The 72,089-nt window shown below is 34.6% G+C and overlaps 2 protein-coding genes and 1 pseudogene across 2 annotated transcripts; 1 reads left to right on the top strand and 2 right to left on the bottom strand.

Annotated features, from left to right (window-relative positions):
- Positions 1-29,262: 29,262 nt before the first annotated feature.
- Positions 29,263-31,997, bottom strand: LOC131067697 (cyclin-B2-1-like; annotated as a pseudogene).
- A 19,707-nt stretch (positions 31,998-51,704) lies between these two features.
- On the top strand, positions 51,705-54,213 carry LOC131067696 (laccase-12-like). Its single transcript, XM_058002810.1, has 6 exons — positions 51,705-51,794; positions 51,884-52,035; positions 52,256-52,503; positions 52,792-52,917; positions 52,999-53,979; positions 54,083-54,213. Exons 1-6 carry the CDS (start codon positions 51,705-51,707, stop codon positions 54,211-54,213), a joined length of 1,728 nt encoding a protein of 575 aa, XP_057858793.1.
- Positions 54,214-58,031: 3,818 nt separating this feature from the next.
- LOC131067695 (laccase-4-like) lies at positions 58,032-63,182 on the bottom strand. The gene is made up of 7 exons (XM_058002808.1): positions 63,042-63,182; positions 62,870-62,945; positions 59,274-59,332; positions 58,888-59,179; positions 58,538-58,766; positions 58,233-58,450; positions 58,032-58,129 (listed from the first exon to the last, which is right to left on the bottom strand). Exons 1-7 carry the CDS (start codon positions 63,180-63,182, stop codon positions 58,032-58,034), a joined length of 1,113 nt encoding a protein of 370 aa, XP_057858791.1.
- Between the last annotated feature and the right edge of the window lie 8,907 nt (positions 63,183-72,089).

Raw genomic sequence — 72,089 nt, 5'->3', positions numbered from 1 at the left:
ATTAATAACAATAGCAATAGAAGCAAGTGATGTATTTCATAGGCGTATGAGAAAGCACTTGCCTCTTTTGGTCATGGTTGTCATTTGAATAGCTTGCATTGTCTGTGAGGTTATCATGGTGAGGGGAATTTGTTTGTGATCTACAAAAAAGTGGATGACATGGTATAATTTTAAAATTGAAAAGATATGGTAAGAGACATAAGCGTGTTTTTTTGTGAATAAAGACAAAGATAATTTGAGAAGAAGTGTGTAATCACAATACAAATTCTCATGATCTATGCACTTTTTGGATAGGAAGTTGTGTTCAAATATTGTGTCTTCCATTGTAGATTGTGCAATGACTGTTTTCTAGAACAAAATGTTGAAACTTTTTAGAAAGGATTTTATGATAAAATAGAAGCAAAGAAAGTGAAATATAAAATTAATGGACCATTGTATATGATTTTAAATGTTGGGGACAAAAATTGTTATGCAGATATACTGTAGAACAACTATTTTTTATGATGTCAATAAATTCTCAATCTAGATTTAAAGTAACACTTATTATGGAAATTGACAACATAACAAAAGCATTATTGATTCTGAGTTTGAGATAGAGTTTACCTAAAACAAATTTTAGAGCTTGTGCATGGGGATATAGCAGATGTTGTTTGATTTTCATACTGGACCTATTATTACATGAATTTGAGGAGGGAAAGTTTAAATAAATAGATACTGTCTTTTTCATGGGCACTATGTTTTGTGCCAAAACATAGCTTAAAATTTCAATGAATTTTGCTCACTATAAATAAATTCAATATGTTTTGAAAAAAAATTTAAAAAATAAAAAAAAAATTGCTAAAGAATATATGTCAGAGACAATACCTTCAAGCAAGTGGTTAGGATGACATTAATCTTGTGTCGGAAGTTAATGAATGATTGTGAATTTGTGGAGTAGTACACAGTTGTTTTGTGCCTGTAAAAATTGAAGAACTTATTCAGTAATAGTGTGTCTTTTAAGGGAATTTGTAGATTGCATAAGCAACTAGCACCATGTATGTAAGTATATATGTTTTTATTAGTGGTTGAAAGAGAGTTAGAAAATTAGATAAGGAAGTCATTTTTTTATGTCTTGAGGGATTTTCATACCAAAACATTTTAGATTGTCTTTCCCTTGCACCAATTGTATTGTAGAATATGATGCTTTGCTCACAAAAAACAAAATGAATATACAATAAAACATTAAATGGTTATAGCTATATGGAGATTCTCAACTTGTGATCGAATAAATAAATAGCCTATAGTGATGAAGAAGAAGAAGAAGAAGTTGATGATGGTGATGATGATGATGATGATGATGATGATGATGATGATGGTGATGGTGATGGTGATGGTGATGGTGATGGTGATGGTGATGGTGATGGTGGTGATGAAGACGATGATGGTGGTGGTGGTGGTGGTGGTGGTGGTGGTGGTGGTGGTGGTGGTGATGATGATGATGATGATGTTGATGATTATTATGGCGATGATGATCATGATGGTCATGATGATGAATGAAATGTATGACGTACGCGATTAGTATATTATCTATTTAATATTGATTTCTTGATAGAATTTTTTTTGACTCATATGGTTACATAATTAATTCATTATGTTTTGAATTCTAATGCCATTACATAATTAATTCATGATGCACCTAATTTTTTTAATTCATGTTCCATGACCTCTAGCAGGTCCTTATAGTAGAACTATGCCACCCCGAGGAGATGGAGATAGGGAGAGTGACTATTTATGTGACATTTTTTAAGTTACTTTGTGTTTATTTATGGAATTTGGATTGTTTATTAGCTATGTGATGGATGTTGATTTAAAATACATATGTGATGGATTACATGTTAATGATGATACATGTGACATTTTTTGAACTTTGTGTTTATTTATAGAATGTGGATTGTTTATTACCTATGTGATGGATGGTGATTTATGATACATATGTGATGGATTACATGTTTATGATGATAAATATGTGATGATAATTATGATACTCAATTACATATATGATGATACATCATGTGATGCTTATTATGCTTATGATATGTATGTATTTATTGTTTATCAACTTACAAATGTAATGGTTATGATGCTTAATGGATGGTGTTGATTTCATGTATAGTCCTTGTGTGATGTTGTCACCCTTAGTGGGAACAGGTCATTGACTATAGACATCGTTGACCATTTAGTTGAGGATCCTACATAGTCTACATAAAGTAAAGGTAAGGAATTAAGAAATTTACAATGATTATGATGACAACATCTTTTTTTTATTTAATACTCTTTTTGTCTACAAAGTTCATGTTATTCATGCTGTGTACTATGTAATTTTTAGCTAACATAAGATAATTGAATTACATGTGTAGGAACCTAAACCCCTTTGACGAGGATCCTGCACAGTCTCATGGATCGACAGGTATAACTAGTCAATACACCCTACAGAAATAATTTATTTTTAAAAAATTACTTGGAAAGCAAACTTCCTCAGTTTTTCAAACCTCAACATTAGCAGCAAATCTAATACAGTTATCAACACTTGAGGCCCCAGTTAGACTTATTCAAATTTTAATCTCAACATCAACTTTAGGGCCGACTTCTTCATCATTACACTCATTTGAAAAATATCTCTCTCGTTACCAACTAACTCTCTCATTTGATGGAGTGTAGGTACCACCAAATAGGTATTTGTCAGATGTGTCTTTCTCGAGTGAGGGAAATGTAGGAATAGAAAATGAAAGTGAGACATGTAGTAGGTCTACAATAGGGAGATCAACTAGAGGTCAAAATATTAGAAGAAAAATCAGTAAACGCATGAAATTTTTCCTTGCTCAAGGGGGGTCATGTTCTTATGATGATGAAACCAAAGGCAACATTGAGGTGCCCTTGAGGTACAAACATCTACAGAAACAATGGGTACCCAAGGAACTTCCTCCAATAAACACCGATTTTTGTGTTAACAATAGGATATATCGCATAGCACCTTCGTCATTACATGGTTTGGGCCTATTTTCCATGGATGACATAAAGGTATGTTACAAAAAAGTTGTTGAATTGGTGGATTTTGTCAGACCTTGTTACAATTACAATAATTGGATGCAGACTGTTCGATATAAAAAAAGTATGTGTAGGTATGCATTGTCAACAAATTTTATACAACAGAAAGATAATGATCAAAGTAAATGAGTGGATGTATACATTGATGGAAGGCAAAAAACAACAGGGAATATTGTAGGTTTTATAAATAGTATGTGACCTGGGTCAACTAATAAACAAGCCAATTGCATATTTGAGACACGCGAGGGAAATCATGTATTCGTATGTGCAATAAAATCAATAAGTGCAGGGGAAGAGCTTCTAATCGATTACAATTTGAATTGTATAGATACAAACAAAACTACTATCATGGGGGTGGTACGTACTATATACCATTTAAATTAATGACTCCAATATACCATTTTATTATGATTTTTTTTTGCTAAGTCTATTGGTTTAATTTCGCTAATGTTTTTATATTTTTTCTTTGTCACAAGGTGACATGGATCCATCAAATAGCGTAGACAAGGATGTAGGTCACAACACTTCTACCGAGCAGGTAAACCTCATTGTAATTGTACAAATTATATAGAAGCAAACTGTTATATTATTATGTTCTTTTTTTGAGTGTTTTAGACTAATTTTGTAATTGTTAATGATGTTCTTGACACAGACGGATGTTCAGGGAAAGGGAAAGGGAGCTACAATACCTGAGCACCTCTCTAGGGATGTTGACTCAATAGGATTAAGCAATGATGACCCTGGAAATTCCATAAACCCTATGGAATTGATAAAAAAGTCTCTTAGAAAAATTAGTAGAGAGATTGTTTCTTTGGCATCCGTGGATCCTCAGACTAGTGAGATACGAGAGAGGGTGCAAGGATTGATGCGAACATCACAAAACTTGCAAGTAAGCAGTAATGAAAGCTTTAATTATAACAGAAGTTCAATAATGGTTTCTATTTTATTCTCTTTTATGTCATTAACTAAAATATGTACGTGTTCTTTTTACAGCAATTTATGCATCCTCATGAAACTGGTGGCCGTGATCAGGGTGTTGCAGGTACTTCAGGTGATGATGATTTTCTTGGCTTATCACTTGCTTGGCTTATCACTTTGAGTACCCAAAATACATCATACTTGATACTATCAATGTTCATAATAAAGGTTCATCCTTGTTTACAATTCTTGCACTTTTCATATATTTAATGTTTTATATATTTAATGTATTATTCTTCAGGTGTTGTCAATGTTCCTGTGGATGAGGCTAGCCCCACCTATATTACCGACTGTAATGTCGGCAACACGTAGCATGCAAACATCCTCTACTACACATCATATTGGCCCACCCACTATTGGTAGATCCCTCTTTTGCTCTATCTTCTGTTATGTGTTTATTTCCCTTCAAGCGTTCTTTCTTGGGAGCATTTCATAGTGGATTAATTTTTTGTAGTAGGAGATGCACATGAGGATGCACCAGAAGCAACTACTGCTGATAACATACCATCATTTTCTGGATCTTCTCATATTGCTAGTACGGGAACATTGCAGACCACATTGGTGGTGAGCGATGAAGAAATGATTCCCTTAAAGATACAGAAGGTTCCAGGTGCTTTAAAATTATTATTATATATAGTCTAATTGTAATTTACTTTTTGATCACTCATTTTGGACTAATGATCCCATGAATTTTTTGTAGGAAATGATATTTTTTATAAAAATCTTAGTGACATTGCATTGCAGATATTTGGGTGCACCATACGTAAAAGGTGGTACATCATATGTGAACTAACCCTAATCCACTATTTTGATTTCATATCATTGCTAGAATAGTTTTCCTTTGATCCATTTCTTGAACTATAATAAATGTAGCTTCAGTTCATTTCTGAATCTAACAAGTTTGTTTTTTCTTTAAAAGGTGGAATGACCAAGAAAAAAGGTTAAAAGATGAATTGACAAACCATATGGTTGAGTGGTTTGGAAATGACACCTTTGACAAAACCAAGCTCCTTGAAAAAGCTGGCACATATCTAAAGTATGTGAGGGACCAATATAGGACCCATTTAGAGAAGAACCTAAAGTACGAGCGTCCCCCCTTGATTCCAGAGAGGGAGTGGAAAGACCTGATTTTGGATGCCAAGGAGAGAATTGAAAGGAAAAAAGGAAATACACCACCAGACGCCAAAAGAAGGTATAGGATACTATTAAGAATGTAATTATGTACTAATTAATTACTCTTTATATTTATATAATCTAACATATTTCAAAATTTTCATAGACTGAGTGACACATCAAAGGCAACCAAGGCAAGACAAGAAAATCACGGGCAACACAAACTCGGCACTCGTGGTTAAATGAAACTTGCCACACAAATTGTAAGTATTTGTAAATGAAATATTGCATCAAAATATTTATAAATTGCAAATGATTTTTTTTTATCAAACAATGCAAGCAAAATTCACAATACCAAGAAAAAATGCAGGGCTCTGAATTCAATAGAGTGCCCACAAAAGATGACAAGAGAATTGCCTACTAGCAAGGCTATACAGTCATGGCTGATCAGCTACAAGAATTGAATGGGCAAACACAATATTCTGGTGCATCTGTCACACAGGTAAATATGCTAAATGAAAATTGTTTCAAATTGAATAATTTACCAATAATCTAATTGATGTTGAGTTCCAACAAAAAGTGACTATATTTGTTTTAAATAAGCAAGCAATGATAACAATGTGCATGACATTGGAATGCACCCTGCTAATCATGAAACACCACGTGCACATGAAGGTCTGTATGTGCTTCCCAATAGTGGAGGTATTCATTTGCTATTCAAATTTATTTATGTAATTATTAATAACAATTAAACATCTTAATTTGTAATTAGAGTGCTAATTAATGTAACATTTTTTGTTAATATTTTAGAGCATGTAGTCGGTGGTGACCAAGTGGAGCATGATCTGGGTACACAACATCAGGAACTTGATGCTCCCCATTTAGGTAAAGAGGACCATTGTTATTCCTTTAAATAAATATAATTGTAATTGGTGTTCAACATTAATGTAAGCTTTAGTATTTCAACTCCGAATGATCTAGAGGGTGTTCAGCATGTTGAGGTTGAGGCTAGACAAAATGATGTGGCCCCATCAGGTAAAGAGTACAATAGTTATGTTCTGTAAATTAATGAAATACTTGTAACAATAATAAAAAAAATGTTTTGAATTTAACCCATTTCTTTGTTATTGCAGAGGATCCCCCTTCACTTTAGTGTCCTCATCCTCAGTATAGGACTAGGCATACATCGAGATCACAAGCAGAGGTCAGAACAACTGAAGAGGGGGGAAATGATGAAGAAACCGATGTTCCACTTGGTCTTTTCATAGCTTCAAAGAAAAAACAAAAAAAGAAATGATTGTAATCTACCTTATTTGATAATGACTTATTTTTATGTGTTCATGAATGTAATTATGTGCTAATGAACGGTTATGAATGATATTTGTTAATTAATATTAATGAATGTTGCATGTTAATTAATCAATGTTATGTGTTAATGAACGTTATGTGATATTAATGAATGAATGTTATATTTTATTAATGGTAGAAAGAATGAATGAATGAATGTTAGATGTTGACGGGGAATTTAGAGTGATGTTGGGGGGGGGGGAGGGCCAAATGAACTTCCACCTTCATGTGGTTGGCCCTGTTAAGTAAATAATATTAAACTATTCTTGAAACCAAGCGAAGATCAATAAGATCACACACTTTTCAATATTTCATTATGTTGCACAGTTAATCTTATTGAATAATGTATATTGAATCTTAATTGCAGGGTCCAACAGAGCCAATACCAACAACAACACCACAAGTTGCTGGGTATAATGAACTCTCGTATTGTCTTGTATGTACGCTAACAATATGAGTTGCTTCTAGTGTCGATATCCATGGCGAGACTACAAAAGTTATGAATATGCCTCATCCTTGTAAGTTTTTTTATTACTTGTAATTTTCTTTATCATTTAGTTACTTCATGAATGAGATGTTTTCAGATGTCTATTCCATGAATACCTCTATCTTGTATGCTTCATGGTCGATGTGTCTTTAGCATATCCACTCCATGAGAGCCTTTCTCATATATGCTTGTACCTTATGTGTATTTATGTATTACTTCATGGTTTACATGTATGATTCATGCCTTGCATGTATTCATATGCATGGTTTGTGCTTTACATAGCTCCGTCATGCCTTATAAGCATTACTTCATGCCTTGCAGTCTTCTCAAAATATTGCAAAATCATTCAACAAGAAAAAGAGTAGTAGAGGCTACATACCAAAATAAATTAGGTCTCCCTCTTTATTTCCTCACTTTCTTCCCTATTTTCTTCCTCCCTTCTTTATCACTTCCCTTTTTCTTTATTTTTTCTTGATATAAGTAACCTTTGCTCCTTAGTGTTCTTTATGAATCCAAAGACTCCTTTACACTCCCCACTTTACATCCATGGCAACTACCTCCATAACTTCACTTAGTGTGAAGTAAATATTCTCTTCTACCATGGCCTTCATATATCCTTCATATATCCTTTCAAATATTACCATCCATATATATATCGACCTCATTCTAAGACTTTGAATCTGCTTTGCCCAGTTCTACTTCACATTTCTCATATGTGACAACAAAATGTGAGGATTTAAGAGAAGCTTCAAATCATAATAGCCCTTAACATTGGTTTAGAAAGAATCTCATATTATGCCTCCTAGATTGGATGGCTCTGATCCTCATCACACTATTCATCTTTTTCCTCCTCACTAGATTGTTTGCACTCATGATGACAGAATTGTGAAGATTATATTTCAACAATTTTTCATTTTTTTTTTCTCGCTTCTGATTCAATGTGAATCGGTTAAGATATCCTTTCAGTGAAATATTTTTGTCCACCTTTGGTCAAGGAAAATAAATGTATTGTCATGTATAAAAGAGAGGATGGATGGTGAGCACGTAGTCCCACAAAGAGACATTTAATACAATATATATTAAGACATACGGTCTAAAAAAGTCCACAATATATATTAAACTATCATATGAAATTGAAGAGTAGCAAGTCAATCTTTCCTATCCCTAGCCTATTGTGCCTTGTTACACAATATGAATAGAACCTTAGCATCATTGATCATACTCACCACTTTTTATTTTAAAATTTAAAATCAACATCCGCCTCATTTCTAGTGTTGGTAAGGTTCACTATTTTTAAAAGAGTATTAGATAAAAGATTTGATGGAACAAAATTGACAGAGGAAAAGAATAACAACATTATATTTTAGATGTTAAATGTTTTTTAATATATATTTTCTCTATGATAATTAATATTTTGGGAGTAGTTAAGGATAAGGAGATCATTCTTCTATTTCATAGTCTATCGTCATCCTTATGTTATATTGTACTTTTGTTCTAGGAAAGCTTTTGATCTTTTGCAATTAGTGTGGGTTTTTTAAGGTGACTCTTTATATGTCCTAAAATTGTATGAGCCTAATAGCTTCTACTCTTGTTGATAGTTTGGTGGCTTTGAACAATTTCTCCTTCGAAGAAGTGTTATCCTTGTAATTTTGGCCTTCCATGATGTGAAAAGAGGTTATGTTATGAATAATGGTCCAGATGATTTAGTTATTTATTATTATGTTGAGTATGAGTAAATTTGGGCTTACTTGGCTATGGTCACTATTTTCTACTAACTATTGTTATTTAGTGTGATTTGAGCATGGACTTCAAGTAATCAAGAGGGTGGAAACAATCTTCAAGTGTTAGGGGGTACATGGCCTTGACCAAGGGATGAAAGTATCAGGAAAGTACAAGTGACTCATGTGTAGATCAATGTATCATTCACCTATTAATTCCTAGCAACATTCTCAAATAAACAAGCAAAGAGGTATGTTGAGTGCATATATACATTTTATGTTGCCATGATATAAGTAAGATATCAAACATGTAACTTAGATTGATATTTCATTCATAAATATTAGATCTTCCTTGTGGATTTTTGAATTCATAATGTCTCATTGATTTCAATAACTTTAATGCAAGTACTCTTTTTCGCATGAAACTCCACTCATTGAGGTCTCTTACTAAATGCAAGTCAGTTACCCTATCAACGATGATACGTTTTGCATGCATTTTATGGGGAAATCTTATTAATAGCTATGGTTGGGTTGTTCATTGTTTTGTGAAAATATATACAAGTAGATTGGGACATGAGAGTTATAAACACCGAAAATTGTGTTTGAGATCATTGTCCTAATTGTAACAGTCAATCACCATTGGCCCAAGGCCACACCAACACCATTGTGACACCAAGGTTTGTGCATACTAGTGTAAGGGCTACTCTTAGGACATTTCATTACCATTACATATCCACACCTGGGGTTTCCAAACATAACTTGTTTGAGTAGGTAGTATCACTGGTAAAATTGTGATTGTCACAATTGGTACCCTTAGGACAGTCATTAATATTTGGTCTATGGTACTTTTTTATGGCTTATAAATGCTTCTATGGGGTGTGCAGGGATCCCACACATCTCTTCCAACATTCCATCCAAGGCACTTCACTCTCACCTATCTTATATTCCACTTTCTCTATGTTGCTATCCCAGAGGTCCGATACATGAAGAATATCAGACCAATCAATCAAATCTAGCGTGTGTCTCAGAGGTTTTGGAGACCTGCAAGAAAGAGAAATGAAAATACATATTTAAAAGAGCCTTTCCAACCACTGGTGTGAGTTTTTAATGGTGAAAGGCCAAAAATACATTTTTTTCCCACTCATTGGAAACCCTAGTGTGTGTTTTGATAGTTTTTGGAAAAATAGTGATATCTTGTTCAAATTTCAATGGATCTCAATGCTACAAAATATTAAATTAAGGTAATTCACTTATCTACCATATCCAATCAACTTCTAATTAAAATATGATGAATTTCACAATTAAAAAAAATGAGAATCAGACTGAAACATTTTTGTATGAACAAAAATTTCCAACTTCATTTAGTAAAACTTTCAAAATTCAACAAGACAAACTTGGGTGGTGTGAAAAAGGCCTATTTATGCCCATCCAAGTGGGTTAAAATCTCAAACTGCCAAAAACCAACCTCCCAACCAAATTTTAAAAAGTTGTCATGACAATAATGACAACTTTTTACAATTTTTACAATTTTTGCCCAATGAACCTCAAACTTTCCCAATTAGGTACAAATATATCATAATGGCCTCAAATGGCCTTATTTACATGAATTAACACACACACACAAAAATAAATAAATAAATAAACCTCAAATTTTGACCGTTTTGGCCAAACCTAGGTCCCTAGGGTGCTCCTGGACCATCAAACCATGTGAATTAGAAAAAACAAATGTGTTTTGAAAGTTTTAATGAGAGAAGCTATAAATATTTCTACCTCTCAATAAAGAAAAAAAATACCACAAATCTCATTATTGATAAGAGAGTGTTCAGTGATTCATAGAGTTCCCCCAAACCCTTCAACAAATAAATTTATCAATCTCCCCATTGGCCAATCCTCAAGTGACAAATATAATATACAAGTTGAGAAACCATTCTATACTGTAAAATAAAAATGCATACCTTTTGCATTGGTGAGATTTTTACCTTTATTTATTTTGTGAATTGGAGTTTGGTCTAGGAGGTTAGACAAGTTGTTTTGTAGGTTGTAGCAGTAATAAAGTGCCAGAGGAATTTAGAGAGAAGTATTCTTGTAACCCATTTGAAGGAATAACACAAGCATTGTTCTCTTTGATGTGGTTTTTTTCTCACAAGGGTTTCACCATGCCAATCACATTTTCTTGAAAGATTCTAAAGCCTTTTTAAAAAACCCATTCTATGCTTATCTTGCAATCATAACATTTCATGAGGTGACAACAGCTATGATTTTTAATGGATGCTTTCATTAAAAGAGTTCTTGCATATCCTTCCTCAATTGTGTAAACTACTTTATGTAAAACTCCATTGGATTTATATCTTAAGAATGAAATCTAAACTTTATTATTATTATAATGATATAAAGCAAACAATAAGGTAAAGAATAATCAAATCCTAGCAATTGTGTAGTGGATTCCATCGATAATCATCCCATATCATAGGTTAAATGGTTGTTTGTAATATTTTAATTATTTCTTTCACTTCTAATCACCAAAGGTCTTTTGTCTAAGGTCTTGCTTGGCTTCGATTTTTCTTTACCTTATTGTTTGCTTGATGTCATTATAATAATAATTAAGTTTAGATTTCAGTCTTAAGATATAAATCCAATGGATTTTTACATAAAGTAGTTTACACAATTGAGGAAGGATATGCAACAACTCCTTTAATGAAAGCATCCATATACCCTTGTCAATATCTTCCCACTAATTATAGTGATCATGAGGCAAAGATATAGACAATGGAGTGTAGGCCATGGTTCAATAGTCGGGCAAACTTCGTCACTTTTGTCTACCCATTGATAGAAAGCCCTTTCAAGGGTTCCTTAGGGACCAATTCATTCTGCATAGATTGATTATATGTAGAAACCCTAGAATTGGCAAGTGATTGTGTTTGTCACATGATCCTTGTACTCATGTTAGCATGCTCACCGATATATATAAATTGAGATAAACTAATAGAGCTAACAAATAGAAACTGAAGATAGTTGAGAGAAATGATAGACAAAGAAAATAACTTTCAAGACATTATTGTAAGTTTGTAAGTATGATAGTAGTTCTTTATAAATTTAACATGCTTCCACTATTTTGTTAATTGTTATTTAATTTTAGTCTACCTTTAGTATTGTTGGTGTGTAGATATGTCGCACTCTAATACTCGATCAAGCATAGTCATCTTGTGATTATGAGAACTAAGTATAAGATCTTCAATAGGTTCTTTGCATTCACTTTTCCAAGGCGAAGTAAAATAAACAAATATGCTTAAGAAGATATAGAAATGAACTTAATATAAGGAAATGGCCAAAACATCATTCACTGGATAACAATAATCAACAAATCCATTACATAAGAATTCAAAAATTAAAAATTCACAAGTGTTTCAATTCACAATGACAATGGTTTCATATCTCATCCTTTATGGGTACCCTTGGACACACCTATTGGCCGCCACTAGACTTTGATCACCCTTTCAAGGCTTGATCCAACATTACAAGGCAATATAAACATCATGGTAAACTAGTCTTGGGCTTGTGACATCATAACAAGTGCAAATTAGTGGATCTCAATAATGCCACACATACTATCATTGATGGTTACTAGTCCTTTGCAATTAGGACTTTCAACGTTCATGGCCAAAGGCCAAATCAATACATCTATGCCTTTAAAAAAAAACCCTTGAAACTGACTTGCAGAACCTACACAAGAACTAGGACCAGTCTCTTGGACTTCCAACCTCCCAAACCCTCCAACAAGACTCTGTTTTGCAGCAATGACACTAGTAATTTCAATTTGTCACAATTTGTCCTTCTAGGAGTCAATAGTTCTTGTGTTCTTCCTTTACAACATAATCTCCAACCTTCTTGATCGGATGCATAGGGCCCCACACATCTCTCTATCACCAAACACAAGGTGAATTAATCTCTATTCATTGAACATGGTGTGTATTCAATCTTGTTGTCCTTAAATGTCTGATACATGGAGATATCAGACCCTCAATCCTTCACCACAATTACAATGTGAGAAAGAGAGAGTGAGCTTAGCATAGAAATGCTTCCATGAAGAAATGAGAGAGGCACCTCAAATATATAAAGGTGAGAGTGGAGTTAAAAATGTAACTCCCAAGTCTAAGCATGCCATCTAACACCCTATGTGTGTGCAAAGTGCCACAATCCTCATACAAAGAAAATATAATATTCCACATATTTGGAATAAATAAAATGAGATGAGACAACTCAAATAAGACAGGACTTGTAGGGATTCTTTAGGAATATTCCTATAAGTAACAAGTAAGATAGAGTTGTACCATTCCCATTAGGTTGATAACCTAAAATGGAAACCTGATGGGGGGAAATGTTGAAAACATGCAAGGGAGTCAAAGGCTACAAGCTTAAGAAAAATATCCAAAGTAGGTTTCAAGTAGATAAAGTCATTGCAAACTAAATGTGACTCATACAACTAACTTATGAAAAGAACAAAGAAGAACAAGAACAACTAACTTAGATAAAGTAGATAAAGTCATTTCATCTCCGTGATTGGGTTGCTCTTCTTCCATTGGTGTTGTCCCTCCCTTTTCCAGAAAATTGGCTTTAAAGGCTCTTGTATTTGGGTTAGCTAATTCCCTATCAACACCAGAGCTGCTCCCTTTGATCCCATTTTTAATAAGTTTACCAGTACTCAGTGGTTCATGCAATCCTCTTAGGATTTGGACCATCTAAACCATGGTGTGCCTCATATTAGCTTGAAACATATGCCCCCTATTGGTAGTTGATGGGGATAGAATACCATTCATTGTACATATCAATGAGGTGTGATTTACATCTAGATAATAATCAAATTTATTTATTTATTTGTAAATAAATAGTCATCAAAATTTTGATGGCAACTAAACTTTGCACCAAAGGCCAAACCATCAGACCAATAGCATTCTCGTCGATGCAAAGTTTCTGGTTGTCATCGGAATTCCAATGCCAACTAAAGAAACATCTGACGAGGATGTTGTATGTCCAACGGTACTTCCTTGTCGAACAGTCATTGATGCATATTACTAGGGGAGCATCAGAATTTCGACGGCCATCCGACGACATTTTTGGCCAGAGGAGCAATCATGGCCGCCGTCGGAAGAGTTCACGATGTCATCGAAATTCTGACATTCAATGGCATCATCAGGACCGACGACACATTTTTGATGGCTTCATTTGTCGGTGGTCTGACAAAAAGTAGTCAAAATTCTGACGATAGGTAGTCGGAAATTAGCCCTGAATGTACTAGTGAGTCCATGGCATTCAAATCCTTTGAGAGAAAGAGTACTTAGACATACAAGAGAAATGCCCATATTTGTAAGAAATATTAAATATAATCACTTGTATAGATTAAAATTGAGAGCTCTAGTAAGTTGAGAAAGCATAGACAAGTCATGTGAACTATTCGATCAAATAAATTATCAAATAAATTTGATGTCATGGAATACACCATGATTAAAAGATGCACAAAATTCATTTGCTGAGAAGGATTTAGAAACCTCCAACCTAATACGATAGGTATGTGTAAATCTAGACTCTACAACCTTTTCCAACATCCTCTCATAAGAGGGAGAATGTTCTTTCTTCCTCAAAAGGAAGTCCAATTTGTAGGACATGTAATTGGTGAAGGATTTATCAAGATCAACATTGAGAAAATAAGGGTGATTCAAGACTAGGAGACACTACACTTAGTCCACGACGTGCATCGATTCATGCATCTCACTAACTACTATAGGAAGTTCATGGTTCGGAATTCAAAATTTGTGCCTCCTCTCACTAACCTCCTCAATAAGGATCTCACTTGGAGATAGATGGATAAGTAGCAAGAAGCTTTTGAAGTGTTAAAGGTGTGACTAGTTGCAAAACTGATGTTGGTTCTTCCTAATTTTGGGAAAATATTGAAAGTATTGACAATTGCTTCATATTTTTATTATGGTGGAATCCTCATGTTGGGAAGACGTCTTTTTGTGTTTTAATTATGAAAGATAAATTATAGGGAGAAAAAATAACTTATTCATGAAAAAGAAATTATCAACATTGTTCATTATCAATGAGTTTGGTAGTACAATCTTTTGGGTGTCTCTTTCATGACGAAGACAAACAACATCAATTCCACCTATTTTAAGACATGAGAAAAGATAACTCTCAAGAAAGCCTAATGGTAGGAATTTATCACGCAATTTGGTATGGACTTGATCTATAATCTTGATAAGTGGAATGTAGCTCATTTGATGCATTGAATCAAAAGAATCAACACACTATGATCTATGAGTTGTGTGATGTTAAGGATTCAAATAGTAGGGTGATTCTCTTTGAATAGATCCTTTAACAAAACAAGGAGAGTCTAGAGATGGATTCATAAGATATGTAGCTAGTGCATCAAGATAAGCAAGGTAGGACTCAATATTTTAGTATCAAGGATGGTTTGTTGATATTTACCTAGGATCAGGTCTGTATCCCTAAGCAGGAAAACCTAAGACAATAACTACATGAGCTCCAGAACACAATGTGGATAGGACACCCAAGTTCAACAATACCTACTAATCTATTGGAGATGAAATTATTTTAACCATAGCTAATGGAAGATGTTTAGAATTATGTCAAGACTTTCTTGATTTGTTAATAAGAAAAATAGTGAACAAAATTCCAAGAGAGTTGTTGTAGCCCTTACCTATGCTAATTCAATCATGACCCAATATAGCATTGATTTTACTATCTAGCTACCAGGAGTGGATGGATCACCAAGAATACTGGTTTTTTTTATATACGATTCTCCAAATATGGAACTGTCATTGCATGCAAAAAACCTTGTAGTGCTAACAATGTGGTTGAGTACTTTTTTCACTTCATGGTAAAGTACTAGGGCTTTCTACTCATTATTATCTTGGATCAAGATTCTAAATTCATTAGCAATTTTTGGGTAGTTCTTTTTAGTTCCATCGACACAAAAATTCTTATGTTGACTATCTATCACCCTTAGATGGATGGATAGACCAAGAGGATGAATGTGATTATAGAAGACTATATTAGGCACCTTATCTTTGTAGATCAAGTGAATTGATCATCTCTACTGGACTCAATATAATTCAACTATATTATCCAAAAGTCAATATCAAGCCAATTTTCTACATTCTAATTGGAAATGCATACCAACTATTGACCCCACACATGATTTTACAAGGTTACCGCAACTCTAGTAGTACTAATGCAAGTCAATTTTTGAAGGAATGGAATAATAGAATAGACTTGGAAAAGTACCGCATAACCAAATTTGGTGATGAAATGAATAGGAACATTGATTTGAACTAAAGACCAGTGGAGTTCAATGTAGGTCATTAGGTCTTTTGAGTGTGGACCCAAATTAGTTTAATCGTCCTTGAGGAATGAATGTATCTATCATATCAATCAGATGATGGGCCCTTTACAATTGTTTAAAATGTCCACCATGGTTGGGAAGGTAGCCTATAAGATAAGGTTGGCTTTACATCTCAAATTTCACCCTAATTTTTATGTTAGTCAATTGTGACCTCATCATGCAAATAATGAAGATCTGTACTAAGAAATATTCCAAGTGAGGGTCAACCAATGCGGTCGACCAACCCGAGTATGAAGTGGAATAGATAGTGGATATGTGTGAATGAGGTATTAGTAAGCTTAGAGTGCAACAATTTATAGTACTTGGGAAGAACATGTTGTGTCATAAGGGCACCAGAGAGCAAGGAGAGGGACTCTGAAAGTGCAAAGATGATATCATGGAGTTCCTTAAACAAAACTTAAGCAAGTCGACCCATTGAGAAATCATGATGTACTCACCACAATAGTGATGTAAGAAAGAAAAAAAATTTAAAGTTAAAAAGGTTGGAGGTTTCTTCAGGTTTTGAAAACTTTATTATCCTCTAACAAGGTTTCAAGAACCATTTTTTGTTTTGACAACTTCAAAAGAGTTTCTAATGGGGATGAGAACTCAAACAAAAGAAGATATTGATGAGGCTTAAGTATTCTACAAGGACTCAATGTGCAAAGTGTAGTTTCCTATGAGGCTTAAGTATTTGACAAGGATGATAGGATTTACATGGTTTCTTAGCTCAACCTTAAGCCTTGATGGTCAATAAGAAGAAAATAATAAAATTATTTAGATCAACGGGAGAAATCAGAAGTTTTGGGTGTTCTAAAAATACTCAAAACCCTTGATCAAGTTCTTGTGCTTACTCCAAGTTTTGACTAGTTCCTAAATTTTGAATAAGCCTTGATAAAAGAAAGGCATTCAATGACAGGCCAAGAAGAAAAATGGTGAACAATAGTAAAGAGAAAAAAGGAAGACAAGGAAGGAAAAATCAAATGTCAAAGGTTTTCCGTGTTCTGAGAATCCCCAAAACCCCCAACTAGATCTAAATCCTAAATACTAAGTCACAAATTTTTCTTAGTTGACTTAGATACCTTGATTAAAGGCAAAATAAGGTAAAAAATAAGAGTTGCAGAGTAGTGAAGTTCCTGCCCAAAGAATGGTAAAACAATTTTGTTTTTGTTTGATAGAGGTTTGGACTTACCATGTAATCTCTATATTATTGAATGCAAAGCTCCAATCATCCAACATAAAGTCTCCATGCCTTCATTGTGCTCTCTTTGATGTTTTGCCATCCAAAATTATACCTTATATAGAAATAACTAAGAAAACAATTCCATCATGACAATTATCTAGAATAGGAAGGAGGTGACACATTAATTTGAATTATTAAAATTTTAGAATTTGATACCAATTTGTAAAACTCAAATGTTTTCATAGATTTTAGTAATAAGTAATAAATCTAGGACTAATGACTCTATACGTGTTCTAATATCGAAAGAACACTAAAAGATAGAATAATTCTTGAATAAAAATACTTGGAGCAAATGCTATAAATTCTTAAATGACTATAATTAAACACTGATGCCCTGCAAAATGGCACAAGGTTAGTCAATGACAAAATAACACAAAAGACACAAAACCATTAGTGTTAGTTAATCAAAAACTAATCTACAAAGGCATACCAAGAGAGACACTAAAAACATGCTAATGTATCTAACTAAAGAAGCAAAGATAATGAGACATCTCCAATTGTCTCTTAGCATGGCCTTAGCTCCTTTCTCCCTTGTTCCTCTCCTCTCCAAGTTCCAAAATAGTGTAGCTCTCAACAGCTTTTTTGCACTATGGATGCTTATGGAGGATTGAGATTGTAGTATAGCTCTAAATGTAAATAAAGAAGCTAATGTTTAAGCTATTGATACTAAAATGATTTGTTTTATCCAAAATAAAAAGATATTAGTTATGCTATGCTAAATGCTCTCTTAAAATGCCTATAGGTTAAATGCATACAAGTTTTCAGGATCTGGATTATGAAGAAATGAGCTCTATTTATAGGAAAAATGGAGCAATGGATGGCCAGGATTGAAAGGTTTAATCAAGGGCCAAGCTTGAAAGTTGGGGATCCATGTGCATAATTTGCACCAACGAAATGGTGACAAGTGTCAACATAGGGTTGGGTTGAGAGAAGGGGTTGGAGGCATTAAATGCCTGAGGAGACCTCATGGTTATCTAGAAGGTAAGGGTCAAGCCTAAATTAGGATTACCCACTGGATTAAGAGTTAATCCAAGGATAAACCTTTGTGCAAATGATTAAGAGATAATCATGGTCAAAGCATTAAAGGCTTGATGAGACCCTTGGGTTGGGTGAAGGTTGAGTTAAAACAAATGTTTTAACCATGTAAGAGGGTTTGAGTTAACCATTAATGGTTATTGAAGACTTTGAGGAATTAAGTGGTTGGAAGTTGAAAGCTTTTAATGGCTATCAAAGACTTTGAAGAATTAAGTGGTTGAAGGTTGAAAGCCTTTAATGGTTATCAAAGACTTTGAGGTTTGAGAAGTGACCTCTCATTTGCTTAGGAATGTGACAATAATTAAGGGATGGTTTAGGCTAATTAGAAGTGATTAGAAGAATCTAGAAGAGGATTAGATTTGCAAGTGGATTTGGTGGGTGAGGGAAAATGGGATTTTATTAAAATAAAAATTCATTTATTTCAATAAATGTGTGCAAGTTGCATTTGTAGGAAAATGCAAGTGGGGGGGTTTTTTAAATGATTTAAATAAATGTTAATTTATTTAAAAGAGGAAAAGGGGGATTTTAATTAAATAAATTGATTTTATTTATTTAATTGATTGGAATTTGATTAAATGAATTAATTAAAATAAATTGAATAATTTATTTAATTAATAGAAGAATGTTTGGAGATGAATTAATTAAATATTAATTTAATTAACTGATGGCTAGTGGATTTTTAATCAAATAAATATAAAATATTCATTTAATTAAAATGGACAGATTTATGTGACTACAAACACTATATAAAGTATATGTTGGTTGCTTTTAACAATTAAAACCCAAACTACATCCCTCTGCCTTTTTTCTTTTATCATTCCCACAAACATAAAAGAGACCTTAAAAGGCCCAAATGTTTTTCAAAAGTAGCATAACTAGAATTAGTCCAGAGATCTACCCAAGTATCTTCTTCCAGTTGCACTCTTCACATTAAAGTCTAGTCAAGGTGAAGACCAGCTAAGTTGTATAGAACATAAAATAAAAGCTAAACATTTACAGTAACAGTAGCATAAATAAACACATACAAGTGAGCACATCTCTGAATTACTAGCTTTTATAGGCATTGAATTCCAAATCCAAATGAGCTTCATTTAGAAGGGTGTCAAAAGCTAAACATTTACCGCAAAACTAGCATGAAAAAACACATACAAGTGAGCACATATCTACATTAATAGCTTTTGTAGGCATTGAATTCCAAATCTAAATGATATGGATTCAGCTGCAAGCTAGGTGAGCTTGTGTAATATGATCGTTCAACTTAATGTTCTACACAAAAAATTGAAGTAATCATGAAACATAATTCAATAGCTTTGAAATACAAAATGCTAGATGAAATACAATTGAACAAATACAATTCAACAACTTTGAACTCATTTCCACATCAACCTTAGTCTGAAAGGAAAAAAAATATCCTAAATGATATTGTACTCCCAATTGATATAAACCTAGAAAATTATCAATTTTTAACCCAAAATCAAAATCTTGAGATGCTATTCATGTCATTTCTGATCACTTTCAATATAACAATATTGGATCAGAGTCAAATTTTAATGCAAGGTAGTCTTCTGTCAAACCTAACCACCATAACATCTTGTAATGCATAAATGCTACTTTTGGAAATTGTTTGACTAGTGAATTACTCAAATTCCTGACTCGAGGCTCATCAAGAGCATGATCACTCTACAAAATGATATGCAAATGTGCGAATACTATATTAAACAAATCTACTATATTTATAGACAGTTTGGTTTTTTGCTAATGCCCAACGTCTCACAAATCCAGAAGATACCACATGCATGTGTGCCAATTATGAAGTTGAAACTCAACTATGTAGCTATTGATATGGTCTATGCCAACGTTGGTCTTTGTGCCATCCTACAAGTAACAAATACTCGTTAGTAATGCATTAAGTTTGATATAGTGTATTTGTAGAAAGAGAGCATTTTGGATTAGAAAACAATGCTAAGTATCAATGGATATAGAAATATAGAAAACAATTAACAAATGGTCAACCAAAACATGGAGGTAAAAGTGATACTTTTAAAGACACTACATGTTGTAGAGTTCTTGAACTCTTATCACTAAATTATTAATGATAGATCATTGAATTGAAAATATGGATCAAAAAATATATGAAGTTAATTTTAGAATTAATTTCTTGTTTACTATATGAATTCTAAAAAACTAATATCAAAAAATATAAAAGTAAAATTTAATAATGATATTTGAAAAAGTTTGTATATGATATAAAATTCCTCAACTCTATCATTGAACTACTAATTATGGATCACTAAATCTGAAATACCATTATTTAGTAATACCAACTATAACTTCAATTGTTTCAGAATTATTGGCTAAATTGAGATCTATATAAGAGCATAACAAAGAAAGCTTAAAGAATATATATATATGAGATGATAATCACTGTGGTTGACAAATAAGCCTACTAGAAGAAGTCGTAAATGCAAAAGGATCAAAGAGAAAGTACCTTCTTTACAAACTTCTTTTCTTGGACTTCATATTGTGCTTTGGTTAAATCAAGTAACCAATTCCCTGGAAAGCAAAACTATCCAGCAAAATGATAGACAAATTAGGTTTAAATCACGCTCCACTTTGGTCATTACACACTATAAAATTCATAACTAAATCATTAAAGAGAGACCTAATACACCTTTTGAAATGGTTAATGCATTTAGTATTTACAATAAACTATTCTAGATCCACTCTCCATATTGTTGCTATTCTCTCAAAAACAAGTCATGGAGATTTTCATGTTGGCATTATGAGAACCAGTGTGTGGACATAACGACATCGTATGTTGTCATTGATGTTAATATGTTGCAAAGGTGTGAACCAGCATATGGTTATGGAACTGGCACATGGAAGTGTTGAATGACTACTGGTTCATAGTCTCAACCTTAGGGTTTCCGATTGAAGTGCTTCAAGCCTATGTGGCTCAACTGGTGATTTTGTGCAATGAGTTAGCATGATAGCAAGATAGAAGATCTTGCCTATCTACCTTGGGAATAAGAGAAGACTATAAAACACTAATAACGTGTGATGGGTTATCAACCGCCAAGGAAATAGTGGAAAGAAGATCTTGCCTATCTACCTTGGGAATATGAGAAGACTGTAAAATGGCAAAAAACCAACGATGGAGATTACTGCAGTATGCTCAACGGTCAGGATTGAACCGTTTGAATTTCTTAGCCCATTAGGTTTAGGGTTTAGGGTTTATGCTTCCGACCTAACTATTTTCTATAAGGTCGACGTTGTGACTCTTTCAAGGGTTGTTGGTAAAAGTTGTGTGTGAGTATCCACAAGAAGGGATATGTAATACTTGCCAAACCAGAGGAGGAAAGTGATGCCTGCAGAGTGTAAGTGCAGAAGGTGAAGAGGAGCTTAAGTGGATCTGCATTAGCATTGAGTGTTGTTATCAGATCATTGAAGTACCTATTGATCTCTAACCACCTCAATAGTTGGAAAATCCCCTAACAAGGTAGCCTTAACCGGCTTGTTGTAAATCCCTTAACAGGGTAACTCAAAGTTATTGAGATCTGGTAAGCTAGAGAGCTTTGGAAATCCTTTAGCTATTGAGTTCTTGAAATCCTCTAACAAGGTAACCTGTAACAAGGTTTAACCCTTAATTGGGTATTGTATCCATCCCTTAACCGAGTGATCCCTAACAAGATCGGTTCCTAACAGAACCTATTTTATTTGTCTTTAATAGGACAAGGCTCCTAACAGAGTGAACTTCCAAAGAGTTCAACAACAAGCTTGTGGGTATTCATCCCCACCGTGGTTTTTCCTAGTTGGGTTTCCACGTGAAAAATAAGTGTGTCATGTGTGATGCTTTTATCTTGTGATGCTTTGTTATTACCTGTTAAGCATATGATGGTTTTGTGTTGTATGCCTGTCAATAAAACATGTTGAACTAATTGTTATGAAGATATGATGATAGATTACCTGTTCATACATAAGGGTGAAATGGCAGTGTAGTTCTGAGTTGAGTAGGAAGATAAATGAGTAACTAGTTTATGATTGTTTTAGTTGTTCTGGGTTTACTGGTTTCACTCTGCTTGAAACCGGTGTCACTGTTTGCCAGTCATTTGGAGTAATTGTTATTGAACTGGTTTAAAAACTGTATTTTATCTATATTGATTCACCCCCCCCCCCTCTCAATACTGGTTTGGTACTATTTGATCATCATTGAGTTATCAATCACTATCAGAGCTTCCTCCAGGTCCTTTATATTATAAGCTTAACCACTTGAGGTAAAGATCCCAGTCAAATGATGAAGAGGGAAGGTCCAAAGTTTAATAGGGAAAATTTTGGTATATGGAAAGATAGGATGAAGATATTCATCAGAAGCATGGGTGCTAAACACTGGAGCTATGTTGAGAATGTCTATGTTGCCCCCACCAATACTCTCACCAATGACCAAAAGAGAGAGATACAAGAAAATGGGCAAGTCATGGAAGCCCTTATTAGTAGCCTATCTGACATTGAGTTTATTGATGTTCAAGACAAGGTAAATCCCAAAGAGGTATGGGATGCTCTTGAAAATATCTATGGTGGTGATGAACATATAAAATAGGTTAAGGAAGAAAGCCTGAGAGGGAAGGTTGAAGATATACGAATGGTTAAAGGTGAGCCCATTCAGCAGTATGGAATAAGAATCAAAACAGTAGTTGGAGATATCAAGAGTGCAGGTGGTAAAATAGAAGATTCCACTGCGGTAAGCAAATTCCTGAGATCCCTATTGCCAATCTATGCAATAAGGGTTGCTACTATTCAGGAGCTGAGATCAATAGACAAGACTAAGGTATCTTTGGACTCCATCATAGCAAAGTTGACAGCCTATGAACTAAATAGTTTTGATGGCAATGTTCAAAAGACTGAATCAGCTTTTAAAGCCTCTGCCATACCATCCAGAAAAGGAAAAGAAGCTAGCACTAGTGGTGAACCTAGACAGAGTAGAGAAATGATGATGAGGAGATTCTGATGGCATTTGAAGCTCTCCTTGCCAGGAAGCTTCCTAAAGGAACCATTAAATACAAAGGTAAGCTACCTTTGAAATGTTTTTTCTTGTAACCGGATAGGACATATTGCTATAAACTATCCTAATGTCAATAACAAGGACAAACCGGAAAGGTTCAAGAAATTCAAAGGAGGAAACCAGAGAAACTGTTTTGTGGCAGTTGATGAAGGTGTCACAGATGAAGAGTCAAAGGATGAAGAAAATGAAGATATTGTGTTTGTTGTTGTCAAAGAAGATGTGTCAGATAAGAAGGCTCTTGTCTCCCGGTTCGATAATTCCAATGAGTGGATCATTGATAGTGGTTGTTCTCACCATATGACTGCTGACCGGAGCAAGTTTCTATCCTTGGAGGAGTATGATGGTGGTGTGGTTCGCTTTGGCAATGATGCACCATGCATGGTCAAAGGCAGAGGGTCCATCTCTCTGAATGGAAAGAGAAGTGCTAACAATGTGTATTGGGTTGATGGTCTCAAACACAACCTTCTGAGTGTTGCCCAGCTGAATGACAGTGGCCTCATTCTGGAATTCAAGAATGGAGTTTGCAGAATCAAAGGAAAAGATGGTGAATCCATGGCCACTGGCATGCAGACCAAAGGTAACCTATTTCATCTGAATGCAAATATAAGTACATGTCTTATGGCTAAGTTTGATGATAGCTGGATATGGCATAGGAGACCCTGCCATGTAAACTTTGATAACATTGTGAAGGCTAGTAAGATCAAGGCAGTTAGAGGGTTGTCGGTGCTAAGCAAACTGGATAATATCTTGTGCAGAGAGTGTCAATTGGGGAAAATGTCTTCCTTGACCTTTAAAGGTAAATCTTTCACTGCTGACAACTTGCTTGATCTTGTGCATACTGACTTGTGTGGTCCTATGAAAACTAGAAGTGTGCAGGGTGATAGGTACTTCATGATTCTCACTAATGACTGCTCAAGAATGATGTGGGTCACATTCTTGAAAGACAAGTCTGAAGCGTTTGTGAAGTTCAAAGCTTTCAGAGAATTAGTGGAGAAGGAAAGCGGTAAAAGGATCAAGTGTCTCAAAACTGATCAAGGAGGGGAATTCACTTCCAGTGAATTCAACAAGTATTGTGAAGAATTTGGCATCAAGAGGCAACTGTCTGCCCCCTGGACTCCACAGTAGAATGGCCTAGCAGAGAGGAATAACCAGACTGTGGTTGAAGTAGCTAGAACCATGTTGATTCAAGGAAAGGTAGCTCACACCTTTTGGAGAGAAGCGGTGAGCACTGCAATCTACACAATGGACCAGGTACTCATCAAGAAAGGTAAGGATAAAACTCCTTATGAGTACTGGACCGGTAAGACACCTATGGTTAGCTACTTTAGAGTGTTTGGTAGCAAATGCTACATCAAGAGGAGTGAAAACCAGAGAAAATTTGATGCAAAATGTGATGAGGGAATATTCCTAGGATATTCCACCAAGAGTAAAGCTCTCAAGTGTTTCAACAATAGGACTCAGAGAATTATGGAAAGTATCAATGTGAGAGTTGATGAAACCTACGAGAAACCGAAGGAAACTAGCAGTGAGCAAGTTGTAAATGAGTCGGTTGCAACCTTCTAGGAACCGGTTGTCAGTCAACCAAGTACCAGTAATAGTGTTCCTAAACCGGTGAATGTTGATACTGATGAAGATGAGGATGAAGAGGAAAAGCAAGAAGAACTAGTCAAGACTATTCCTCGGTATGTCAAGCTGAATCATGATCCTAAGTAGATCATAGGAGATAACGAGGCAAGAATCCTTACAAGAATAAAGCTCAAAGAAAACTCATGTATGATCTATGAATTTGAGCCTAAATCATTCAAAGAGGCTCATAAAGATGAAGACTGGATCAAGGCAATGGAAGAGGAACTTGATCAGATAGAGAAAAATGGTACATGGTCCTTGGTACCCAGGCCGGAGCATAAAAATGTCATTGGCACCAAATGGGTGTTCAGAAACAAGCTGAATGAGGATGGCACAATGATTAGGAACAAAGCCAGATTGGTGTGCAAAGGATATGCTCAAGAAGAAGGAGAAGACTATGGAGAAACCTTTGCTCCTATAGCCAAATTGGAAGGAGTTCGTATGCTTCTTGCATATGCAACTTTTAAAGGCTTCAAAGTATATCAAATGGATGTAAAATCTGCATTCCTAAATGGTGTACTTGAAGAGGAGGTGTATATTGAGCAACCAGATGGGTTTGCCCTATCTGAAGACAGTGACATGGTATGTAGGCTACATAAAGCCTTATATGGTCTAAAGCAAGCACCTAGGGCATGGTATGAACATCTACATTCCCATCTTGTGAAGATTGGATTTGAGAGAACAAGTGAAGATAGCAATATCTACTTGAAATCTGAAGGAGATCAGATCCTGATCTGTGAAGTTTTTGTTGATGACATTATCTTTGGTGGAGATGACAAGATAAGTCATGAGTTTGTTGATGAGATGAAGGAAGAGTTTGAGATGTCACTTATAGGGGAGATTAAATTCTTCATTGGACTGCAAATCTAGCAGATGAAAGATGGAATCTTTATCACTAAGTCCAAATATGTCAAAGAGGTATTGAAGACCTTTGGCATGGAAGATAGCAAATCGGTTGGTACACCGATGGTGACTGGTTGTAAATTATCAAAAGAGGATGACTCAGCATTGGTTGATGAGAAGGAATACCGATCAATGATTGGTAAATTGCATTATGTATTGCATAGTAGACCGGATATTGCACATGTAGTTGGCATTACTGCAAGGTTCCAAAAAAGTCCAAGACAATCCCACTTGGTTGCAGTCAAGCAGATTCTTAGGTATCTGAAGGGAACAGTTGACTATGGATTGTGGTACCCATACAACAATGATTTTAACCTGAAAGTATTCACAGATGTTGATTGGGCAGGTAATGTGGATGATCAAAAAAGCACAACCGGTGGTGCATTCTTTCTCGGTGGTAGACTGGTCTCATGGATGAGTAAGAAGAAGAGATGTATCTCTCAGTCTACAGTGGAAGTGGAGTATGTTGCAGCTTTCATGAATCGCACTCAGACAATCTGGATGAAGCATGTATTAGATGGCTTCAAAATCCCTGTATCTGAACCGGTATTATATTCTGTGATAACACAAGTGCTATCAATATTTCAAAGAATCCGGTTTTACATTCTAGAACCAAGCACTTTGAGCTTAAGTATCATTTCTTGAGGGAAAAGGTTTAGAACAAAGAGATTACACTGGAGCATGTGTCCAGTAAGGAGCAGTTAGCAGACATGTTCACCAAGCCTCTCCCAAAGACTACATTTACACACTTAAGAGGTGAATTAGGGGTACTGCCCCTTCAGGAGGTGAACTAAAGGTATATGCTCCACATCAGTCATGTATTGCATAGTCAAATCTTTCTTCAGGATTGATGTGTTGAAGGATGCTACTCCTTAGGGGGAGTAGCATAATGGAATAGGGAATTTTGTGCCTCCACTTTGGCATTGTTGTCAAAGGGGGAGAAGATGTGAAGCGGAGGGATATCTTAGTATATTGCCATCAATGCCAAAGGGGGAGATTGTTGGCATTATGAGAATTGGTATGTGGACATAACGACATTGTATGTTGTCATTGATGTCAATATGTTGCAAAGGTGTGAACCAGCATATGGTTATGGAACCGGCACATGGAAGCGTTGAATGACTACCAGTTCGTAGTCTCAACCTTAGGGTTTCCGGTTGAAGTTCTTCAAGCCTGTGTGGCTCAACCGGTGATTTTGTGCGATGAGTTAGCATGACAACAAGAAAGAAGATCTTGCCTATCTACCTCGAGAATATGAGAAGACTATAAAATGGTAATAACGTGTGATGGGTTATCAGTCGCCATGGAAATAGTGGAAAGAAGATCTTGCCTATCTACCTCAAGAATATGAGAAGATTGTAAAATGGTGGAAAACGAATGATGGAGATTACTGCAATATGCTCAACGGTTAGGATTGAACCATTTGAATTCCTTAGCCCATTAGGTTTAGGGTTTAGGGTTTATGCTTCTGACCTAACTATTTTCTATAAGGTCGACGTTGTGACTCTTTCAAGGGTTGTTGGCAAAATTTGTGTGTGAGTATCCAAGAGAAGGGATACGTAACACTTGCCAAACCAGAGGAGAAAAGTGATGCTTGCAAAGTGTAAGTGCAGAAGGTGAAGAGGAGCTTAAGCGGATCTGCATTGGCATTGAGTGTTGTTATCAGATCATTGAAGTACCTGTTGATCTCTAACCACCTCAACAGTTGGAAAATCCCCTAATAGGGTAGCCTTAACCAGCTTGCTATAAATCCCTTAATAGGATAACTCAAAGTTATTGAGATCTGGTAAGCTAGAGAGCTCTGGAAATCCTTTAGCTATTGATTTCTTGAAATCCTCTAACAAGGTAACCTGTAACAAGGTTTAACCCTTAACTGGGTATTGTAGCCATCCCTTAACCGAGTGATCCCTAACAGGATCGGTTCCTAAAAGAACCTATTGTATCTGTCTTTAACAGGACAAGGCTCCTAACAGAGCGAACTTCCAAAGAGTTCAACAACAAGCTTGTGGGTATCCATCCCCATCATGGTTTTTCCCAGTTGGGTTTCCATGTGAAAAATATGTGTGTCATGTGTGATGCTTTTATCTTGTGATGCTTTGTTATTACCTATTAAGCATATGATGGTTTTGTGTTTTATGCCCGTCAATAAAACATGTTGAACTAACTATTGTGAAGATATGATGATAGATTACATGTTCATACATAAGGGTGAAATGGCAGTGTAGTTTTGAGTTGAGTAGGAAGATAAGTGAGTAACCAGTTTATGATTGTTTTAGTTATTCTGGGTTTTACCGGTTTCACTCTGCTTCAAACCGGTTTCACTGTTTGCCAATCATTTGGAGTAATTGTTGTTGAACCGGTTTAGAAACTGTATTTTGTCTGTACTAATTCACCCCCCCACCCTCTCAGTACTGGTTTGGTACTATTTGCTCATCATCGAGTTATCATTTCATACATTCCTATACTTCTCTTTAATGCCTAAAAAGGTACAATGAGAACCAATAGATCACCTATTTTTGTGTTTTGGGCAATATTGTTATCTCAAATGATGAGAAATCTCATGAACAACAATCTAATGTTTCTATGCATTTTGACTCTCATAAATTGTCATACAAGAAGAAGCATTTTGGAGAATTTTAAATATCGCAATAGACAACAAACATGAGACAGAAACTCTCATTGACAAAAACATTATTCCTTTTCTATTGCAATTGTTTGATATAGTTGGATTTGACACCAAGAGAGAGGCAATATAGTTGGATTCCGATTCCACTTCAAATGAATAAATTATGTATATGGCGAGTCAAGGATGAATCAAGGTATTGCGTGATATGTTGGACTACAATGACCAAAAAATTGTGAAATAAAAAATCGTGAAAACGATTTTGATAACTTTATTTAGACAAATATATTTATATACAATCACAAAAATAGTTTATATAAAAAATAAGTTTAGTTATATAAAAAAAAATGTATTCTCATTTTTTGATTTATATTATGATCTTATATTTAACAAAAAGTAAAATTGAACAGAAAAGGCCTTCCCATTTATGTATAATATATATAAATGCACTTGCATGGTATTAAAGAAACAAATTTGTACATATATTTAGACCAGAGAAAGGAACCCAATATCAAATAATGTATCCACAAACCCTCTCAACATAACATGACCTTATTTCACTAGTCGTAATTAATTACAAGCATAGAGAATCCAAATCCTTTGATTAAAAGATTCAAAAAAAATAGCATAAAGCATAGTCTTGTGAATCATAAATTAATATCATTTTGATGGAATTTAGTCATCAACTTGGCACATTCTCTGCAAGATTATAGTGAACAATGAGAGACAAAAATATAGAGAAGTCGAACTAATTTCAGAAAAAATATCTAGAAACAACTAGGGAAGAGTTTTTCCATTTAAAATAATTGTTCCTCGATGTAGTTAGTATGGCACTCCATTTTCTTGGTCCAAGATGGAGTTGTTCTGAGTATGCATAGACTAGGGTACACTGTTGCAGCTGCTAGAATTGATGGAAGATATTTCAACATAATATACTCCATCAGGCACAGTTCCATGAGAAACAAGGACACCATTTCCATCTAAAAAGACCCTGAAACTTCCATTAGAATTTATTTTGCATTGGACAAGAAAATATGCATTGACCCTTATTTAAGATCATGAGACTTGCATCCTTCTCAGATCCAACTGCCTTAAGGAACCTTTTCATAAAGAGGTAAGGAGTTGGAACCGTAATATTGAATTGCAATGTATTGGGGATTGATTTCTCCTACAATCAGAAATGTATTGTATAATCATTGTAAGTTAGATCAAACCAAACATAAGCAAAGTATCATTTGATTCATTGGTGTAGTTTAAGTAAAAGAATGATGCATATTATACGCATCATTTGTAGAATGTCATATTTTTTGTATGCATTGTTAGAAACAAGGATAAAATCTTCAACGATAGGAGCTTATATCTTCTCATATTTAGAGGCCAAAAGCATAGAAGTTACCCCACAAGCAACAATGATTTTCTCACTACACTTTGACTAGAAAGATATCTATCAAAGAGACTGATTCCTAGGAATAGAGTCTCATGCATGAGACCAAATTTTGAATGGACCTACACAATAAGAGGATACATGGCATTGAATACTGACTGCCTTTAGAATAGATTAAAATACATTCTAAAACTTGGAGAGTGAGGGAAAGGAAAAACCTCGATAAGCCAATCTATCAAAATTGCTCGCATTTTCTCATTTATATCAGTTTGGAGAGACATGTAGTCTAGAGGAATGCAACTAATGATACTAATCTGGAATATTAGAAAGCAACACTTTCTACCAACAAAACCAAGGGTTTAGTTGGTCTATTGACATAATTTTGAGTACTTTTCCCCCACTCAAATGGCTTAAAAAAGTAAAACAAAGTGTCGGACCTGGTTCAACTATAATATAAGCTATATAGGCAATGTGATGCAGAGAAAAAGAGAAGAAACTCACCTCTCTTTGCAGGTAGAAGTTATAAATTTTCCTTCAAAAACTTATATTTATAGATATATGGACTTCAGTATACTATTTACTGTGCTATATGTCAGAACCAGATCTGGGGCCTAAAGATGTGTGTGACTAGGCACCTCTGTTTAAATTACTCAAACAATGTGTTCTTTCAAATGCATTTAAAAATAGATGCCTCGATTGGTAGAAGGTTGCAGCTTCTATCAAAGAGACTACTTTTCTTATGGAGGTGCAGTGTGTAATGTCCCCATCCTAGTCACAGGCGGTGGTTTGAGGAGTTAGCCTATTTTTGGACCCTTGTAGGCTAACAGGGTATGGATAAGGGGGTCAGTGATGCAGTATCTTAAGGAGTAGTCAGTCTATTTGTTCTAGTTCAGGGTTGAGTTCAGTTCTGGTCTTTGTTTCATCAGTTTCTGACATCATATGAGGATTTCCTATTTTTTAGGCAAAAACTACTAAAACTAGACATGGTCCTATTTTCACTGGCATGGCAAACTGTGGCCCCAGCTTTTGATGGATTCAATTTCTGAGCGATAATGAGGGAGATATGAATTGTTAAGTGGTTCTCACAGGCAATTAAAGTTTTAATGAAATATTAAAATAAAATCATAAAGTGCATCACTTAAATTTATTTAAGTGAAAATTCTATATCTCCTAAGTTGGGTGTCCCTTTTAGGGTTAAGTTGGGAACCCTAAAAGCAAGTTATTATTTTTAAAACCCTAATTGCTAAAAATCGCACCTTTTGGGTATTTAGGCAGCCAAGATGAAATTAAACCTCATTCATTGATATTGAGCATTTGACATTTCTTCTGAGAACTTGGCTATGGCGGCTAGGGTTTGGACCTATTTTGGAGAGTGTGCATTCTTTAAAATTGAGTAGCTTTGAGATTGTGAAATATCAATCTAATTGTTACAGCTTGGTTGGCTTCATTTAGAAGTCAAATTGAATCAAATTGGGGTAAATTTGGCTTCTTACAAGGAAAATTTTTTGTAGGTTTTCTATTTGTTGTTATTGTTGATAATTTTTTTGTGGTTTGGAGGTCTCTTTCCCAAACACACAGCTTGCTCACTTATTGGCACCATCTTCTTACTGTTTGGGCGTCTTATTATTAAATAAGAGCATATCTGATATGTTTTTAGAATAAAAATTAGATTTTTGTAAGTTGTTGGTTTGAATCTTTTAATTTCAATAAATTGGCTAAGGACCTACAGGTATGCTTCTAAATTCTCCAATTCCTTGTTTCAGCTGATTAATTTCATGTATTCTTTCAATATGTATTGAAAATTAAAGAAACCCCTTCTGCAAATTTTGTCTATTTCTAAAAGACCATCTCTAATAATCAAAAACATAGAAAAAATATTGAATTACAATAGTTTGAAGAATTGAACCAGCAAAGGTTCATCACAGTGGTATCAGAGCTCTGATCTTGCCATCCTGGAGGGTTAGGGGATTTCATATGCATCACCAACAGTTTGGGCATCACAGGTTTTATACTCGCAAGAGATTCGATTTACAGGGAAACCAATATCAATTTGGGTAGAACCGAATTGAAAATATGGGTGACAGGAATGAAGAAGCCACCAGAAACACTACAGAGAATGATGACAATGAAGCAAGGGAGGTCTTGAGAGGTATAGCAACTGGACAACAATAGGTAGCAACAGTGTTGCAACAGTTGACTACCGTCATACAACAACTTTCCATACCTAAAGGTAATGATCAGAATCAAGAAGAGAATGGCAGTATTGTTGGTCACTCCAGAGCTCATGTGACTAACACACACACACACATATGACAAACCCACACGCAACACTTTTGTCAAATTTGAACCTGAAGATGAGGTTGATTTCGAAGTTGGAGATGACATGGTTTTTGGTGACAATATCATGGCAATGCATGATGAGTGGGATAGGTTACCACTGAGAGTTAAGGATCACCTTAACTTTGACAGGTTTATTAGTCAGAAGAGAAATCATAATTGGAATTGAAATAATCAGAAACCTTGGAACAAAACTAGTGATCTCAAATATGCAATCAACAAGCTCATACTTTCTACTTTTGACGGAAATGGTAGAGTTGTAGCCAGAGCTTGGATTAGCAAGTTGGATACCTTCTTGACCCTACATCCTATATCAGAAGAAGATGTTATTAAGTTTGCAGCTTTGCATTTGGATGGGGTAGCCCATGATTGGTGGCACCATGGGATGGTGACTTTGCATCATGACCTTATTACTACATATGAAGAATTCATTGACAGATTGGTTGAGTGTTTTGATAAAAGAGATCCAGAGTTGTTATTCAGGGATTTAGCTCAGCTGAAACAAATGGACAGCTTGGAATCTTACATTAGTAAATTTCAGAAGCTTTCAATTATGGTAACTAACATCTTAGAGAGAAGGTTGGTCATTCTTTTTATTGAAGGTCGTTCTAAGCCTATGAAGGGTTGGATTAAGGCTTTTGATCCCCCTACCTTGCAAGAATCCATGAGGAAGACATGTAGCATGGAACTTACCGCTCCTCGCAGTAAGTTCACTCCAAACAACTCAAAACTATCCTCATCATTTAATGACAGCAAGTCTGATAAAAAAAATCAAAAAATGTGGACCAAGGGAAGAAGTTTGCATCACCTTTGGATAGGGAAACACTTGATGACTTGCATAGAAGGAAGTTGTGTTTTCATTGTAAGGGCCCTAATGATCAAAACCATGATTGTCCCCTCAAGCCTAAGGGTCAAAGTAGGAATATGGAGTGGTTTTATGAAGGAGAAAACATGCCTAATAAAATAGACCAGCAAGCTAATCAAGATGACTCGGAGACTAAAAATTCAGAGAAGGGAGTTGAAAATGAAGGAGAATTTGATCTACGAGAAGCTCAAATGTCTAGCATACAAGGAGAAGGTTCTTTTAGGTTGTGTGGACTCTTGGTTGGTCAAAGAGTCATTTCTCTACTTGATACAGGTGCAACTCATAATTTCATAGATGCACACTTGGTGGAGAAGCGTGGGATTCAAACTCAAGAGTTTGAAGGCATCAGGGTGAAAGTTGTTGATGGTAATGTGTTGACTTGTGATAGAATGATTTCAGACTTACCCATCAAACTCAATAATTATGAATTCAAAGTTGATTTTTACGTGGTTAACATGGGAAACATGGATGTGGTCCTTGGCATGACATGACATCATGCAATAGGTGAATTTGCACTCAACCTTAGAGATATGGAGATGAAATTCAAGGTTGATGGGACTAATCATGTTCTTAAATCTATCAAGGCCAATAACTTAAAATTAATCACTTTTAAAAGAATGGAGAGACTTGTGAGACATGACATGGTGGATTGGGAAGCAGAGTGTAAACTAATGCCTACTTATGAGGAGCAGCATAAAACACCTTACCATTCAGATATTCAAGAGCTTAGAGTCAAGAATACAAAGGTGTTTAGTGACATACCTCCTGGTAGGCCTCCCGATAGAGGCATAGAGCACATTATTGAGCTTGAAGAGGGCACCAAGCCCATCATGATTACACCCTACCAGCACCCCAAGGGGTTGAAAGATCAAATTGAGAAGACCATCAAAGAACTTCTAGCAATGGGACACATAGGGCTGAGTAAGTCTCCTTTCGCTTCAACAATGTTTTGGTGAAGAAGAAAGATGGAACACTTAGAATGTGCATTGATTACCATATGTTGAATATAAGGATAATAAAGAATAGGTATCCCATTCCTCGCATTGATGATTTGTTAGATGAGCTTCACGAAGCTTGTTATTTATCTACGATTGACTTGAGAACATATTATCATCAGATCAGTGTCAAGGAGCAGGATATTGAGAATACTGCATTTACATGTCATTGTGGACACTATGAGTTTTTGGTTATGCCTTTTGGGTTACCAACGCACCAGCTACTTTTTAGTCCACTATGAACAGGGTCTTCCAGTCTCAGTTGTGAATATTTGTTATGGTTTTCTTTGATGACATTTTGGTTTACAATAGGACTTGGGAAGAGCACCTGGTTCACTTGGATACTATTTTAGGCATACTTGACAGGGATTCCTTTTATGCCACAAAGTCCAAGTGTGCATTGGGAATGGCAAAACTTTTGTATTTGGGTCACATAATCAGCAAATAGGGAGTTTACATGGATCCGGATAAGGTTAGTGCCATTGTTGATTGCCCTATGCCTGACACCTTAACTCAGCTCATGGGATTTGTTGGTTTATGTACCTTCTACCATCGGTTTGTTAGTGGTGTCTCGTGACATGCCCCACCACTTACTCATTTGACAAAGAAGGATGCATTTGTTTGGATACCTCTAGCATAGGAGTGTTTTGAGAAATTCAAACAATTGATGACTACATGTTCAGTTCATGCTTTACCAAATTTTACCAAACCTTTTGAGCTTCATTGTGATGCATGTGGCGAGGGTATTGGTGTTGTAATTATGCAGGATCGCCATCCTATAGCTTTCGAGAGCAGGAGGATTAGGTGTCTTAAGAGGAGCTATAGTATTTATGATAAGGAAATGTTGGCTATCATGCATGCAATGGCTAAGTTCAGGTAGTATTTAGTTGGCAGCAAGTTTTGTGTCAAAAGTAATCATAATATCTTGAAGCATTTCCTTGGACAGTGGGATCTAAATGAGCGTCAATAGAAGTAGGTCAGCAAGTTACAGTCTTATGATTTTGATATCTCCTATGTCAAAGGGACTCAGATCATTGTTGTTGATGCTTTATCTCATCATCCCCATTTGAGCTCCATGGAAACTATTTCTGAAGATTGGAAACACTTGATTATAGAAGAGTATGCCAAGAATCCATGGGCCTCTAGTATTATTGATGGGACAGTACATGACATCAGGTACTCTCTTGTGAATGACCTCATCATTTACAAAGAGAGGATATTTCTAGTCCCAGGTTCTGAGGTGAAGCGCATAGTATTGAAGACTTTCCATGATTCATCTATGGATGGACATCTCAGCTACTTTAAGACCTATAGGCAGGTACAGGAGAGATTCTCTTGGAAGGGTCTCAAGTCTGATGTTCTTTAGTACGTCAGAAAGTGTTTTGTCTACTAGCAGAACAAGTAGGAGCACAGTTTTCCTGTAGGGTTACTTCAACCACTTCCTATTCCTGACAGGAAGTGGGAAAGCATGTCTATGGACTTTATTACGGGCTTGCTGAAAGTGCAAGGGAGAGACAACATTTATGTGGTAGTTGATCGGTTGACTAAGTATGCACATTTCTTCCTGATCACGACTACTTATTTAGCTACACAGGTGGTCAATCTTTTCTTTCGTGAGGTATTCAGATTACATGGTTTACATCAGAGTATTGTTAGTGATAGGGACAATAGGTTCATGGGTCACTTCTGGCAGGAGTTATTCAGACTTTGTGAGACAAATCTCACTCTGAGTACCAGTTACCCTCCCCAGACTAATGGTCAGACATAGATTGTCAACAAATGGGTGGAAGGATACTTGTGAAATTACATTTTAGGGCAACAAAAGGCTTTGGTGAAGTGGTTACACTTGTACGAGTATTGTTATAATTCTACTCACCACGTGACTACTTAGATGACACCTTTCAGAGCCTTGTATGGTTATGATGCACTGAGTTTCTTGGATTTATTATTGAGTGATTACAGAGTGCCTAGTCTTGGGGATCTCTTACAGGAGAACCAAGACATTATGAGAGCTTTTTGTGAGAACATCCAGAAGGCTTAGAATCAGCAAAAGTAGTATGTTGATCAAAAGAGGGTTGATCAAGCATTTGAGATTGGAGATATGGTATATCTGATGCTTCAGCCCTACAGGCAGTCCACCCTGAGGAAGAAGGGTGCAAAGAAACTCAGGCCACGCTACTATGGACCATTCATGATTTCCAGGTGTGTTGGTGAGGTGGATTATGAGTTGGAGTTACCAGCAGATAGTAGGGTACATAATGTGTTTCATGTATCGCGCATCAAGAAGGCTTTGGGATAGCACATAGTTCCTTCTACAAATTTACCACCCTTGGATGATGAGGGGAAGTTAGGGCAATTATGGATTTCAGAGAGCATCATCTATGGAGGCGTGTCATCAGGGAATATTTGGTTAAGTGGAAAGATTTGCCAGCAAAGGATGCTACATGGGAGAGTGATACTATTTTATAGCATCCATCTTTGAGTTTGCTTGAGGACGAGCAAATTCAGGGAGGGCAGACTGTAATGTCCCCATCCTAGTCACAGACAGTGGTTTGAGGAGTGAGCCTATTTTTTGACCCTTGTAGGATAACAAGGTATGGATAAGGGGGTCAATGATGCAGTATCTTGAGGAGTGGTCAATCTTTTTGTTCTAGTTCAGCATTGAGTTCAGTTCTAGTCTTTGTTTCATCAATTTCTAACATCGTATGAGGATTTCCTATTTTTTAGGGAAAAATTGCTAAAAATAGACATGGTCCTATTTTCACATGCATGGTGAATTGTGGACCAAGCTCTTGACGTATTCAGTTTCTGAGTGATAATGAGGGAGATATGAATTGTTAAGTGGTTCTCCCAAGCAATTAATGTTTTAATAAAATATTAAAAATAAAATCATTAAGTGCATCACTTAAATTTATTTAAGTGAAAATTCTATATCTCCTAAGTTAGGCATCCCTTTTAGGGTTAACTTGGGAACCCTAAAAGCAAGTTATTATTTTTAAAACCCTAATTGTTGAAAATCACACCTTTTGGGTATTTAGGCGGCCAAGATGAAATTAGACCTCATTATTTGATATTGAGCATTTGACATTTCTTCTAAGCACTTTGCTATGGCAACTAGGGTTTGGACCTATTTTGGAGAGTGTGCTTTCTTCAGAATTCAGTATCTTTGAGATTGTGAAAGATCAATCGAATTGTTGCAACTTGGTTTGCTTCATTCAGAAGTCAAATTGAATCAAATTGGGGTAAATTTTGCTTCTTACAAGGCAGATTTGTTGTAGGTTTTCTATTTGTTGTTATTGCTGATAATTCTTTTGTGGTTTGGAAGTCTCTTTCCCAAACACACAGCTTGTGCATTTATTGGAGCCATCTTCTTACTGTTTGGGTGTCTCATTATTAAATAAGAGAAGATCTGATATCTTTTCAGAATAAAAATCAAAACTTTGTAAGTTGTTGATTTGAATCTTTTAATTTCACTAAATTGGCTAAGGACCTACAGGTATACTTCTAAATTCTCCAATTCCTTGTTTCAGTTGATTCATTTCATGTATTTTTTTAATATGTATTGAAAATTAAAGAAACCCGTTCTGCAACTTCTATCTATTTCTGAAAGACCATCTCTAATAATCAAAAACACAGAAAAAAAAATATTAAATTACAGCAATTTGAAGAATTGAACCAACAAGGGTTCATCACACAGTGGCTCAATTTGATGAGGGACAGGGTGCAATTTGTCTTATACCAGATGACACTTTTGATTTGTGCAATAATCTATGATTTGCATCACCCAGTTTCAAAATAGGAGTAGTAAGTGAACTTGCACTGAAACTACAAGAACGTTGCATTGGTACCAGCTCCACAGAATGGGATTCTGAAATTCCTTGCAAATAAAGCTAGCATGTTGTGGTTCTTAAACTATATAGTTATCTTAACGGACGTGATCTTTGATCAATTTTTCTTGTTATATAATTTTGCTTGCTTGAAATTTAATCTTAATTATGTTAGTAGTTTGTTGCTCAAATGGTCAACAAATCCATGAAAAATAATTTTATGAAGTTTGGCAGTATCAAACAACTCACACCCAAATAAGAGAATCAGGTAAATCGACAAATACTTGAAAATGAATCTTGGTTTTATGAAATATTGTGTAAGGTATATTAGCATCAAGTTACAAATGCAATTTTTTATTTTTGTACTTGTATCATAATGGAACAAGCAAAAGTTCATTACGTTTTATCATTAGTTCACTATTTGCATGCTTTTAGTTTATGCAAATTAGCAAAGGGCAGTTCAAAATCATGGTAGTAGGTAAGCCATCAGAATACACCTCTACAATTTAGTCTCATTCACAAAGCCCTTGACCTGCAACCTATGTAAAAACCTAAAAAAATAGTTATCTAGTTAACAAAATGGGTTCTAGAATCAACCCTCACAGACAATATTATACAATTAGAATATAGCATTAAAGTTTTTTGTTTTTGTTTTTAGCAAGGGGCTTGGGGCTTAAAGAGCTAATCCATCCTTACTAGAATGTCTATTTGAAGCATTGCTAAGTAGAGGTGCTCCATCAAGGACATACAACATTATATAGTTATCTTTTTAGCAATGAGTTTTTTTCTAAATATTATTTTAAGCTGGAAGGTTTAGTGCCTAAAAGATAAACTAAGCTCAATAGGACACCAATTGAAAGCTCAGTTGGAGAGAAAATCTTAAACAGGAGACATATGCAGGTTGCAAGAGCCTAAATAACTACACCTAATATTACAGAAGGAATAATGCTAACCCTGCAAACAGTAAAAGTGCAATACCTTTGCCACTACATAATAGGGAAGAAGGTTTCCCCAACCCAATCGAAAGATTGTTCTAGGAATATATTTAGAAGACATTCTGCAAGAATACATTTTCAGAAACTAACAAAAGTCATGTAAGGATGTAGCAGTTCCATGTGAAGATGAGAACATGAGCACAACTTCAAAGTACCCATCTCCATCAAACTTGTGATATAGTGAAGTAGTGCACTGCAACGATTGTTCAGCATGTGGAGGGACGCTCAAATTTTGAATACACCTCACGATACCAAAGGTCTCTAGTTCTCCATTAATAGAAACCTGGACATTATTAAATTAATTCAACAAGCATTACTTGCGCTCAAGCATCATTTTAAGGGTGTTTTGAATAGTTTTAAAATGCCAACTTTGTTGAAAAAAAACTGTAACAATTCCAAAGTGTCAAAATGAATGTAGGAATCAAAAGATGATTTTGGAGGTTAAGATGCACATTTTAATTTTCAATAAAGAAGATAACTTCCTTGGAGTTAACATTTTCACTTACAAGTGATAATGGATTAATTTTACACATTAATTTTTGTGTATGGGAAACACAAATGGGGAAGTGAAAACAAATTTTGGTTGGAAAAATGAGGACAAATGAGATATTTCATATTATTTTATGCAAGTTGACTACAGAATCATTGGCCTAGTCTCCTACCAAGTGCCATTTTTAGATGCAATCTAGGTTTTGCCTAGATCCATTACTTGGTAAGCTTATGGAGATCTCATTATCATAAGGTGATAAGTGTTTAATAGATCATCAAAATATGTCTTGGTGCTATGATGTAAAAATGCAGGCTATTGTGACTATGCAGTCCCTGATAGGCACCAATCAATCTCTTACAATCCTCTCTTCCAGATGGTTTTTTAAATTCATAAATAATGAAAATATTCCATAGTATAATTTATTAGGGTTTCTTCTTCTTCGTGAAGTTTAAAGGGTATAAAGGATATGCCTAGGGTTTACACATTCATCACTACTTTATGTATTTGAGATAAACAAATGTTTATTGTAAATTATTAGTTCTCAATGTTTATTAAGTACAAGGGATCATGTCTGAATCTATTAAAATTTGTAATATCCTTAGCTCATATATCTATGAAAATGTTATTCATTTAAATTTGAAGGGTCTATAACTGTAGTTTAATATGAAATCAACACAATAAAGATTCAATAAAATCTAATTAGTTATTTTACATTGTGATAATTGGACTTGAATTCATCCTTGTTGCATCTTCTATCAAAAATATTTATCATTCTCTAAGCCCCATAATAGGATTACCCTCTTGAGTCTTATCAAGGTCAAAGTGTAGAAGACTGGTCCAATTTTGTTCATTGGCTTTTTCTTTTCCTCATTCGATCATAGGGAAAATCTCTATCTAAATGAATTTGATCCTCGATTTTAGGTATTGTATTAACTATTAAAATTGAGAGTAGCAAGAAAAAGAACCAACAAAATCTATTTGATGAATTTTCATCATTATTGCTATATAACTCCCTTGCATATCTATTATGTGGTAGAGAATAATATGTAACCTTGTATTTTTAAAATGTAGTGCAAATATTTTTTTCTCTACACCACCTTTTCCACCTTTATTTGATGCTTCAAACAAAAGAAATCAAGGTACAAATAATTAATAATTAATGCTCAAGCATCTCCATAATGTCCCCTGAACTCCCCCAAATCAAATTGATTAACAACCTGAACAAAACATTAAATAACTATAAAATATTAACTAGCAATCACACTTTAGTGTGCAATGGGTACGCCAAAAAGGTGTGAAAGGTCAATTAGGAAAAATTTGGTGTATTTTGCATACATTTGTTCAGTGCATAAGTTCAATTGGTAGGCCATTTAAAAATTGATGTTGTTTGTGCAACCAAGGTCTCAATCAAGAAGTGATAGCTTAAAATGAACTATGCATCTAGTTATAAGGATCCAAACATGAGTTAAAAAAACAAAGATAGAGATAATGAGATATAGATAGAGAGGGAGAGGAAGAGATGGGAAGATAGAGATAAAGGAGGTAATAGAGAGAAGAAGAGAGAGGGAGGAGAGATAGAGATAGAGATAGAGATAGAGATAGAGATAGAGAAACAAGGAGTGTGTGTCAAATTGTGAGAGATATTGAGATAGAGATGCAGAGGAGTAACAAGGAATGTGCAAACAAGATTTAGAGAGATAGATAGATAGAGGATAGATAAATAAAGAGATATAGATAGAGGGAGTAACATGGAGAGGAGAGAGAGGGAGATGTATAGATAGGGAGAGATTTAAGGATAGAAAGAAGTGATAGAGATAGGCATAGTGGGAAAGATAAATGGGAGAGAGAGAGAGAGAGAGAGAGAGAGAGAGAGAGAGAGATGTGTAGACACCTAAAAGTTGCACAATGAATTAAGTGAATTTTATTCATTTAATTATTCTTAATTCTCCAATTAATTAAATTAAGATTTAATTAATATCCCTATTCTTCTAATTGTCTATTAATTAAATTACTATTTAATTAATATACCCTTCTTCTATCTAAGCCATTTAATTAAATCTCCCTTCTAGCCCATTTAAATAAATTTACATTTAATTAAATCCCCCCACTTGCAAAATCCTACAAAAGCAAGTTGCAACCACAATTGAAATAAATTAATTTTATTTTAATTAAATTCTATTTTCCCCACCCATTTGCATTTCCCTACATCTCCCACTTGCCTCCTAAGTCCCCTTCCTAAATTCTTCTAGAACCTATCTAATCCTAATCAATTAGCCTAAACCCTTCAATCATTCATTTTCCCTAAATTTAAGGATGCCACTTCTCAAATTTGGAGGAAAGTCTTCCAAAAGAAATAAAGCCTTTGTGTCTTCAACAAGCTAACTTGTTGAGTTCCCCCAAATTTGGAAGGACTCTTACAAATTTGTCCCCAAAGTCTTCCAAACCATTAATGGTTAACTCACCCTTGTGGCATGGTTAGAGACTTTTTGCCTAACTCAACCTTCATCTAACCCAGGGGTCTCATCTTGCACTCATGGCTTTACCCTTGGTTATCTCCTTAAACTTTGCACAAGATTTTACCCCTTGGATAAAAGCTTTATCAAATGGATGACTCTAATCTAACCTTAACCTTACCTCCTAAGGTAACCTTCATGTCTTCTCAAGCATTTAATGCTTCTTACATCTCCTCTCAAGCAGTCTCTTGTTCACAATTGTCACCATTTCATTGGTGAGAATTGTAAACATGGATTGATTAACTTTAAATCCTATCCCTTGATAATATTATCCAATCTTAACCATCCATTGCCCTATTTTCCCTATAAATAGAGCCCATTCCTTCTTCAAAACATCCAAGTCTTTAGCATCAAACTTATAGACATTTTACTAAGCATATAATCTAAATCATTTTAATCAGGCATTTAGCCTCTCTTTGATAATCTGCATAGCATCTTAAAATAGGCATTTGTATTATCACATAATAATCATCTCAAACTAGTATAGCATGTTAGGATAGTTTTGTTACTAATCCTTTCATCTTATCATCATATGCATGCTAGTTTAGTTCATCTTTCGTTAATATCATGCACATTAGGATTGCATTCATGTTAGATTGATCAAACATCCCTCATTCTCATGATTGTCATCCCTAAGTCACTTTTCTCAGTGAACTGAGACCAAAGGCATTGTCTTAAGGGGTCTTGTGAGATAGAGAACAATGGAACATCCCTTGGGAAATTGAGTTATTCCATACAGCTCCATAACTTGCACCAAGAGTCCCATTGGTGTGTGGACTAGTCCTGAATTCATAATATTCGTTTCATCGAACCACTTTTCCCGCATACAAGATGCATGAAGAGGTAAGGAGATAGAGGTAGGGGAGAGAGATATAGATAAAAATGTGGAGATAGAGAGAGAGAGAGAGAGAGGACTTGAAGGAGAAGGTAAATAGAGAGATAGAGAGAGATCGAGAGATAAATTAAATGTTTTATATAAATTAAAAGAAAAATTTTAAATATAACTGTTCTAAAATAAATTTTAATGTTAATAATATAAATAATTATAAATTAAAAGGGGATGATCCCACGACGCAGTAGTTAGCTACGAGCCTCCTACATGGGAGGTCTTGGGTTTGAGGGGTTCGAGCCTCCTACATGGGAAGTCTCTTTGCCAAACACACAACTTGCTCATTTATTGGAGCCATCTTCTTACTATTTGGGTGTCTCATTATTAAATAAGAGCAGATTCGATATGTTTTTAGAATAAAAATTAGAACTTTGTAAGTTGTTGGTTTGAATCTTTTAATTTCAATAAATTGGCTAAGGACCTACGGGCTTCTAAATTCTCCAATTCCTTGTTTCAGCTGATTCATTTCATGCATTTTTTCAATATGTATTGAAAATTAAAGAAACCCCTTCTACAACTTCTGTCTATTTCTGAAAGACCATCTCTAATAATCAAAAACACAGAAAAAAACATTGAATTACAACAGTTTGAATAATTGAACCAGCAAGGGTTCATCACGCAGTGGCTCAATTTGATGAGGAACAAGGTGCAATTTGTCTTATACCAGATCACACTTTTGATTTGTGCAATAATCTATGATTTGCATCACCCAGTTTCAAAATAAGAGTAGTAAGTGAACTTGCACTGAAACTACAAGAATGTTGCATTGGTACCAGCTCCAATGAATGGGATTCTGAAATTCCTTGCAAATAAAGCTAGCATGTTGTGGTTCTTAAACTATATAGTTATCTTAATGGACATGATCTTTGATCCAATTTTCTTGTTATATAATTTTGCCTAATTGAAATTTAATTTTAATTATGTTGGTAGTTTGTTGCTCAAATGGTCAACAAATCCATGAAAAATAATTTTATGAAGTTTGGCAGTATCAAACAACTCACACCCAAATAAGAGAATCGGGTAAATCAACAAATACTTGAAAATGAATCTTGGTTTTATGAAATATTGTGTAAGAGGTATATTAGCGTCAAGTTACAAATGCATTTTTTTGTTTCTGTACTTGTATCATGATGGAACAAGAAAAAGTTCATTACGTTTTATCATTACTTCACTATTTGCATGCTTTGAGTTTTGGCTTTCTTTATACTTACCAGCTAAAGCTAAGAAGTGTATGAAAATTAGCAGAGGGCAGCTCAAAATCATGGTAGTAGGTCAACCATTAGAGTACACATCTACAATTTAGTCTCATTCACGAAGCCCCTGACCTGCAACCTATGTAAAAACCTAAAAAAATAGTTATCTACTTAACAAAGTAGATTCTAGAATCAACCCTCATAGACAATATTATAGAGTTAAAATATAGCATTAAAGTTCCATTTTATTTGATTTTGAGCTAAGGGCTTGGGGCTTAAAGAGCTAACCCATCCTTACTAGAATGTCTATTTGAAGCTTTGCTAAGTAGAGGTGCTCCATCAAGGACATACAATATTATATAGTTAAATTTTTAGTAATGAGTTTTTTTCTAAATATTATTTTAAGCTGGAAGGTTTAGTGCCTAAAAGCTAACCTACGCTTAATAGGACACCACTTGAAAGCTCAGTTGGAGAGAAAATCTTAAACAGGGGACATATACAGGTTGCAAGAGCCTAAATAACTACACCAAATATTACAGAAGGAATAATGCCAACCCTGCAAACGGTAAAAGTGCAATACCTTTGCCACTGCATAATAGGGAAGAAAGTTTCCCCAACCCAATCGAAATATTGTTCTAGGAATATATTTAGAATACATTCTGCAAGAATACATTTTTAGAAACTAACAAAAATCATGTAAGGATGTAGCAGTTCCATGTGGAAGATGAGAACATGAGCACAACTTCCAAAGTACCCATCTCCCTCAAACTTGTGATATAGTGAAGTAGTGCACTGCAATGATTGTTCACCATGTGGAGGGATGTTCAAAGTTTTAATACACCTCACGATACCAAAGGTCTCTAATTCTCCATTAATAGAAACTTGGACATTATTAAAGTAATTCAACAAGCAGTACTTTCACTGAAGCATCATTTTAAGGGTGTTTTGAATAGTTTTTAAATGCCCACTTTGTTGAAAAAAACCTGTAACAGTTCCAAAGTGCCAAAATGAATGTAGGAAGCACAAAATGATTTTGGAGGTTAAGATGCACATTTTAATTTTTAGTAAAGAAGATAACTTCCTTGGAGTTAACATTTTCACTTACAAAGTGATAATAAATTAATTTTACACATTAATTTTTGTGTATGGGAAACACAAATGGGGAAGTGAAAACAAATTTTGGTTGGAAAAATGAGGACAAATGAGGGGAAATGGTTAACAACCATATTTCATATTCTTTTATGCAAGTCAACTACAGAATCATTGGCCAAGTCTCCTACCAATTGCCATTTTTAGATGCAATCTAGGTTTTACCTAGATCCATTACTTTGTAAGCTTATGGAGATCTCATTATCATAAGGTGATGAGTGTTTAATAGATCATCAAAATATGTTTTGGTGCTATGATGTAAAAATGCAGGCTATTGTGACTATGTAGTACATGATAGGCACCAATCAATCTCTTACAATCCTCTCTTCCAAATGGCTTTTTAAATTCATAAATATTAATGAAAACATTTCATAGTATAATTTATTAGGGTTTCTTCTTCTTCGTGAAGTTTAAAGGGTGTAAAGGATATGCCTAGGGTTTACACATTCATCACTCCTTTATGTATTTGAGATGAACATTTATGTTTATTGTAAATTATTAGTTCGCAATGTTTATTAAGTACAAGGGATCATATCTGAATCTATTAAAATTTGTAATGTCCTTAGCTCATATATTTATGAAAATGTTAGTCATTTAAAATTTGAAGGGTCTATAGCTATAGTTTAATATGAAATCAACACAATAAAGAGTCAATAAAAACTAATTAGTTATTTTACATTGTGACAATTGGACTTGGTTTCATCCTTGTTGCATCATCTATCAAAAATATTTATCATTCTCTAAGCCCCATAAAAGGATTAACCTCTTGAGTCTTATCAAGGTCAGAGTGCAGAAGACTGGTCAAATTTTGTTCATTGGTTTTTTATTTTACTCATTTGATCATAGGGAAAATCTCTATCTAAATCAATTTGATCCTCGAGTTTAGGTATTGTATTAACTATTAAAATTGAGAGTAGCAAGAAAAAGAACCAACAAAATCTATTTGATGAAATTTCATCGTTATTGCTATGTAACTCCCTCGCATATCTATTATGTGCTAGAGAACAATATGTAACCTTGTATTTTTTAAATGTAGTGCAAATATTTTTTGCTCTACACCACCCTTTCCACCTTTATTTGATGCTTCAAACAAAAGAAATCAAGGTACAAATAATTAATAATTAATGCCCAAGCATCTCCATAATGTTCCCTGAACTCCCTCAAATCAAATTGATTAACAACATATACTCAAAACATTAAATACCTATAAAATATTAACTAGCAATCGCACTTTGGTGTGCAATGGGTACACCAAAAAGGTGTGAAAGGTCAATTAGGGAAAAAATTGGTGTATTTTGCATTCATTTGTTCAGTGCGTAAGTTCAATTGGTAGGCCATTTAAAAATTGATGTTGTTTGTGCAACCAAGGTCTCAATCAAGAAGTGATAGCTTAAAATGAACTATGCATCTATTTATAAGGATCCCAACATGAGTTAAAAATAGAAAGATGGAGATAATGAGATATAGATAGAGAGGGAGAGGAAGAGATGGGGAGATAGAGATAAAGGAGGTAATAGAGAGAAGAAGAGAGAGGGAGGAGAGATAGAGATAGAGATAGAGGGAGAAACAAGGAGTGTGTGTCAAAGTGTGAGAGATATTGAGATAGAGATGCAGAGGAGTAACAAGGAATGTGTGAACAAGATTTAGAGAGAGATAGATAGAGGATACAGAAATAAAGAGATATAGAAAGAGGAAGTAACATAGAGAGGAGAGAGAGGGAGAGGTATAGATAGGGAGAGATAAGGATAGAAAGGAGTGATAGAGATAGGCATAATGGGAAAGATAAATGGGAGTGAGAGAGAGAGAGAGAGAGAGAGAGAGAGAGAGAGAGAGAGAGATGCATGAAGAGGTAAGAAGATAGAGGTAGGGGAGAGAGATAGAGAGAGAAATGTGGAGATAGAGAGACAGAGACAGAGACAGACAAAGACAGACAAAGAGAGAGAGAGAGAGAGATAGACAGACAGAGAGAGAGAGGAAGAAGGAGAAGGTAAATAGAGAGATAGAGAGAGATTGAGAGATAAATTAAATGTTTTATATAAATTAAAAGAAATTTTTTAAATATAATTGTTCTAAAATAAATTTTAATTTCAATAAGATAAATAATTATAAATTAAATTAAGGGGGATGATCCCAAAACGCAGTGGTTAGCTACGAGCCTCCTACATGGGAGGTCTTGGGTTTGAGGGGTTCGAGTCTACCTAAGAGCCATGTGTCCCACACACAAGTAATGGAGAGATAAGGTGATGCCTGGGCATGGAAGAAAGGATGACACAAGGAGATATAAGGGTGTTCTTGTTGAGAAAACATGAGGATGAGGCCCCTCAAAAATGTGGTCTCACTGGTTCATAGGTCCAGTCAAAAGCGAATACCGCTTCGGCTGTGATTGATCAAAAAAAAATTATAAATTAAATTAACTCTAATAACTTTTAATTATATTATTTATAATTTTGTAAAAAGACATAATAATTAAAAATAAATTTCAAACTTAAATCTACCTGCTAATGGGCAATATACGTTTAATCCTAGGAGGTATAGGGAAGATGTGGAGTGGATCGAACTAGAACAAGGTTGGGTGAAGGTTAATTTTGATGGTGCTTCGAAAGGGAATCTTGGACCTTTAGGGGTAGGGTGTTTTGCTAGGGACTCTGATGGAAACATCCTTGCCATAGATTCATAGAAATTGGAGAATGGGACAAACAATGCAGCAGAGGTGCAAGTGGCAGCATTAGCAATTGATTTGGCGAAAAGGATCAAAATTGATCAATTGCATCTCGAAGGGGATTCTCAAATAATAATAAACATAATTGCAAATGGGGGCTCCCATGATTGGAAAATTGACAAGTGGGTCAAAATTATTTGAAGAAAATTATAAGGTTTCAAATCTGCACACTTTCGTATATGTACAGAGAAGGCAATGTTTTGGTCGACTCACTATCCAAGTTGGCGGTTGAGTTGGCAGGGTGATCTCGATGTCATTGATTTGATATTGGTCTTGGTGATGTGTGGGATTGGTACGGGTCCTGTTTCATTTATTTTTGGCAGCCCGAACGTAGGGAAGGATGAGATTTTTTGAGGTGGCAGAGTGTGGGAGCTCAAGCATTTATTTCCTGCATGCTTTGAGGCTTTAGGTTTGATATGTGTTTATTTTTTCTTTGTGCACATTTGTGTTTGCTTGGATTTGGCCTGGAAACTTTGTGGAGAAGTGGTGCATGGGTAATCTCTTTCCATGTAGGCCAACTTCAAATTGAAAGCAAGTAAGCAACAAATGGCTTTCTGGGAGAAAATCACAAATGACTGTTTGAAGAATGTATTCACTACAGATGACCCCTTCTTTCTCATCTAGGTCAGACAAGTTTTGGTGTATGAATTTTTGTTGACAAACATGAAGTATAGGGTAAATATAGGTCCATTTCGTCCATGTTTTGTTTTTGTGAAACTAGAATGGAGGGTGGGATTGGATGCCCTGCTTGCATTGGCAGAGCTGAGAAGAGGGTTTGTCACGACTCTCGGTGATTGGGTGGCAGTTCCCAGTTACCCTCCCAATGTGCATCCTTTCTTTTTGTGGAAAGCTATGGAGGATAGAAATACTCATAGGCACATTGTTGTGGAGGGGTGGTGGACTATCAGAGATTATGTTATTGATTGGGAGAGAGTGTTGGCATCTGGACTACCGAGGGAGATGATGGACTGGTCTCAGCTCAAGTTTAAGTTGGCAGATTATTGGAGGGATGGTCATCCACAGTGCAGAGGTAGGGGTCAAGGTGCATATGGTCAAGGTTTCAGGGGCAAGCATCAGACAAGGAGGTCTTGCAGACAAAGTAATGCAGAGGTACTACATATTGATGGGGATGGTGAACATGCATGAAGTTTTTTCAATTATTTGTTTTGTAAAAACTCTATTCCTTTCTAATTAGTTTCGTTGTGGGTTTGTGGTAGCCTAGATGGGTGATATTTTTTGTAATGCCTTTACATTGGTAGGCAGGTTTCGTAGGGTTTGAACTGGTTTTTGATACTACCAGTGATGTAATCTTTTGTATTTTGGACTTTTTAATTATTATTAATAAAATAAATATTTTACCGACCAAACAAAAATCAAACTTAAGTAAAAATTAAAATAAAATAAAATAAATGCAAAGTCAAAATATTAATAAAAAATAATAATTTAATTTTTTCTATAATAAATATTTTAAATTAAAAATAAACTAAAAAATAAAACTATTTTTTTAAAACTTATTAGATCTAAAATATTGATAAAACATGTACCTAAAAAATATAATTAATAGATTACAAACATCAGTAAAAATAATTGAATCACAATGCAAATCCTAACCTTAAGATTTATCATATCTTAAATGATGCATAATGTAGTTAGTTAGGGTATGTTCTTGCATTATTTAGATCAGATCTATTGTATTGTGTCTAATAACTTAACTATAATTATGATTTTTTCTTTTTAGATTGGTTATGTGTGCATTAATAATAAGGGTTGTGGTTAGGAATATTATAAATTTGGCATTAATAATAAATATTTTAAGTACTTTTAAGTACAATTTTATTTCTATGTGAGATTAAGTATTATTGGATCTAAAATTGTTAATCAAATCACCACAATATTTTTTAAACTTACATTTAACTTTAAAATTATAATAAATTGTAATTTTTAAAATTCATAAACATCTATTATCTAATACAGATAAATTAAATTTCTAGTAAATAATAAATCAACAATGACTAATTATAATTTTAGAATAAGTTAAAAGACAAAAGTCTAGATTTAAAACTAACTTTCAATTCTAATTTATTCTTCTTTTTTTTATGCAAATCATTTCATATTAGAAATTTTAAATGATTAGTAAATTAAATAAAATTAAATATATCAAATACTAGATAGATATATATTCACTAAAAATCATTCTATTTTATTTAAAAAATCACTTTTAACAAGAAAATCAATTTAAAATAAAAAAAGAATTTATGTATGTAAATATAAAAAAGTATTGTATTTTATCAAATGAAATTGTTTTTAAACAAAAATCTAAGTTAAATAAAATTTTGTGGGATTTATGTTGCTTTAACATCTAATGGTTGTAAACGTTTCGATCATGAAAGCCTCTAAGATGATATCAACTGTGGATCGTTCAATTGAGCTTGTAAAGCTCACATAGGGAACACCTTCAGCGTAAATATTTTTTAAAATTAATCAAAAACATTTTATTTTTTTTAAATTAAATCCATTTTTTTACAGCAACTTACTTGGCAAGTCCCTTCTTTACTTGGCAGAAGTCGATTTGATTGGCTAGGTTGTCCTATAGACTATCCTTAGCCTCGTGGATGTTAAAATTGTCATCTTCTTTTTTCTTCTTCTTCTATGATGCCACATCAGCATGCTTTTTGTTAAGGTGTCCAAAAAGGCCAAAAAAAAAATGAGACCGATACTTATGCATTAAGTCATGTTTTATTGGTACACTGATGTGACATCACATGATTAGTTGGTTTTTAGAGATAAGGGATACATTTCATTTAACTATGGATACTTATCATCAACAATAACAACTTTAAAGTCACAATTATGGATACGATATTATATCAAAAATATTGAACATTAAATCAACAAGTACTATCAAAGCTATTGAAACGTGCTCAACTACTATGTCCTCACACCCATATCATCATTAAATTAATCGTATAATCAAAATCTTCCTAGAAAACTATTATGAAGTACTGTGAGATAGAGTATACAACACTTTGCCCCGCCACCTTCTGCACCTAAGTGTTAAAAGAATATACATTTCTTATCGCTTTCGTTAAAGTCAACTGAGTAAATCATGCATGCCAGCTATCTAATTTGTCCAGAGTAAATGCTCTAGCTTAACCTGGAGCTAACATCGTGTATATTACCAAAAAAAATGTGTGTATTATATCAAAGATGATGGTATAAACCAGATTTGATAAACATTTTTATCAAATGAGCGATCTTCATTGACATTTTAAAGAATATACAATTCATAATTCGGTTATATTTGTTTATAGCCGGGCATGTGAAATCACTCCTTAGTTGCCACTCCAAAGTTTTTATAATTCATTTCTGTGTTCACCAACATTTAAAATCCTCAAAGGATTGAACAACTTGTCTGGCATAAATCAGTAATATTAAACCTGCAAAAGATGAGAAGCTAAGCGATAGATAATGGCCGCCTGATCAGTTTATAATCATTTTTCTAAAATCCAACCAGGGGAAATTTCATTATAATATCTACAAGAATTCTGACATGTTCCAGACGTTAAGTAAAGAAAAATAACAATAACAACAATTATATTAATAGATAGAGAACAGCCTGGTGTAATGTTCCTGCATCCTCTCTTTTCATGACATTGTAAAATGTTGCAATCTTGGTGCTATAAATGGGTCAAGCAGTTTGTAGTTTTGAAGCAAAAGTAGCTTTGTATTAACAATGGCGACACCATTGGCATTAGCACTTGTCTGTGTGATTTTCATGACACCAGGAGCAGCATGGGGGGCTCTCGTTCAACACACGTTTACTGTGAGTTTCACTCATGTTTAACCTTCTGATAAGCAAAATTTGAATGATATTAGCTGGGTATGAGTTTGGTTGCTTTTCTTTCTTTGCAGGTTAAGACTGTGAACGTGACTAGACTGTGCAAGCAACAGCAAATTGTGACTGTCAATGGGCAGTTTCCAGGTCCCGCCATATATGTCAATAATGGTGACAACCTCGTGGTTCAACTGATAAACCAGGCTGCTTACAATATTACAATCCACTGGTATATAACAAGTTCACGCTCAAGTTCTACTAGATGAAATTATACAAGACTGATTGTTTTCAAAACATCTAAATGCCTTCAATTCTCTTTTGTTTTGTGAAATAAAATTTAGTAGCGGATTGAACACAGCTCTATCAAGATTCATATTTTTTATTGAAAACAAAAAAAAAAATTGGGTCTAAAATTTGTAAGAAAACTAACGACTTTGTTTATGTTGCAGGCATGGAGTAAGGCAGCTGAGATCTGGGTGGGCTGATGGACCAGCCTACATAACACAGTGTCCCATTACTCCAGGCAGCAGTTATACGTACAATTTCACTATAACAGATCAGGAAGGGACGCTATGGTGGCATGCACATATCTTATGGCTTCGAGCTACAGTCTATGGAGCTTTGATAATTAAACCCCCGCTTGGAATCCCTCATCCTTTTGTCCGACCGGTTACTGAGGTTCAACCTATTATCTTAGGTCTATTATCTATGCCTTACCAATTCTTTTAAGCTATTTCTTGTTTTATTCCTTTAAATATATTGTTACAGGTTAAACAATGTTTTAATTCTCAATTAATATAGAATTGTAGCAACCAATGAAGTCCTTTGTTATTGTAAGATTGTTTATCTACAATTGTTTTTCCATGTCAAGTCAATTGATGTGACCTGCGCTAATTTATGTATATTATATTCTTGCTTATTGAAAGTCGCTTTGTTGAATGTTGTGTCCAAGGGATTCATGGTTTTTGTTTGCTGTGATGCGCAGGCGAATGGTGGAATGCAAATATTGTAGATGTATTAAACCAGGCTATTCAAACAGGGCAGATACAAGGCTCAGATGCATATACCATTAATAGCCAGCCAGGAAACTTATATCCATGCTCTAGACCTGGTTAGATCGCCCTCGTTCTTTAATGGCTTTGACACAAATTGAATCAATTGATTACTTACATGTTTCTTGATGCAATTGCAGATACTTTCCGCATTCGGGTTCAGAAGGGACAAACATATCTCCTGCGAATCATCAGTGCTGTGATGAACGAACCCTTATTTTTCAAAATTGCGAAGCACGAAATGATAGTTGTATCAGTGGACGCCTCATATACCAAACCATACTCTACAGATGTAGTGGTGATATATCCTGGACAGACCGTAGACGTTCTCCTCAAAGCAGAGCGTTCGTCAGGATTATACTACATGGCTTCTAGGGCATACAGGAGTGGACCTTTTGTGCCCATCAACAATTCCACTGCAACAGCAATCTTAGAGTACACGAACGACACTCTTACAGTAATGCCCTCTCTTCCCCAATTCAATGATACTCCAACTGTTTTCAAATTCAATACACATCTCAGAAGCTTTTCACCCAAAATCCCAACTGTGCTTCCCTATCTCAAAACCATGCCTTCCTATTTCCCGAGCCTGTTTCCCTCTGTCCCTACGGCTATCAATGAAAAAATGCTGATAACAGAGGGAATTGGACTCAAAGTTTGTCCACCCAATACTTGCACAGCGCTGGGGGGCTTGAGAGTGGTTGGAAGCTTCAATAACATTTCATTTGTTAGGCCCCAGATTGCTATTCTACAAGCCTACTATTTGGGTATTGCTGGAGTTTATACCACAGATTTTCCGAGCAATCCCCCTTTGGTGTTTAATTACACTGCTACAAATCAAAGGCAGGATATTCTGTTCCCGGAATCCGGGACAAAAGTAAAAGTCCTTCCTTTCAACAGCAGTGTGGAAATAGTGTTTCAGGGCACCAGCATTCTCGGCAATGAAAGCCATCCTGTGCACATCCATGGGTTTGATTTTTATATTGTGGGACAAGGATTTGGTAACTATGATCCCCAAAAAGATCCTAAGAAGTTCAACCTGAAGGATCCTCCACGGCGCAATACAATTGGAATTCCCACTGGTGGGTGGGCAGCCATCAGATTCAAAGCTGACAATCCAGGTACTTCAATATGTACTCAAATTTTTGAATCTAGAATGAATGTATTTTCCTTCTCCTTGTGTGGGAATTACAATTTGTTTTCTTTTGTTGTGTGATATGACAGGAGTATGGCTTGTGCATTGCCATTTCGAAGCTCATTCGGAATTCGGATTTGACATGGTATTTCTTGTGGAGAACGGGACACGCGCGGACCAGAAATTGCTTCCTCCTCCTCTTGATCTACCCAAATGCTAAATTGATTACCATATGCTATATAAGCTCTTGTTTAATGTTTGAATTACATAGGAAGTGTATCTGAAAGATGTTTGTCAATAAAATAATATGGATAACTTCTCAACTATTCTTCATTATTCTCCAGAAAGCAATAAACAAAACAAGGAAATGCTTCTATATAAAAGATGACTTACACATCGTGCATTTGCATTTGTTCTCCACGCATTGGTTACACCAAGCAAATCATGCAATTATTCACCACTAGAAAAGCAAAGCAACGGTTGAAATTATGATATTTCAACACTTATTCTTCTGATTTCTTCGTTATTCACCCCTCCCGGTTCCCCACTGCTCGGCATTCTAAACCATCCATCTAAGCAACTCTCAAAATATATGAAATATTGTATTAATGTGTATAATTGTAGACTTGTTGTCACAAAATATTGAAGTTGATTCTATTTGTGCTTTTTAATATTTAAGTTGATATTCCTCCTCATCTCAAATGTTTGACATGATATTGATGTCATTGCTTCGTAGTTGTTTCTACTAATGAAAGTGTGATAATCGTTGCTTTTTTGATGTCCATGAGACAACACTTGTATCAAAATGAAAAACAAATCTGCAAGTACTCTTCCTATCATGATTGTTGCCCTTGATATCACTATCAATATATCCAATCCAATAAAAAAAAATAGTTGGAGAATGTAAAATCCCATAACCTAAGGTTATTACCACATATTTGAGTATCCTCTTTCCAACGTGCAATGAAATACTTCTGGGGATTCCATGAACCTTGAGGTTAGACTAACCCCATACATTAAATCTAGCCTTGTAGCAATAAGATAATTCAAACTTCCAATTAATCTTTTGAATTTTGTAGAATCAACATTAGGCTCTTTATTTTCTTTGCTCATTTTTGTAAATCTATTGCAATTTGTTTAGGTGCAAGATTACAATTCAACATCCCAATATTCTTTAATGTGTCATTTACTTATTTAAATTGACTAATAAAAATTTCTTGACCTAGTTGAACAACTTCAATGCCCAAAAATTACTTCATCAATCCCAAATCTATCATCTAAAATATTTTCCTCATAGTTAATTCGAATATGTCTATAGACAAATTTCCATTGATAATCAAATCATCAACATACAAACACAAAATCAAAATATGACCGTCCTTGTTGATCTTTATATACAAAGTGGGCTCACTACTACTTATGTTGAATTCATTATTTATTGTGTATGAGTCAATCCTACTATACCATGCTCTTGGTGCTTACTTGAGACCATGGAGAGTCTTCTTCAAGTGGTAGACCTTTTTTCATGTCCATGCACTTCATTATCAGGTGGTTGTTTGATGTATACCTTTTCATCAAGAGAATCATTCAAGAAAGTTGATTTTACATCCATCTAATTCAAGAAAGGTGACATTTATTTTAATTATAATGTTAGTGTGGATGTTAATCATTTACTTTCATATTTAATGGTGAAAATCTAGACGAGTAGGAAAAGAAAGAATATAAAGAAATAAAATGGGCATCCTCCAAGTTGTATTCTTTTGAAAAGATATATCCTTTAAAAAATGCTTGTTACTTTACTCATTATTTTATTTTACTTTAGCATGCATGTGTCATGGTATTTTTATATGCACACTAAAGCATGATATGAAAATGGAAAAAGAATAATACATTTAAAAAAGGAAATGAGAAGAAAGACTCTAATTCTAGTTCTAACATAATTCTTCTACATATAATTTTGCATCATTCAAACACTAAGGGCCAAGGAAGTTTACAAATCTTAGCAAACCATTGGATAGTGTTGTTCAAACCTTCTTAATAATTTGGTCAACCTTAATTTCATCAATCAATTGGGTTCCTCTAGAGGATTGTCCAAGAGTTATATAATGAATAATCCTTCTACAATTTGCATAGTGTTAATAGACACAATACATATGATTAAATATAGTATTCAAACATAAATTGTAGATATTATTGGTAATAATGTGATTGATGTTGTTGGTGTGAATGATTGGGAAAATTGCTTGGTTGCTCACTCAACAGCTTTTAAAAAATTTATGCTAATATTTTTTCATTGCACACACAATCTAACAATACTGAAAAGTATAAGGTATTCAAGCATCCTACTAACTCTATTTGTATACACATGAATAAAAATTGTATGGATATAAAACATGTTTATTCTTCTTCCCGTGCTTTTACAATTACATTTATGTTTATTGCATACAAAATTTCACCTTTTTATGTACAGGTTCAAATATTTCAATTTATGAGGAGATCCTAAAATGCAATTATTATGGTCCACTTTATGGCATGGTTTTCTTCATGGTCAACAATGTGAAGGTGTTCACATTGATCTAGGAAATTAGTACAACATATGCATAGAAGAGTTTGATATAATTAAAAACTTAGCATCAAATAATTGTACACATTTATTTATTGCTCTGGAAATAACCAATGGCATTCTTGTGGACACTTTGGGGAGTATTGTCTTTTCTCTAAACACTTTGAAAATCATAATAGACCAATTAATGATCTATTTGTTACGACCATAAGAGTAAAGCACATTAACTAAATGTTTTGTATGAACACAAAGATTAGATTTATTAACTATACCAAATGAAAATGAATTTTATACAAGCTTTCTCCATTTGTTGCCACAAATAATTGCATCATCTCTATATTCCTATGTCATCTTCACTTTATAGAACGACTTCTCTCTTTTTGGCACTTAAATCCCCCAAGTTTATTATTTTTTGGTGTTCTCTTTTGGGTTTTGTGTAGGGACTAACAATGGAATTGCCAATAACTTAGTGTTAATTTTTCTAGTTTGATTTTGTGGTATTAGCTCTTTTGTCTAGGTCAAGGTCAATTTTTCTCAACCTAAGTCCATCTTGAGTCCACTTTTTAGAGTTTCATTCCTTCTTCCATCTATCACTTTTATTTTGCTTCATGACACCTCTATTCCTAGCCTCATATTAGCATGTTTCATCATTTCTATGTTATCTCTTCTAATTTTTTAGCTTTTTCTTAATCCACTAACATTCTAATATATTTATTTATCATCAAAAATTCAATGCTTTAATCAATTAAGTTCAATCATTAAAACTATTTAAATCACTTTGATTAAAAAAATGTACTAAAAAAATTTTTACACCAAATTCTTTATTCAACAATTCCTTGCACAACCCTTTTGTACAAATGTATTATTTTGGCTCTTCTTGCTTTAATTTATACATGAAAAACAAAAACTCTTTTTACTGTATGTCTTATGCAAAAGAAAAAATAAAAAACACAAAAATAACCACTTGTCCCCAACATCTAATATTGTGAATCATAATGTTCTACCATTTCCTATTGCTTGGGCGAATAATGAGCAGCAGGGATTACTCTTTTCAATTGTTGGGCCAATCAATGAGCTTTCATATGGAGCTTTGAAGATACGGCCTTCCACTGCATTTCTAAGATAGCTTTCAAATTCTTCAACAAATTCTAGTAGAGATTATGATCTTTAAGCTCGGGCAATATTTCAAATGATGTTGCAATTTTTTAATGTTTTCATTGTCTGTACTTGGATACCGTTACAAGGCTATCTAAATAGTAGAAAAGCAACATCTAAAATCTTATTTCTGAAGCAATGAAGAACAATTTAACTGTCACAAAAAATTTAGAAAAAAACATAATACTTATAGCTTAGTTTTTAGTTTTATGACAAACATCTTTCTAATACACTTTCTATGAAATTCAAACGGTACACAAGAGCTTATATAGCATATGGTAGTCGATTTAACATTTGGGTAGATCAAGAGGAGGATGAAGCTATTTGTCGTTCGCGCCTGGTCCGTTCTCCACAAGAAATACCATGTTAAATCCAAAGTCCGAATGAACTTCGAAATGGCAATGCACAAACCATACTCCTGTTATATGACACAACAAAAGAAAACAAATTGTAATTCCTACAAAGGTAGAAGGAAATTGCATTCATTTTAGATTCAAAAATTTGAGCATATATTGAATTACCTGGATTGTCAGCTTTGAATCTGATGGCTACCCACCCACCAGTCCGAACTCGAATTGTATTGCAGCGCGGAGGATCCACCAGGTTGAAATTCTGAGGATCTTTTTGGGAATCATAGTTACCAAATCCTTGTCCCACAACATAAAAATCAAACCCATGAATGTGCACAGGATGGCTTTCATTGCTGAGAATGTCGGTGCCCTGAAACACTATTTGCACACTGTTGTTGAAAGGAAGGACTTTTACTTTGGTCTCGGATACCGGGAACAGAATATCCTGCCTTTGATTTGTAGCGGCTTAATCAAACGCCAAAGGAGAATTGCTCGGAAAATCTGTGGTATAAACTCTAGCAATACCCAAAAAGTAGGCTTGCAGAATAGCAATCCGGGGCCTGGCAAATGAAATGTTATTGAAGCTTCCAACCACTTTCAAGCCCCCCAGGGCTGTGCAAGTATTGGGTGGACAGATTACGAGTCCAATTCCCTTTGTTATTAGCATTTCCTGATCGATGGTCGCAGGGACAGAGGGAAATAGGCCTGGGAAATAGGAAAATAGGGTAGACAGATAGGGAAAATTAGTTGGGATATTGGGAAAAGCGCTTCTGAGACCTGTACTGAATTTGAAAACATCGTTGAATTGAGGAAGAGAGGGCATTACTGGAATAGTGTTGCTCGTGTACTGTAAGATTGCTATTGCAGGGTACAAAACGTCCGCTCCTGTATGCCCTAGCAGCCATGTAGTATGATCCTGATACTTGGTTTGCTATGAAGAGAAAGTCTGTAGTCTGTCCAGGATATATCACCATTATATCACCATTACATCTGTAAAGAATGGTTTGGTATATGAGGCGTCCATTGATAAAATTATCATTGTTGTTGGTGTAGCGATTATATCTACGATGAGATCCCTTTCCATCATAAGTATGTGCTTTTGGTGTGATGGTAAAAATCTACATGCAGGTCATAGGTCATTGGTTTACATGATACGTGATTATCTACAATTGTGTGGTTCGCAATTTTGAAGGATAAGGGTTCGTTCATCACAGCACTGATGATTCGCAGGAGATATATTTTCCCCGTCTGAACCAGAATGCGGAAAGTATCTGCAATTGCATCAAGAAACATGTAAGTAATCAACTGATTCAATTTGTTTCAAAGCCATTAAAGAACGAGGGTGGTCTAACCAGGTGCAGAGCATGGATATAAGTCTCCTGGCTGGCTGGCTATATAATTCTCTTCTTAAATTATCCTTCTTATAGCCCAGGTTTGATTGAAGAGATCAATCTTACGGAAGCACTATTTCGATAGCCTTTTTCTAGTTTATATATCTTTCATATTCGCATGAGTGAAGTTTTTACTAATAATCTCATATTTGAAGATAAGCCCTAAGATAAGCCCTAGATAATTAGTTCATTGAATGATTAGATAGGGGAAAGGACCCAATAGTTGTGCATCCTAACTTCGCGCTTCTCAAAATCTTACTTGGAAATTTCAAATCACTCCGATTTTTTTACAGCAGCTTACTTGGCAAGTCCCCTGCTTATAACTAAGGTTTGAGGGCCACATCATCAAATATGATGCCACATCAGCATGCTTTTTGCCAAGGTGTCCAAAACAGCCCCAAAAAAAAAGTGAGACCTATAGGCGTGCAAAAGAGACCCCAATAGTTGTGCAGTTGACATGGCATCACCCGATTGATTACTTTTTACAATATTAGTACATTTCTTAACAACTATTGGTACATTTCCTAACAACTATTGGTACATTTCCTAACAAAAATTGATATTTTTTGTTTCAAACAATAAGTTTTATTTGTTCAATTTTTGGAACAAAAAGTATCAACAACCCTCACAACAATTGGTACATACTCAACTACTGGATCCTTTCCCCTAATCATATTTCATTTGCATTACATCATATAAGAATTCGGAAATTGATGAACAAATACTATACCTGAAACTATCATTTAGACATCTTACCATGTCACAAAGACTATACTACCATTGTAAATACATTTAAGAGTAAAGCAAACCTTCTAAACATGTTTATAACAATTCAATTAATCTTCAATGAATTTCAAAGACTATACTATCATTGTAAATACATTTAAGAGTAAAGCAAAGCTTCTAAACATATTTATAACAATTCAATTAATATTCAATTAATTTCAAATGTTAGATTCTAAGTCACATTTTGTATGAAAAATTCAACTGTCAACTACCCAAAAAAGCAAAACATTGAAGGTCTGATATTTTCATAGTTCATGTAATAAATTTATAAAAAATACATGAAAAAAATAGTGTATAACTTTTTTGCATAAACATTTTTTTATTGTATTGTAGGATCCATCATGAAGAAGAAGAAGATAAAAATGATACACAATTGTAAAAGCAACTTCTTAAAAATAGTGACAAAGACTTGACATGGAAAAAACAAGTAACAAAAAAAGATCTAGATACAAATAAGATAAAAAATTGAAAAAGATAAAATCCGAAAATATAATACTAAAAAAATTTCTATTGTAAAAAAGCTATACACAAATTTTCTCTAATAAAACATGTTTAAGCTCTTTTATCTCTCTGTTAGGCTGGTCCATCGGCCCATCCAGATCTCAGTTGCCTTATTCCATGCCTGCAACATAAACAAAATCCTTACTTTTCAAACACACTTTGGACCCAATTTATTTGCTTTCAATAAAAATATGAATCTGCATGCACTGTGTTCAATCCACTACTAAATCTTCTTTCACAAAACAAAAGAGAATTGAAGGCATTTAGATGCTTTGAAAACAATTAGTCTATATAATTTGATCTCCTAGGACTTGGGCATGAACTTGTTATATACCAGTGGATTGTAATATTGTAAGCAGCCTGGTTTATCACTTGAACCACAAGGTTGTCACCATTATTAACATATATGGGGGGACCTGGAAATGTTGCTCTTTGATGCTTTTGTCCTCGATGACAAGAAAATAAAAAAGGGAAGTTGGTGTTGTTTAAAGGCAAGTGTATTAAGCATGTGGTTATATATTTAAAACACCTTTCTCACGGGCCAGACTAGTGACACGGATACATTGACTTGGCTGACGTGTTATATGTTTAAAACATCTTTCTCTCGAGCCAGACAGGTGACACGGATACAGTGAATAACCTGACTTGGCATTTATTGAAACAGCATCTTTGGTTTAAATTATGTTTAATTTATCTACGGACAAACAGCATATACTTCAAAATATATTTTGTGACCGACAGATTAAAAGTTTTTCGGGAGATGTTTTGTGTTTCATTTTATTTTTGAACTTGTTTGGAGTCCGTCACAAACCCTAACGCCATGAGAGATGCAGCCGCCGCTAAGGAGCTTGAATCAGTTTGTTCAGTTAAAAAGAATGAAGCAAAAATGGTCTTAACCGGGAGCTTAATGGTTTTCTGGTTAGTTTGTTTTCAGTTATCAATAAGGTTGCGTTTCACAGGTATTATTCTTGATCATATGTTTAAAAGATTCAGATTTGTTTTCGAATCAGGTTTTTCAGTTATGCAAAATGAAAATAAGGAAACTGTCCATGCTTTATTTTTGTTTTTCATGATTGGGAAATCAAGCATCCTTTCCGTTGCACAGTTAAAAACGGTTATTTGTTTTTCAATTTGCAATTCCTGTAAGATTTTGGTAACCCTATACGAGGGTTATTCTGGAAGAATGATTGAGTTTTTGTTTGGGGTATAAAAACAGTTTTATACAGAACAGTTCATATGAGGAAAAACAGAGAGAGGAGTGTGAATAAAGTGAAAGACATAGCATTTGTTAAAAAGAAAAAAGAAGTGTTGTAGATTACCAGAGATAGTCGAGGGTTTTGAGAATCAATACTCTGTTTTGTTGCAGAGTACATAAGGCTTTATTGTTTGAAACTATTTTGTTCAGAGATTGAATTTTTCTCTCTGAAAGTGTTGAATTCATTTCAAAGTTTGTTATTATGATTCAAATCCCTGAAGAATATTGTTGCAAAATTTTTAGAAAGAATCATCTATACAGACTGGTAAAATATTCTCGCTCCAATCCCTGATGGTTTTGTGACTGCAAGATTTAAGTGCATGCATAAAATCACCAGTGGCTGTAGCTCGAGTTGAAATGTTTATTGGATAAGAAGAGGGGTTGGTGCTCCTTGAGGCCTTGTGGTTTCTAAAACTTGTGAACTGAGTTGGTGCTCTTTGAAATAATATAACGGATCTTACCGAGTGGTTTTTCTACCCCAAGAGGGTTTTCCACTCATGAAAACTATGGTGTTATGTGCATTGTCTTGTCTCATTTTGTTTTACTGGTTTATGCTCTAATACGTCATATCTTTAGCTCTCTTCATTTCATACTCTGTTTTGTTGAATTTATGTAATGCAATCTTTGAAGTACTCATTTAGATGTTTCATGTTTGTGTAAAAGATTTAATACCATTCTTATTTTCTGAAAAGTCTGAATCAAGTGTTTCAGTTGGTTCTATTGTATATTTCATGCTTCATTAAAGTATTACTTCAAGGTGTTAAGTCTCAGTCATCTGTGCATATTGAAAATCAAAATTGTCAAGTTCATAAAAGTATCTCTTGTTAAAATTTGTAACACTCTGATTCACCCCCCCCCTCTCAGAGTGTTTCCACTTCCAACAGGAAACTGCCCATTGACTGTCACAATTTGCTGTTGCTTGCACAGCCTAGTCACGTTCACAGTCTTAACCTGCAGAGAAAGAAAAGCAACCAAACTCATACCCAGCTAACATCATTCAACTTTTGCTTATCAGAAAGTTAAACATGAGTGAAACTCACAGTAAACGTGTGTTGGACGAGAGCCCCCCAATGCCCTTGCTTCTCCTGGTGTCATGAAAATAACACAGACAAGTGCTAGTGCCAATGGCATCGCCATTATTGAATGCAAAGCTACTTTTGCTTCAAAACTACAAACTGCTTGACCCATTTATAGCACCAGATTGCAACATTTTGGAATGTCAAAAGAGAGGATGCAGGAACATTACACCAGGCTATTCTCTATCTATTATTATTATTGTTGTTGTTCTTATTTAATGTCAGGAACATGCATGGAATTCTTGTAGATATTATAATGAAATTTCCACTGTTTGGATTTAGAAAAATGAGTTTAAACTAATCTGGCGACCATTGTCTATCACTTAGCTTCTCATCTTCTGCTGTTACAATATTATTGATTTTTGTCAAACACGTTGCTCCATCCTTTGAGGATTTTAGCTGTTGGTGAACACATAAATGAATTATAAAATCTTTGGAGTGGCAATCCAGGAGTGAGGCTTCACGTTCCCAGCTATAAACAAATATATCTGCACTATGAATTTATATGTTCTTTGAAATGTCAGCAAAGATCTCTCATTTGATGAAAACTTTTATCAAATTTTAATGGTGACATCATCCTTATATAATATACATGTTGGTAGCTTAGGCCGATGTAAAATTAGGGCATATACTGTGGACAAATTGGGTAGATGGCATTCATGATAGACTTTAACAAAAGTAATATAAAATGTATGTTCTTTAACATTTGCAGCTCTGTCCTCAATATTCCATATCAGTTTTATATTTCCATGTTAGCTTAAATTATTAATATCCCTAGTTCAATGCACAACACTTTGCTTGCATTGCTAACTAGGTACAACTAATGAATATGCAGTAGTGTTTTGTTTTTTTTGGTTTGGGAAGTGTTGTACATTGTATATTAAAATATTTTATATTTTAAAATTGGATAATAGTTTTGTAGGGAGATTTTTGAAACATGATTGGTTTAGTGAGTGCGTAGTTAAATGTTCTTATTAAAGAAATACGATTAATTTTTTTGGTTCTTTACAAAATTGACTCTTTATAAGCTTTTGATGTTTGGGGCATATGTTCCCAATTAATTTGATTTGAGGGAGAAGGGGAACATTATGGAGATGTTTAGGCATTAATTATTTGTGCATTTATTGTACTTGTCTGGAGCATTAAACAATGGTGCCAAAAGTGGTTTCGACCAAAAATATTCATACTATATTGTAAAAATACAAGGTTACATATATTGTCTATTACATATTAGATATGTCACTGGATTATATAGTAATAATGGTGAAATTTCACTGGGATAGATTTAACCATGCTTGTTTTAGCATAAAAAAGTATATGACTCTATTAAAGGACCAAGATTGAGCATTAGCAATTGAGCATACTATCTATAAAATTGCTTGTGGTCGAACTAATTCAAATACAAAGATTGGTTAGCTATCAATAGTAGATCCCAAAAAAAAAAGGATGAAACCTTGAGGCGATTATAATAGGATTTTGTATTCATCCTTATGTGGTAACCTTGAATAAAGATAATTATGAGTCTCGTGAAAGGGCATCTTGATACATCTCAAGTGGCTTAATATTTTGTCTTATCTGTATAGACTTATACATGAACTAGATACAACTAGAAGGAAGTCAACATGGGAAAATAATATATGTTACGTACATTATGTGTTCTATTTCAGACCTTGAGTGCCTACACATGCATTGGACCAAGATTTGAGAGATGTATGCAAATTATTGTGTGTCAAAATTCCTAGATGATTTTCCTATTAATTTCCTTGTATCCATTGATAATGTAGATAATATTCCTTTGATGGTGATAGTTAAGAGGAGCTTGAATATTTTGAAGGTCTTGATTCATGCTTTGATGATAGATAGACTTTTCTTGTTGCTTTTTCTCCTCCTATCAAGATCACATATCCACCACCTATTGCTACTTTATATTCTAGTGTTTCTTCTTTGAGAGATTTCATTGATTCTTTGTAATAGGACAATCTTAGTATTTTAAATCCACTTCATTAGGATTCATATTTATTAAAGATTTCACCCTTGTTTTTGGAGTCTCAAAATTTTTATTTGAAGAATTCATTGGATGATTTACAGTATACCTTTTTTATGGCACCAATGTCATTACATTTTGTGTTTTTAAATGCATTCATAGTTTTCCCTCTCTTTGTTCCACTTCTTTAATTAGCATGCATTCAATTCATGTTTTAGAGAGAGGTCTTTTTTTAGCATGAGGACACTAGAGTTGTGTTTGAGCCACCTATTAGATTGTGGAAATAGCTTAAATTCATTCACTAGTGGATCTATTTCATCCCAAGAGGAGGAATGTTGTTTTCTATCTTCAAGAATTCACCATTGGTACTAGTGTTATTTATTTGTGTCCAAGAGACACGAGATCTCATTCATTCATTGTCTACTATCATTGGGTTGTATTCATTACGTATATGTGTACCCTAGATGAATTGGGTATTTGGCATTCATAAATTACTTAGCTTACTTTTAAAAAAGTGAGATTAAATGTATATTCTTAACATTTAAATCTCTATACCCCCACCAAGTAGACCTCTAGTGCATTTGTCTTCAGTGGGTGGTGTTGGTTTTTTGGTGCCCTTCAATTTTTACTATAGTTTCTATTGTTAGTTGTTTATGGTTGTCAGCTAGTTATGCTCCCTTTTTGTCAATTGGTCTGGCTATTGGGTGCTCTCATTCCTCGTGAGACCCATAGTCTTAGCATTATAGTTGTTATGTAAAGGTTTGGGCCTATCCCATTTTATCTAATTTGAACATTTAAATCCCTATATTATATTTGGCATATAAAATATTGAAGGATATCTATAACCATCACATGGATTTTGACTAAGGGTATTTGATACTAGTTTTATATATCTATGTTAGCGTAACTTAAATTAGTATCATCCAAGTCAATGAATTCTTCTATTATAAAACAAAGGCAACACTATTTCACAATTTGCTTATGTTGCTAACTACAACTCTTGAGTATGCTATAACTTTTTGTTGAGAAAGTGTTGTACATTGTATACTAATATATTATATATTTTAGAATTAGATGATAATTTTTAGGGAGATTGTGATGAAACAAATTAAACAAATATAGTTAATTGGAATCATTAAAGAAATGCATTTAACGTTTTTGGTTAACTCTAAAAAGTATTCAATATTGTATAAGTATTTAATGCTCGAGGCACATGTTGTGATGCAAGAGCATCCAAAGGTGTAAGAGAAATTTTACATCACCTAAAAATATTGTTTTATTTTCCTTTCTAGTTGGTTTGGCTAACACATGTGTAACTCATTTCCTCTAAAATATTTTTGGCACTATAGAGCTCTTTGAGTAGTTTCATTTTAAAAATAAAGCCAATCAAATGCCCAAATCAAAAGTTATGGCTTCCAAAAGTTTTACTACTTTTAGGAGGAAAATTAAAAATTTCAAAATATACTTGGAGGCATAAAAACTCATTTAGGGCATATTTTGGGCATTTCCAAGGAAAGAAAAAAGGAGGGAAAAAGTGGTAGGCTGTGAAAAGGGGAAAAAGGTAGAAATCTGATTGGGTTTTAGGAAGCTATAGAGAGGCAAAAGGTTATAGAAGCAAGGGCATTGAGGTTGTAATGTGTTGCAGCCTATTTCATGTTTGATTAAAAAAAAATTGTTATATAATAGTGATCTTTTTTAATGACTAAATCCATATTGTTTGAGCTAACCCCTATTAGGTGGTATCATAGCATCTTGTTCTTGAGTTTTTGTTTGAGGTGAAAGTCAAATCGCCAATTTGAGGCATCATTACACTAAGAAGTTTTACATGAAGTATAAGAAGAGAAATACAAGATGCTCCACAAAGAAACTATGGTGGAAGAAATGCTGTAATAATAGAGGAAGGATTTAGGGCCTTGTGAAGGTAGATTGATGCAATCCATAAGGAATTGAGAAAAGGGTTTGAAATAAGAAAAAGAGATGAAAGTTAATATGAAGATGATGTAGACCATGATGAAGAAAAAGCTAAAGAAGATGATAGAGAAGAAGAGCCTAACCAATTCAAGATGTTGAAGGCCATGGAAAAAATTACCAAATCCTTGTCCCACGATATAAAAATCAAATCCATGAATGTGTACAGGATGGCTTTCAATGCTGAGAACGCTGGTGCTCTGAAACGCTAACTGCACATTGCTATTGAATGCAAGGACTTTTAGTTTGGTCCCAGGCTCTGGGAACAAAACATCCGGCCTTTGAATTGGGGCAGTGTAATCAAATTTCACAGGGGGGTTGTCTGGGAAATCTGTGGTAAAGACACCATTGATCCCCAAAACATAGGCCTGTAGAACAGCAATATGTGGCCTGACAAATGAAATGTTATTAAAGCTTCCCACAATTCTTGAGCCATTGAACAATTGGCAGGTGCCCAATGGACAGATTTAAAATCCAATCCCAGCTGTTATTAGTATTTCTTGGTCTACAGTTTTATTTTGATGATATGATTCGAAACTTGATGTCAAACAACTCAAATGCAATGGGAGATGTTGAAGTAAAATAAATATTAAGTATTTTTTTTTATCAATTTTGGGATCACATTTCATGATCTTTCAGTTCTTATTTCTCATGATGCAAAACAAACTTACACAATTAAATCTAGAAATCGTATGTACTAATAACTTATAATTTATCAATTGATTTAATCAGATTTGAAATCACAAAATCTTTCTTCGAAATAATCATGCCGGCCAACCATTTGCAGAGAAAATTCTCCTGGCTGGCCATTAATGGTATATGCATCTGAATTATTTTGGCAACCCTTTTTGAAAGAACTCTGTTAACACACCTTCAACATTTGCATTCCACCATTCACCTGCACATCAAAAGACAAAAAAGAGTTTCTTCTCAGACATTCTTGCCATTATCACACAAACAATGCTCAAGACAGTTTACTTTCAATTTCTAGACCTTTGCATTGCGTAATGTAGGCTGGTCCGTCAGCCCATCCGGATTTGAATTGCTTTATTCCATGCCTGTAACAATCAAAAGGTAACTGTATAAAAGTAGTGTGATATTTTTGGTCAGACGTGATTTTAAGCATTTTTAGCTTAAAATTCAATTTTGTTCAAATTTATAATTTAACGAGATTTATTTTAGTTAAGTTAGATATATAGACCAACCTTTTTAACATGTGATTTAACTAGATTTATTTTAGTTATGTTAGATTATATATAATTAAATTCATTCTAGTTAAGTTAGATATAACGACAATCTTTTCTATTGAAAATGTTGTAATAATGCACTATAAGTATATGAAGTTTATATGAAGTATATGGTCAGGCTTGGAAACTGTCCATTCACACTTACAATCTCCTGCTGCTTGCATAGTTTAGTCACGTTCATAGTTCCAACCTGCAAGCTAATAAATATATCCAAGCTCAATTAATTTCTAGGCAGAAAGTTTATCCACTCTACTACAATCTAAGTTAATAATAACGATCATGAAATCCATGCCTTCCTCTTCTATTATTTTAATTTATATTGGTTTCTTTTAGTTCTCTTATTACATCTTGATAATAGACTACGGACATCTTGATAATAGATTTTAAAGTGTGATTTAAAACATTGATGCAAAAAATATCATACAATTGAATCTAAAAACAACAATCTTCTTATCCATATACAATCTATAGACACTTTTGTATAATACTAAAAAAGAACTGCACAAAAATAATTGAAACTCACAGTGAAATTGTATTGGATAAGCGCCCCTGAAGCTGGCCATGGTGTTATAAAACTTAGGCATACGAGGACTACAATCAATCACATCATTCAATGCAACACACCTACTTTGGTTTTCTCAATTATAAACTGATTTTCCTATTTGTATTGCTATACCTCAATTTTCGGCCTTTTGAAATTGGAGGGGCATCCAGAAGATAAACAGAGAGGATGTCGCAACGTTGCTTCACCATACTTTACTAACTACTAAGCTTCATTTATTGGGTCAAGTTTAACTAGCCAGCAAATTGTCATTTTTATTCTAGTTGAAATAAAGATTTAAAAAAAGTCTAACATTCACCACTGTCGAACTGCTATACTTAATCAACACACATTGAGCTTTGAGTGTTTAGGTGATCAGTCGTAACTCTTGGTCAGTCTTAAACTACACACTAAACAAGTTAGTCAATTCTGAGTGTTTAATACTTTTAAGTCTAGCAGTGTACTCTTAGTGTGACCACACGTCTTAAGCAACATATTAAGCCTAGAAAATATCAGTCAACTCTGAGTAGAAAACACTTTTAAATCTAGAAATGTAAGCTTAGTGTGTGTGATTTAAGCCATTCCATAAGACTTCCCACTTCATTCACGATAAAGGCATGAAATTTTAAATCTTAAACCTCTTTCTACTTCTCACCCACCCGCGCATGACTTCAAATTACCGCAATGCAGAACGATATTGGAGTTTTGTCAGATGATGCTCTCATCCCCCTTATCCAGTGCAGCAGGATCATTAGTTTGTTGGTCTCCCAATTCTTATCCATCTTCGCGCCCGTTCGAATGATCAAAATGTATTCTCCTGCTTAATGTGAGAAGTTGCTCGTTGTCTCTATTTCCTTCCTTTGTGAGAGCAGGTCTTGCAGAGGAGTAAGAATAACAAACTGTCGAATTGGTCAGGCATATTTGAGCAGAGGAGCACTCTGGTAAATATGTATGCAAAATGTGGAAGCATTGACAAGGAACGTGAACTGTTTGACATAATGCTTCCAAGAAACGTGTTCTCATTCAACGCCCTCATTGCAATATATCTACAAAGTGCACTTGTTGAAAAGACTAGAAACTTTTAAGAAAATGCAATTTGCAGGCATAAATCTAGACTCCTCAACCTTTGCCAGCATCCTCAAGCTTTGGAACAGGATACACACGCCCTTAAATTTATGTAAAAAATACTATAAAAAAGATGGAGTTTGTGGTCAGCGATGTGAGGTAGTGAAAGAGGGTAACCAACAACAGACTAGGGAATGTGGAAAGTGCACCAGCAATGAAAATGACATCCTCGGAAGGAAGCTCAACTCAAGAGGCAGAAGGGGAAAAACAGGTTTTTATGAATTTTGTAGTCCTCAACATGTGGAGAAGCCAGAAATGATTCAGAGGGAATTAGAGGGTAATGATGCAAACCCTGTTTCAAAGAGCTATGTTCTGGAATCAGAGAAAGGGCTTTCGGGAAGCAAAAGTCAAGATACATGTTTTGAAGGGGAAGGGAACATGTCAAACAGCTCACCCTTAAGAAACAAATTCCAAGAGGATATTTGTAGGGGGGAGAAACCGGAGGAAGAGTATTTGGGTAGCAGGTTGGATCGAGACCAGGATCGGTCAGAGTCTAATAACCAGGTAAACAGTAGAGATGAGGACTCAAAAACCTTTTTTAAAGACATACCAATCTCGCCCATAAGAAATATAGAGAGCTCATTGGAAGAAGCTAAGGATAATGATAATTCTTTTGAGGAGTTGGATTTTGATACGCACTCAGAGGGGGAAACTGACGATGGGGATGAGTTAGGTCTGAAGGCGGTTATGGGCATCATATAAAGGAGATCACTGGACCAAACATCTACAAAAACACTAAAGACGGACTGATCTCAATTTTTTTGACCTACTGTACTACTCGCCATCTCCAACTTAACTCTTGCAAATCTTGGACCTCTCTTATTTTTCTCCCCTACTGAAGCCTTTAGTTTTTTTTGTAGATGTTTGGTCCAGTGATCTCCTTTCCATGATGCCCATAACCGCCTTCAGACCTAGCCATATGTGATTTAGCAACTCCCTCCGAGGTGGTTCATCCTCGCAATGGGTTGAGGTTTGGTTGAAGCAACTCCAAGTTTTTTCAAGTTTTGGGATGAACATCTGCGTATTTAGTCTAGGGTCTGGAATGTGGAGATGATACTCGAACTGTGAAGTGGGTAATGCAGGCGTTGGTTCCAAGTGAATACCTAGGAGAAATAGATTACTTGTTGGAATGGGCGATACCCAGAGAAGGATTTGACATAGGCGAAGGTGTGGAGCATGACAGAAAGGGGATTAAAGCAATTATAATCCCATTTGTGAGGTGGTTGTGGGAACAATGCAAGTATCGCCACAGAATGGAGGCACGGCGTGGATGGGAAGCCTTGAAGCTTATGGTATAGATAAAGGAATTGGATGAAATAATCGAAAGAGCAAAGGCCGAGGTACAGGGAGTGGGGAGGAGGGTTCTGCGTCCGAGGAAGCCGAGTGCATGCTCCAGGTCGGGTGGTGAAGTGAGCTCCTCATGAAAAACAGTTATCATCATTTTATTTTTTAATCTGGGGTTAGTTTCTGATATGAGCTCTATAGTTTTTGATGATGTATATGTCGTTAATGAATAGGTGGGTAGAAAGGGATTATGTTTTGGAGTCAATTTTGATGTGATGCATAGTGGTGTTTTGAACATTAGACTTTTGTACTTCGTTTTGATTATCAATAAAAACAATATCATTACCGAGCAAAAAAAAATTAATTGTGAAAATCTTGATAGTTACCGTTCCAAGGTAACTACCATGACAAGTGAGTGAAGGACTAATATTAATTGAATAATAAAAAATATGTTCTCTAACATTATTGTTATTTCATTATTGAATAATAAAAAAATGTATTCTCTAATTTATTCAACTAAGATACACATATTTAAGATATTATTGTTAAGATTGAATGAACTAACTTAAAAAATACAAAAATTACTAAATACATTAATTATAATTATAGTTAAATTTAATTAAACTTAGGGTTAGAATTATAGTTCAATTAGGGTTAGATTTATGTTCAATTAGCTTAGTGTTAGAGTTTAATTAGGAGTGGGATTCAATTAGAGTTAGGACTATGATTCAATTAGTGTTTAATTAAAGTTATAAAAGAAATTTTTGAATTAGGGTTAAATTATTATTATAGTTCAAACGTAATTAGGGTAAGGGTTAGGTATAAAGTTAAATTGGAGTTAGGGTTAAGGATCAATTAGGCTTCTAGGAA

This window comes from Cryptomeria japonica, chromosome 2, assembly GCF_030272615.1.
Source record: "Cryptomeria japonica chromosome 2, Sugi_1.0, whole genome shotgun sequence".
Taxonomy (NCBI): domain Eukaryota; kingdom Viridiplantae; phylum Streptophyta; class Pinopsida; order Cupressales; family Cupressaceae; genus Cryptomeria; species Cryptomeria japonica.
Note: the sequence above shows the minus strand (reverse complement) of the source record. Positions and strands in the feature narration are given on the sequence as shown.

Coding starts and splice junctions, on each gene's coding strand:
- LOC131067696 (XM_058002810.1), top strand. CDS start 51,705: ATGGCGACACCATTGGCATTAGCACTTGTCTGTGTGATTTTCATGACA. Junction 51,795..51,883: donor TCGTTCAACACACGTTTACT/GTGAGTTTCACT, acceptor CTTTCTTTGCAG/GTTAAGACTGTGAACGTGAC. Junction 53,980..54,082: donor ATTCAAAGCTGACAATCCAG/GTACTTCAATAT, acceptor GTGATATGACAG/GAGTATGGCTTGTGCATTGC.
- LOC131067695 (XM_058002808.1), bottom strand. CDS start 63,182: ATGGGTCAAGCAGTTTGTAGTTTTGAAGCAAAAGTAGCTTTGCATTCA. Junction 62,946..63,041: donor GGGGCTCTCGTCCAACACAC/GTTTACTGTGAG, acceptor CTTTCTCTGCAG/GTTAAGACTGTGAACGTGAC. Junction 59,333..62,869: donor TGGGCAGTTTCCTGTTGGAA/GTGGAAACACTC, acceptor ATGCAATTGCAG/ATACTTTCCGCATTCTGGTT.